Here is a 72,089-nt window from a genome sequence, read left to right as displayed (position 1 = left end):
CAAACAGTCTACGCTTTGATCGTTCCCTGGAAGACCAGTAGTAGTTTCCGATGCCCATCTGGAGGCATTCTGTAATCTGTGGACCTTCAAAGTGTTGATGAAACACAGAAATTGCCACGGGATTGAACACAACACTCATCATGCGCAGTTTCCTTCATGAGAGTAATGTCTCAAACAGTCTACGATTTGGTCGTTCCCTGGAAGACCAGTAGTAGTTTCCGATGCACATCTGGAGGCATTCTGTAATCTGTGGACCTTCAAAGTGTTGATGAAACACAGAAATTGCATCGGGATTGAATACAACAGTCACCATGCGCACTTTCACCCATGGGAGTAATGTCTCAAACAGTCTACGCTTTGATCGTTCCCTGCAAGACCAGTAGTAGATTCCGGCGCACATCTGGAGGCATTCTGTTATCAGTGGACTACCAGAGTTTTGATGAAAGTCAAAAATTGCATCGGGAATGAATACAAAAGTCACCATGCGCACTTTCCTACATGGGAGTTATGTCTCAAACAGTCTAAGTTTGATCGTTCCATGGAAGACCAGTAGTAGTTTCTGATGCACTTCTGGAGGCATTCTGTAATCTGTGGACCTTCAAAGTGTTGATGAAACACAGAAATTGCCTCGGGATTGAACACAACACTCATCATGCGCAGTTTCCTTCATGAGAGTCATGTCTCAAACAGTCTACGATTTGGTCGTTCCCTGGAAGACCAGTAGTAGTTTCCGATGCACATCTGGAAGCATTCTGTAATCTGTGGACGTTCAAAGTGTTGATGAAACACAGAAATTGCATCGGGATTGAATACGACAGTCACCATGCGAACTTTCCTCCATGGGAGTAATATCTTAAGCAGTCTACGCTTTCATCGTTCCCAGGAAGACCAGTAGTAGTTTCCGATGCAGTTCAGGTGGCATTCTGGAATCTACGGACTATCTAAGTGTTGATGAAACACAGAAATTGCGTCTGAATTGAATACAACAGTCACTATGCGCACTTTCCTCCATGGGAATAATGTCTCCAACAGTTTAGGCTTTGATCGTTCCCTGGAAGACCAGTAGGAGGTTCCGATGCACATCTGGAGGCATTCTGTAATCTGTGGACCTTCAAAGTGTTGATGAAACACAGAAATTGCATCGGGATTGAATACAACAGTCACCATGCGATCTTTCCTCCATGGGAGTAGTGTCTCAAGCAGTCTACGCTTTGATCGTTCCCTGGAAGACCAGTAGTAGTTTCCGATGCACATCTCGAGGCATTCTGTAATCTGTGGACTATCTAAGTGTTGACGAAACACAAAATTGCGTCGGGATTGAATACAACAGTCACCATGCGAACTTTCCTCCATGGGAGTAATGTCTCAAAGAGTCTACGCTTTGATCGTTCCCTGGAAGACAAGAAGTAGTTTTCGATGCATATCTGGAGCCGATCTGTAATCTGTGGACCTTCAATGTGTTGATGAAATACAGAAATTCCATCGGGATTGAATACAACAGTCACCATGCGCACTTTCCCCCATGGGAGTAATGTCTCAAACAGTCTACGCTTTGATCGTTCCCTGCAAGACCAGTAGTAGTTTCCGGCGCAAATCTGGAACCATTCTGTTATCAGTGGACTACCAGAGTGTTGATGAAAGTCAGAAATTGCATCGGGAATTAATACAAATGTCACCATGCGCACTTTTCTACATGGGAGTTATGTCTCAAACAATCTAAGCTTTGATCGTTCCATGGAAGACCAGTAGTAGTTTCCGATGCACTTCTGGAGGCATTCTGTAATCTGTGGACCTTCAAAGTGTTGATGAAACACAGAAATTGCCTCGGGATTGAACACAACACTCATCATGCGCAGTTTCCTTCATGAGAGAAATGTCTCAAACAGTCTACGATTTGGTCGTTCCCTGGAAGACCAGTAGTAGTTTCCGATGCACATCTGGAGGCATTCTGTAATCTGTGGTCGTTCAAAGTGTTGATGAAACACAGAAATTGCATCGGGATTGAATACAACAGTCACGATGCGCACTTTCCTCCATGGGAGTAAAGTCTCAAACAGTCTACGCTTTGGTCGTTCCCTGGAAGACCAGTAGTAGTTTCCGATGCACATCTGGAGGCATTCAGTAATCTGTGGACGTTCAAAGTGTTGATGAAACACAGAAATTGCATCGAGATTGAATACAACAGTCACCATGCGAACTTTCCTCCATGGGAGTAATGTCTCAAGCAGTCTACGCTTTGATCGTTCCCTGGAAGACCAGTAATAGTTTCCGATGCACATCTCGAAGCATTCTGTAATCTGTGGACTATCTAAGTGTTGATGAAACACAAAATTGCGTCGGGATTGAGTACAACAGTCACCATGCGCACTTTCCACCATGGGAGTAATGTCTCAAAGAGTCTACGCTTTGATCGTTCCTTGGAAGACTAGTAGTAGTTTCCGATGCATATGTGGAGCCAATCTGTAATCTGTGGACCTTCAATGTGTTGATGAAATACAGAAATTGCATCGGGATTGAATACAACAGTCACCATGCGCACTTTCCCCCATGGGAGTAATGTCTCAAACAGTCTACGCTTTGATCGTTCCCTGCAAGACTAGTAGTAGTTTCCGACGCACATCTGGAGGCATTCTGTTATTAGTGGACTACCAGAGTGTTGATGAAAGTCAGAAATTGCATCGGGATTGAATACAAAAGTCACCATGCGCACTTAGTACATGGGAGTTATTTCTCAAACGGTCTACGCTTTGATCGTTCCCTGGAAGACCAGTAGTAGTTTCCGATGCACATCTGGAGGCATTCTGTAATCTGTGGACCTTCAAAGTGTTGATGAAACACAGAAATTGCATCGGGATTGAACACAACACTCATCATGCGCAGTTTTCTTCATGAGAGTAATGTCTCAAACAGTCTACGATTTGGTCGTTCCCTGGAAGACCAGTAGTAGTTTCCGATGCACATCTGGAGGCATTCTGTAATCTGTGGACCATCAGAGTGTTGTTGAAACATAGAAATTGAATCGCGATTCAATACAACAGTCACCATGCGCACTTTCCTATATGGGAGTAATGTCTCAAACTCTCTACGCTTTGATCGTTCCCTGGAAGACCAGTAATAGTTTCCGATGCACATCTGGAGGCTTTCTGTAATCTGTGGACCTTCAAAGTGTTGATGAAACACAGAAATTGCATCGGGATTGAATACAACAGTCACCATGCGAACTTTCCTCCATGGGAGTAATGTCTCAGGCAGTCTACGCTTTCATCGTTCCCAGGAAGACCAGTAGTAGTTTCCGATGCACTTCAGGTGGCATTCTGGAATCTACGGACTATCTAACTGTTGATGAAACACAGAAATTGCGTCTGAATTGAATACAACAGTCACCATGCGCACTTTCCTCCATGGGAGTAATGTCTCCAACAGTTTAGCTTTGATCGTTCCCTGGAAGACCAGTAGTAGGTTCCGATGCACATCTGGGGGCATTCTGTAATCTGTGGACTATCAGAATGTTGATGAAACACAGAAATTGCATCAAGATTGAATACAGCAGTAACCATGCGCACTTTCCCCCATGGGAGTAATGTGTCAAACGGTTTACGGTTTGATCGATCCCTGGAAGACCAATAGTAGATTCCGATGCACATCTGGGGGCATTCTATAATCTGTGGACAATCACAGTGTTAATGAAACACAGAAATTGCCTCGGGATTGAATACAACAGTTGCCATGCGCACCTTCCTCCATGGGAGTAATGACTCAAACAGTCTACGCTTTGATCTTTCCCTGGAAGACCAGTAGTAGTTTCCGATGCACAACTGGAGGCATTTTGGAATCTGTGGACGTTCAAAGTGTTGATAATACACAGAAATTTCATCGTTATTGAATACAACAGTCACCATGCGCACTTTCCTCCATGGGAGTAAAGTCTCAAACAGTCTACGCTTTGGTCGTTCCCTGGAAGACCAGTAGTAGTTTCCGGCGCACATCTGGAGGCATTCTGTAATCTGTGGACCTTCAAAGTGTTGATGAAACAGAGAAATTGCAACGGGATTGAATACAACAGTCACCATGCGAACTTTCCTCCATGGGAGTAATGTCTCAAGCAGTCTACGCTTTGATCGTTCCCTGGAAGACCAGTAGTAGTTTCCGATGCACATCTCGAGGCATTCTGTAATCTGTGGGCTATCTAAGTGTTGACGAAATACAAAATTGCGTCGGGATTGAATACAACAGTCACCATGCGAACTTTCCTCCATGGGAGTAATGTCTTAAGCAGTCTACGATTTGATCGTTCCCTGGAAGACAAGTAGTAGTTTCCGATGCATATCTGGAGCCAATCTATAATCTGTGGACCTTCAATGTGTTGATGAAATACAGAAATTGCATCGGGATTGAATACAACAGTCACCATGCGCACTTTCCCCCATGGGAGTAATGTCTCAAACAGTCTACGCTTTTATCGTTCCCTGCAAGACCAGTAGTAGTTTCCGGCGCACATCTGGAGGCATTCTGTTATCAGTGGACTACCAGAGTGTTGATGAAAGTCAGAAATTGCATCGGGAATGAATACAAAAGTCACCATGCGCACTTTCCTACATGGGAGTTATGTCTCAAACAGTCTAAGCTTTGATCGTTCCATGGAAGACCAGTAGTGGTTTCCGATGCACTTCTGGAGGCATTCTGTAATCTGTGGACCTTCAAAGTGTTGATGAAACACAGAAATTGCCTCGGGATTGAACACAACACTCATCATGCACAGTTTCCATCATGAGAGTAATGTCTCAAACAGTCTACGATTTGGTCGTTCCCTGGAAGACCAGTAGTAGTTTCCGATGCACATCTGGAAGCATTCTGTAATCTGTGGACGTTCAAAGTGTTGATGAAACACAGAAATTGCATCGGGATTGAATACAACAGTCACCATGCGCACTTTCCTCATGGGAGTAAAGTCTCAAACAGTCTACGCTTTGGTCGTTCCCTGGAAGACCAGTAGTAGTTTCCGATGCACATCTGGAGTAATTCTGTAATCTGTGGACGTTCAAAGTGTTGATGAAACACAGAAATTGCATCGGGATTGAATACAACAGTCACCATGCGAACTTTCCTCCATGGGAGTAATGTCTCAGGCAGTCTACGCTTTCATCGTTCCCAGGAAGACCAGTAGTAGTTTCCGATGCACTTCAGGTGGCATTCTGGAATCTACGGACTATCTAAGTGTTGATGAAACACAGAAATTGCGTCTGAATTGAATACAACAGTCACCATGCGCACTTTCCTCCATGGGAGTAATGTCTCCAACAGTTTAGCTTTGATCGTTCCCTGGAAGACCAGTAGTAGGTTCCGATGCACATCTGGGGGCATTCTGTAATCTGTGGACTATCAGAATGTTGATGAAACACAGAAATTGCATCAAGATTGAATACAGCAGTAACCATGCGCACTTTCCCCCATGGGAGTAATGTGTCAAACGGTTTACGGTTTGATCGATCCCTGGAAGACCAATAGTAGATTCCGATGCACATCTGGGGGCATTCTATAATCTGTGGACAATCACAGTGTTAATGAAACACAGAAATTGCCTCGGGATTGAATACAACAGTTGCCATGCGCACCTTCCTCCATGGGAGTAATGACTCAAACAGTCTACGCTTTGATCTTTCCCTGGAAGACCAGTAGTAGTTTCCGATGCACAACTGGAGGCATTTTGGAATCTGTGGACGTTCAAAGTGTTGATAATACACAGAAATTTCATCGTTATTGAATACAACAGTCACCATGCGCACTTTCCTCCATGGGAGTAAAGTCTCAAACAGTCTACGCTTTGGTCGTTCCCTGGAAGACCAGTAGTAGTTTCCGGCGCACATCTGGAGGCATTCTGTAATCTGTGGACCTTCAAAGTGTTGATGAAACAGAGAAATTGCAACGGGATTGAATACAACAGTCACCATGCGAACTTTCCTCCATGGGAGTAATGTCTCAAGCAGTCTACGCTTTGATCGTTCCCTGGAAGACCAGTAGTAGTTTCCGATGCACATCTCGAGGCATTCTGTAATCTGTGGGCTATCTAAGTGTTGACGAAATACAAAATTGCGTCGGGATTGAATACAACAGTCACCATGCGAACTTTCCTCCATGGGAGTAATGTCTTAAGCAGTCTACGATTTGATCGTTCCCTGGAAGACAAGTAGTAGTTTCCGATGCATATCTGGAGCCAATCTATAATCTGTGGACCTTCAATGTGTTGATGAAATACAGAAATTGCTTCGGGATTGAATACAACAGTCACCATGCGCACTTTCCCCCATGGGAGTAATGTCTCAAACAGTCTACGCTTTTATCGTTCCCTGCAAGACCAGTAGTAGTTTCCGGCGCACATCTGGAGGCATTCTGTTATCAGTGGACTACCAGAGTGTTGATGAAAGTCAGAAATTGCATCGGGAATGAATACAAAAGTCACCATGCGCACTTTCCTACATGGGAGTTATGTCTCAAACAGTCTAAGCTTTGATCGTTCCATGGAAGACCAGTAGTGGTTTCCGATGCACTTCTGGAGGCATTCTGTAATCTGTGGACCTTCAAAGTGTTGATGAAACACAGAAATTGCCTCGGGATTGAACACAACACTCATCATGCACAGTTTCCATCATGAGAGTAATGTCTCAAACAGTCTACGATTTGGTCGTTCCCTGGAAGACCAGTAGTAGTTTCCGATGCACATCTGGAAGCATTCTGTAATCTGTGGACGTTCAAAGTGTTGATGAAACACAGAAATTGCATCGGGATTGAATACAACAGTCACCATGCGCACTTTCCTCATGGGAGTAAAGTCTCAAACAGTCTACGCTTTGGTCGTTCCCTGGAAGACCAGTAGTAGTTTCCGATGCACATCTGGAGTAATTCTGTAATCTGTGGACGTTCAAAGTGTTGATGAAACACAGAAATTGCATCGGGATTGAATACAACAGTCACCATGCGAACTTTCTTCCATGGGAGTAATGTCTCAAGCAGTCTACGCTTTCATCGTTCCCAGGAAGACCAGTAGTAGTTTCCGATGCACTTCAGGTGGCATTCTGGAATCTACGGACTATCTAAGTGTTGATGAAACACAGAAATTGCGTCTGAATTAAATACAACAGTCACCATGCGCACTTTCCTCCAAGGGAGTAATGTCTCCAACAGTTTAGGCTTTGATCGTTCCCTGGAAGACCAGTAGGAGGTTCCGATGCACATCTGGAGGCATTCTGTAATCTGTGGACCTTCAAAGTGTTGATGAAACACAGAAATTGCATCGGGATTGAATACAACAGTCACCATGCGAACTTTCCTCCATGGGAGTAATGTCTCAAGCAGTCTACGCTTTGATCGTTCCCTGGAAGACCAGTAGTAGTTTCCGATCCACATCTCGAGGCATTCTGTAATCTGTGGACTATCTAAGTGTTGACGAAACACAAAATTGCGTCGGGATTGAATACAACAGTCACCATGCGAACTTTCCTCCATGGGAGTAATGTCTCAAAGAGTCTACGCTTTGATCGTTCCCTGGAAGACAAGTAGTAGTTTTCGATGCATATCTGGAGCCAATCTGTAATCTGTGGACCTTCAATGTGTTGATGAAATACAGAAATTCCATCGGGATTGAATACAACAGTCACCATGCGCACTTTCCTCCATGGGAGAAATGTCTCAAACAGTCTACGCTTTGACCGTTCCCTGCAAGACCAGTAGTAGTTTCCGGCGCACATCTGGAGGCATTCTGTTATCAGTGGACTACCAGAGTGTTGATGAAAGTCAGAAATTGCATCGGGAATGAATACAAAAGTCACCATGCGCACTTTCCTACATGGGAGTTATGTCTCAAACAGTGTAAGCTTTGATCGTTCCATGGAAGACCAGTAGTAGTTTCCGATGCACTTCTGGAGGCATTCTGTAATCTGTGGACCTTCAAAGTGTTGATGAAACACAGAAATTGCCTCGGGATTGAACACAACTCTCATCATGCGCAGTTTCCTTCATGAGAGTAATGTCTCAAACAGTCTAGTATTTGTTCGTTCCCTGGAAGACCAGTAGTAGTTTCCGATGCATATCTGGAGGCATTCTGTAATCTGTGGTCGTTCAAAGTGTTGATGAAACACAGAAATTGCATCGGGATTGAATACAACAGTCACCATGCGCATTTCCTTCCATGGGAGTAAAGTCTCAAACAGTCTACGCTTTGGTCGTTCCGTGGAAGACCAGTAGTAGTTTCCGATGCACATCTGGAGGCATTCTGTAATCTGTGGACGTTCAAAGTGTTGATGAAACACAGAAATTGCATCGAGAATGAATACAACAGTCAACATGCGAACTTTCCTCCATGGGAGTAATGTCTCAAGCAGTCTACGCTTTGATCGTTCCCTGGAAGACCAGTAATAGTTTCCGATGCACATCTCGAAGCATTCTGTAATCTGTGGACTATCTAAGTGTTGATGAAACACAGAAATTTCATCGGGTTTGATACAACAGTCACCATGCGCACTTTCCTCCATGGGAGTTATGTCTCAAACAGTCTACGCTTTGATCGTTCCCTGGAAGACCAGTAGTAGTTACCAATGCACATCTGGAGGCATTCCGTAATCTGCGGAACATCAGAGTGTAGATGAAACACAGAAATTGCATCGGGATTGAATACAACAGTCACCATGAGCACATTCCTACATGGGTGTAATGTCTCAAACAGTCTACGCTCACATCGTTCCCTGGAAGACCAGTAGTAGATTCCGATGCACATCTGGAGACATTCTGTAATCTGTGGACCTTCAAAGTGTTGATTAAACACAGAAATTGCATCGGGATTGAATACAACAGTCACCATGAGCTTTTCCCTCCATGGAAGTAATGCCTCAAACAGTCTACGCTTTGATAGTTCCCAGGAAGACCAGTAGTAGCTACCGATGCACTTCAGGTGGCATTCCGGAATCTGCGGACTATCTAAGTGTTGATGAAACACAGAAATTGCGTCGGAATTGAATACAACAGTCACCATGGGCACTTTCCTCAATGGGAGTAATGTCTCCAACAGTTTAGGCTTTGATCGTTCCCTGGAAGACCAGTAGTAGGTTCCGATACACATCTGGGGGAATTCTGTAATCTGTGGACTATCAGAGTGTTGATGAAACACAGAAATTGCATCAAGATTGAATACAACAGTAACCATGCGCACTGTCCTCCATGGGAGTAATGTGTCAAACAGTTTACGGTTTGATCGTTCCCTGGAAGACCAGTAGTAGATTCCGATGCACATCTGGGGGCATTCTATAATCTGTGGACAATCATAGTGTTAATGAAACACAGAAATTGCCTCGGGATTGAATACAACAGTCGCCATGCGCACCTTCCTCCATGGGAGTAATGACTCAAACAGTCTGCGCTTTGATCTATCCCTGGAAGACCAGTAGTAGTTTCCGATGCACATCTGGAGGCATTTTGTAAACTGTGGACGTTCAAAGTGTTGATAATACACAGAAATTTCATCGTTATTGAATACAACAGTCACCATGCGCACTTTCCTCCATGGGAGTAAAGTCTCAAACAGTCTATGCTTTGGTCATTCCCTGGAAGACCAGTAGTAGTTTCCGATGCACATCTGGAGGCATTCTGTAATCTGTGGACTATCAGAGTGTTCTTGAAACACAGAAATTGCCTCGGGATTGAATACAACAGTCACCATGGGCAATTTCCTCCTTGGGCGTAATGTCTCAAACAGTCTACGCTTTGATCGTTCCCTGGAAGACCAGTAGTAGTTTCCGATGCACATCTGGAGGCATTCTGTAATCTGTGGTCCATCAGAGTGTTGATTAAACACAGAAATTGCATCGGGATTGAATACAACAGTCACCATGAGCTTTTCCCTCCATGGGAGTAATGTCTCAAACAGTCTACGTTTTGATCGTTCCCTGGAAGGCCAGTAGTAGTTTCCGATGCACATCTGGAGGACTTCTGTAATCTGTGGACTCTCAGAGTGTTGATGAAACACAGAAATTGCAGCGGGATTCAATACAACAGTAACCATGCGCACTTTCCTCCATGGGAGTAATGTGTCACACAGTTTACGCTTTGATCGGTTCCTGGAAGACCAGTAGTAGATTCCGATGCACATCTTCGGGCATTCTATAATCTGTGGACAATCAGAGTGTTAATGAACCACAGAAATTGCATCGGGATTGAATACAACAGTCACCATGCGCACTTTCGTCAATGGGAGTAATGTCTCAAACAGTCTACGCCTTGATCGTTCATTGGAAGACCAGTAGTAGTTTCCGATGTACATCTGGAGGCATTCTGTAATCTGTGGACCTTCAAAGTGTACATGAAACACCGAAATTGCATCGGGATTGAATACAACAGTCACCATACGCATTTTACTCCATGGGAGTAATGTCTCAAACAGTCTATGCTTTGATCATTCCCTGGAAGACCAGTAGTAGTTTCCGATGCACATCTGGAGGCATTCTGTTATCAGTGGACTGTCAGAGTGTTGATGAAACACAGAAATTTCATTTGGATTGAATACAACGGTCACCATGCGCACTTGCCTCCATGGGAGTAAGGTCTCAGACAGTCTACGCTTTGATAGTTCCCTGGAAGACCACTAGTAGTTTCCGATGCACATCTCGAGGCATTCTGTAATCTGTGGACTATCTAAGTGTTGACGAAACACAAAATTGCGTCGGGATTGAATACAACAGTCACCATGCGAACTTTCCTCCATGGGAGTAATGTCTTAAGCAGTCTACGATTTGATCGTTCCCTGGAAGACAAGTAGTAGTTTCCGATGCATATCTGGAGCCAATCTATAATCTGTGGACCTTCAATGTGTTGATGAAATACAGAAATTGCATCGGGATTGAATACAACAGTCACCATGCGCACTTTCCCCCATGGGAGTAATGTCTCAAACAGTCTACGCTTTTATCGTTCCCTGCAAGACCAGTAGTAGTTTCCGGCGCACATCTGGAGGCATTCTGTTATCAGTGGACTACCAGAGTGTTGATGAAAGTCAGAAATTGCATCGGGAATGAATACAAAAGTCACCATGCGCACTTTCCTACATGGGAGTTATGTCTCAAACAGTCTAAGCTTTGATCGTTCCATGGAAGACCAGTAGTGGTTTCCGATGCACTTCTGGAGGCATTCTGTAATCTGTGGACCTTCAAAGTGTTGATGAAACACAGAAATTGCCTCGGGATTGAACACAACACTCATCATGCACAGTTTCCATCATGAGAGTAATGTCTCAAACAGTCTACGATTTGGTCGTTCCCTGGAAGACCAGTAGTAGTTTCCGATGCACATCTGGAAGCATTCTGTAATCTGTGGACGTTCAAAGTGTTGATGAAACACAGAAATTGCATCGGGATTGAATACAACAGTCACCATGCGCACTTTCCTCATGGGAGTAAAGTCTCAAACAGTCTACGCTTTGGTCGTTCCCTGGAAGACCAGTAGTAGTTTCCGATGCACATCTGGAGTAATTCTGTAATCTGTGGACGTTCAAAGTGTTGATGAAACACAGAAATTGCATCGGGATTGAATACAACAGTCACCATGCGAACTTTCTTCCATGGGAGTAATGTCTCAAGCAGTCTACGCTTTCATCGTTCCCAGGAAGACCAGTAGTAGTTTCCGATGCACTTCAGGTGGCATTCTGGAATCTACGGACTATCTAAGTGTTGATGAAACACAGAAATTGCGTCTGAATTAAATACAACAGTCACCATGCGCACTTTCCTCCAAGGGAGTAATGTCTCCAACAGTTTAGGCTTTGATCGTTCCCTGGAAGACCAGTAGGAGGTTCCGATGCACATCTGGAGGCATTCTGTAATCTGTGGACCTTCAAAGTGTTGATGAAACACAGAAATTGCATCGGGATTGAATACAACAGTCACCATGCGAACTTTCCTCCATGGGAGTAATGTCTCAAGCAGTCTACGCTTTGATCGTTCCCTGGAAGACCAGTAGTAGTTTCCGATCCACATCTCGAGGCATTCTGTAATCTGTGGACTATCTAAGTGTTGACGAAACACAAAATTGCGTCGGGATTGAATACAACAGTCACCATGCGAACTTTCCTCCATGGGAGTAATGTCTCAAAGAGTCTACGCTTTGATCGTTCCCTGGAAGACAAGTAGTAGTTTTCGATGCATATCTGGAGCCAATCTGTAATCTGTGGACCTTCAATGTGTTGATGAAATACAGAAATTCCATCGGGATTGAATACAACAGTCACCATGCGCACTTTCCTCCATGGGAGAAATGTCTCAAACAGTCTACGCTTTGACCGTTCCCTGCAAGACCAGTAGTAGTTTCCGGCGCACATCTGGAGGCATTCTGTTATCAGTGGACTACCAGAGTGTTGATGAAAGTCAGAAATTGCATCGGGAATGAATACAAAAGTCACCATGCGCACTTTCCTACATGGGAGTTATGTCTCAAACAGTGTAAGCTTTGATCGTTCCATGGAAGACCAGTAGTAGTTTCCGATGCACTTCTGGAGGCATTCTGTAATCTGTGGACCTTCAAAGTGTTGATGAAACACAGAAATTGCCTCGGGATTGAACACAACTCTCATCATGCGCAGTTTCCTTCATGAGAGTAATGTCTCAAACAGTCTAGTATTTGTTCGTTCCCTGGAAGACCAGTAGTAGTTTCCGATGCATATCTGGAGGCATTCTGTAATCTGTGGTCGTTCAAAGTGTTGATGAAACACAGAAATTGCATCGGGATTGAATACAACAGTCACCATGCGCATTTCCTTCCATGGGAGTAAAGTCTCAAACAGTCTACGCTTTGGTCGTTCCGTGGAAGACCAGTAGTAGTTTCCGATGCACATCTGGAGGCATTCTGTAATCTGTGGACGTTCAAAGTGTTGATGAAACACAGAAATTGCATCGAGAATGAATACAACAGTCAACATGCGAACTTTCCTCCATGGGAGTAATGTCTCAAGCAGTCTACGCTTTGATCGTTCCCTGGAAGACCAGTAATAGTTTCCGATGCACATCTCGAAGCATTCTGTAATCTGTGGACTATCTAAGTGTTGATGAAACACAGAAATTTCATCGGGTTTGATACAACAGTCACCATGCGCACTTTCCTCCATGGGAGTTATGTCTCAAACAGTCTACGCTTTGATCGTTCCCTGGAAGACCAGTAGTAGTTACCAATGCACATCTGGAGGCATTCCGTAATCTGCGGAACATCAGAGTGTAGATGAAACACAGAAATTGCATCGGGATTGAATACAACAGTCACCATGAGCACATTCCTACATGGGTGTAATGTCTCAAACAGTCTACGCTCACATCGTTCCCTGGAAGACCAGTAGTAGATTCCGATGCACATCTGGAGACATTCTGTAATCTGTGGACCTTCAAAGTGTTGATTAAACACAGAAATTGCATCGGGATTGAATACAACAGTCACCATGAGCTTTTCCCTCCATGGAAGTAATGCCTCAAACAGTCTACGCTTTGATAGTTCCCAGGAAGACCAGTAGTAGCTACCGATGCACTTCAGGTGGCATTCCGGAATCTGCGGACTATCTAAGTGTTGATGAAACACAGAAATTGCGTCGGAATTGAATACAACAGTCACCATGGGCACTTTCCTCAATGGGAGTAATGTCTCCAACAGTTTAGGCTTTGATCGTTCCCTGGAAGACCAGTAGTAGGTTCCGATACACATCTGGGGGAATTCTGTAATCTGTGGACTATCAGAGTGTTGATGAAACACAGAAATTGCATCAAGATTGAATACAACAGTAACCATGCGCACTGTCCTCCATGGGAGTAATGTGTCAAACAGTTTACGGTTTGATCGTTCCCTGGAAGACCAGTAGTAGATTCCGATGCACATCTGGGGGCATTCTATAATCTGTGGACAATCATAGTGTTAATGAAACACAGAAATTGCCTCGGGATTGAATACAACAGTCGCCATGCGCACCTTCCTCCATGGGAGTAATGACTCAAACAGTCTACGCTTTGATCTATCCCTGGAAGACCAGTAGTAGTTTCCGATGCACATCTGGAGGCATTTTGTAAACTGTGGACGTTCAAAGTGTTGATAATACACTGAAATTTCATCGTTATTGAATACAACAGTCACCATGCGCACTTTCCTCCATGGGAGTAAAGTCTCAAACAGTCTATGCTTTGGTCATTCCCTGGAAGACCAGTAGTAGTTTCCGATGCACATCTGGAGGCATTCTGTAATCTGTGGACTATCAGAGTGTTCTTGAAACACAGAAATTGCCTCGGGATTGAATACAACAGTCACCATGGGCAATTTCCTCCTTGGGCGTAATGTCTCAAACAGTCTACGCTTTGATCGTTCCCTGGAAGACCAGTAGTAGTTTCCGATGCACATCTGGAGGCATTCTGTAATCTGTGGTCCATCAGAGTGTTGATTAAACACAGAAATTGCATCGGGATTGAATACAACAGTCACCATGAGCTTTTCCCTCCATGGGAGTAATGTCTCAAACAGTCTACGTTTTGATCGTTCCCTGGAAGGCCAGTAGTAGTTTCCGATGCACATCTGGAGGACTTCTGTAATCTGTGGACTCTCAGAGTGTTGATGAAACACAGAAATTGCAGCGGGATTCAATACAACAGTAACCATGCGCACTTTCCTCCATGGGAGTAATGTGTCACACAGTTTACGCTTTGATCGGTTCCTGGAAGACCAGTAGTAGATTCCGATGCACATCTTCGGGCATTCTATAATCTGTGGACAATCAGAGTGTTAATGAACCACAGAAATTGCATCGGGATTGAATACAACAGTCACCATGCGCACTTTCGTCAATGGGAGTAATGTCTCAAACAGTCTACGCCTTGATCGTTCATTGGAAGACCAGTAGTAGTTTCCGATGTACATCTGGAGGCATTCTGTAATCTGTGGACCTTCAAAGTGTACATGAAACACCGAAATTGCATCGGGATTGAATACAACAGTCACCATACGCATTTTACTCCATGGGAGTAATGTCTCAAACAGTCTATGCTTTGATCATTCCCTGGAAGACCAGTAGTAGTTTCCGATGCACATCTGGAGGCATTCTGTTATCAGTGGACTGTCAGAGTATTGATGAAACACAGAAATTTCATTTGGATTGAATACAACGGTCACCATGCGCACTTGCCTCCATGGGAGTAAGGTCTCAGACAGTCTACGCTTTGATAGTTCCCTGGAAGACCACTAGTAGTTTCCGATGCACATCTCGAGGCATTCTGTAATCTGTGGACTATCTAAGTGTTGACGAAACACAAAATTGCGTCGGGATTGAATACAAGAGTCACCATGCGAACTTTCCTCCATGGGAGTAATGTCTCAAAGAGTCTACGCTTTGATCGTTCCCTGGAAGACAAGTAGTAGTTTCCGATGCATATCTGGAGCCAATCTGTAATCTGTGGACCTTCAATGTGTTGATGAAACACAGAAATTGCCTCGGGATTGAACACAACACTCACAATGCCCAGTTTCCTTCATGAGAGTAATGTCTCAAACAGTCTACGATTTGGTCGATCCCTGGAAGACCAGTAGTAGTTTCCGATGCACATCTGGAGGCATTCTGTAATCTGTGGACGTTCAAAGTGTTGATGAAACACAGAAATTGCATCGGGATTGAATACAACAGTCACCATGCGCACTTTCCTCCATGGGAGTAAAGTCTCAAACAGTCTACGCTTTGGTCGTTCCCTGGAAGACCAGTAGTGGTTTCCGATGCACATCTGGAAGCATTCTGTAATCTGTGGACGTTCAAAGTGTTGATGAAACACAGAAATTGCATCGGGATTGAATACAACAGTCACCATGCGAACTTTCCTCCATTGGAGTAATGTCTCAAGCAGTCTACGCTTTCATCGTTCCCAGGATGACCAGTAGTAGTTTCCGATGCACTTCAGGTGGCATTCTGGAATATACGGACTATCTAAGTGTTGATGAAACACAGAAATTGCGTCTGAATTGAATACAACAGTCACCATGCGCACTTTCTTCCATGGGAGTAATGTCTCCAACAGTTTAGGCTTTGATCGTTCCCTGGAAGACCAGTAGGAGGTTCTGATACACATCTGGGGGCATTCTGTAATCTGTGGACTATCAGAGTGTTGATGAAACACAGAAATTGCATCAAGATTGAATACAACAGTAACCATGCGCACTGTCCTCCATGGGAGTAATGTGTCAAACAGTTTACGGTTTGATCGTTCCCTGGAAGACCAGTAGTAGATTCCGATGCACATCTGGGGGCATTCTATAATCTGTGGACAATCATAGTGTTAATGAAACACAGAAATTGCCTCGGGATTGAATACAACAGTCGCCATGCGCACCTTCCTCCATGGGAGTAATGACTCAAACAGTCTACGCTTTGATCTTTCCCTGGAAGACCAGTAGTAGTTTCCGATGCACATCTGGAGGCATATTGTAATCTGTGGACGTTCAAAGTGTTGATAATACACAGAAATTTCATCGTTATTGAATACAACAGTCACCATGCGCACTTTCCTCCATGGGAGTAAAGTCTCAAACAGTCTACGCTTTGGTCATTCCCTGGAAGACCAGTAGTAGTTTCCGATGCACATCTGGAGGCATTCTGTAATCTGTGGACTATCAGAGTGTTCTTGAAACATAGAAATTGCCTCGGGATTGAATACAACAGTCTCCATGGGCAATTTCCTCCTTGGGTGTAATGTCTCAAACAGTCTACGCTTTGACCGTTCCCTGGAAGACCAGTAGTAGTTTCCGATGCACATCTGGAGGCATTCTGTAATCTGTGGACCATCAGAGTGTTGATTAAACACAGAAATTGCATCGGGATTGAATTCAACAGTCAACATGAGCTTTTCCCTCCACGGGAGTAATTTCTCAAACAGTCTACGCTTTGATCATTCCCTGGAAGACCAGTAGTAGTTTCCGATGCACATTTGGAGGCATTCTGTTATCAGTGGACTGTCAGAGTGTTGATTAAACACAGAAATTTCATCGGGATTGAATACAACATTCACCATGCGCACTTGACTCCTTGGGAGTAAGGTCTCAAGCAGTCTACGCTTTGATAGTTCCCTGGAAGACCACTAGTAGTTTCCGATGCACATCTCAAGGTATTCTGTAATATGTGGACTATCAGAATGTTGATGAAACGCAGATATTGCATCGGGATTGAATACAACAGTCACCATGCGCACGTTCCTCCATGGGAGTAATGTCTCAAACAGTCTTCGCATTAATCGTTCCCTGAAAGACCAGTTGTAGTTTCCGATGCACATCTTGAGGAATTCTGTAATCTGTGGACCTTCAAAGTGTTGATGAAACACAGAAATTTCATCGGGATTGAATACAACAGTCACCATGCGCACTTTCCTCTATGGGAGTAATGTCTGAAAGAGTCTACGCTTTGATCGTTCCCTGGAAGACAAGTAGTAGTTTCCGATGCATATCTGGAGCCAATCTGTAATCTGTGGACCTTCAATGTGTTGATGAAATACAGAAATTGCATTGGGATTGAATACAACAGTCACCATGCGCACTTTCCCCCCAGGGAGTAATATCTCAAACAGTCTACGCTTTGATCGTTCCCTGCAAGACCTGTAGTAGTTTCCGGCGCACATCTGGAGGCATTCTGTTATCAGTGGACTATCAGAGTGTTGATCAAAGTCAGAAATTGCATCGGGAATGAATACAAAAGTCACCATGCGCCCTTTCCTACATGGGAGTTATGTCGCAAACAGTCTAAGCTTTGATCGTTCCATGGAAGACCAGTAGTAGTTTGCGATGCACTTCTGGAGGCATTCTCTAATCTGTGGACCTTCAAAGTGTTGATGAAACACAGAAATTGCCTCGGGATTGAACACAACACTCATCATGCGCAGTTTCCTTCATGAGAGTAATGTCTCAAACAGTCTACGATTTGGTCGTTCCCTGGAAGACCAGTAGTAGTTTCCGATGCACATCTGGAGGCATTCTGTACCCTGTGGACGTTCAAACTGTAGATGAAACACAGAAATTGCATCGGGATTGTATACAACAGTCACCATGCGCACTTTCCTCCATGGGAGTAAAGTCTCAAACAGTCTACGCTTTGGTCGTTCCCTGGAAGACCAGTAGTAGTTTCCGATGCACATCTGGAGGCATTCTGTAATCTGTGGATGTTCAAAGTGTTGATGAAACACAGAAATTGCATCGAGATTGAATACAACAGTCACCATGCGCACTTTCCACCATGGGAGTAATGTCTCAAAGAGTCTACGCTTTGATCGTTACTTGGAAGACAAGTAGTAGTTTCCGGTGCATATCTGGAGCCAATCTGTAATCTGTGGACCTTCAATGTGATGATGAAATACAGAAATTGCATCGGGATTGAATACAACAGTCACCATGCGCACTTTCCCCCATGGGTGTAATGTCTCAAACAGTCTACGCTTTGATCGTTCCCTGCAAGACCAGTAGTAGTTTCCGGCGCACATCTGGAGGCATTCTGTTATCAGTGGACTACCAGAGTGTTGATGAAAGTCAGAAATTGCATCGGGATTGAATACAAAAGTCAAAATGCGCACTTTCCTCCATGGGAGTAATGTCTCAAACTGTCTACGCTTTGATCGTTCCCTGGAAGACCAGTAATAGTTTCCGATGCACATCTGGAGGCATTCTGTAATCTGTGGACCTTCAAAGTGTTGATGAAACACAGAAATTGCATCGGGATTGAATACAACAGTCACCATGCGAACTTTCCTCCATGGGAGTAATGTCTCATGCAGTGAACGCTTTCATCGTTCCCAGGAAGACCAGTAGTAGTTACCGATGCACTTCAGGTGGCATTCCGGAATCTGCGGACTATCTAAGTGTTGATGAAACACAGAAATTGCGTCGGAATTGAATACAACAGTCACCATGCGCACTTTCCTCCATGGGAGTAATGTCTCCAACAGTTTAGGCCTTGATCGTTCCCTGCAAGACCAGTAGTAGGTTCCGATACACATCTGGGGGCATTCTGTAATCTGTGGACTATCAGAGTGTTGATGAAACACAGAAATTGCATCAAGATTGAATACAACAGTAACAATGCGCACTGTCCTCCATGGGAGTAATGACTCAAACAGTCTACGCTTTGATCTTTCCCTGGAAGACCAGTAGTAGTTTCCGATGCACATCTGGAGGCATTTTGTAATCTGTGGACGTTCAAAGTGTTGATAATACACAGAAATTTCATCGTTATTGAATACAACAGTCACCATGCGCACTTTCCTCCATGGGAGTAAAGTCTCAAACAGTCTACGCTTTGGTCATTCCCTGGAAGACCAGTAGTAGTTTCCGATGCACATCTGGGGGCATTCTGTAATCTGTGGACTATCAGAGTGTTCTTGAAATACAGAAATTGCATCGGGATTGAATACAACAGTTACCATGCGCACTTTCCCCCATGGGAGTAATGTCTCAAACAGTCTACGCTTTGATCGTTCCCTGCAAGACCAGTAGTAGTTTCCGGCGCACATCTGGAGGCATTCTGTTATCAGTGGACTACCAGAGTGTTGATGAAAGTCAGAAATTGCATCGGGATTGAATAGAAAAGTCACCATGCGCACTTACCTCCATGGGAGTAATGTCTCAAACTGTCTACGCCTTGATCGTTCCCTGGAAGACCAGTAATAGTTTCCGATGCACATCTGGAGGCATTCTGTAATCTGTGGACCTTCAAAGTGTTGATGAAACACAGAAATTGCATCGGGATTGAATACAACAGTCACCATGCGAACTTTCCTCCATGGGAGTAATGTCTCAAGCAGTGTACGCTTTCATCGTTCCCAGGAAGACCAGTAGTAGTTACCGATGTCCTTCAGGTGGCATTCCGGAATCTGCGAACTATCTAAGTGTTGATGAAACACAGAAATTGCGTCGGAATTGAATACAACAGTCACCATGCGCACTTTCCTCCATGGGAGTAATGTCTCCAACAGTTTAGGCTTTGATCGCTCCCTGCAAGACCAGTAGTAGGTTCCGATACACATCTGGGGGCATTCTGTAATCTGTGGACTATCAGAGTGTTGATGAAACACAGAAATTGCATCTAGATTGAATACAACAGTAACCATGCGCACTGTCCTCCATGGGAGTAATGTGTCAAACAGTTTACGGTTTGATCGTTCCCTGGACGACCAGTAGTAGATTCCGATGCACATCTGGGGGCATTCTATAATCTGTGGACAATCACAGTGTTAATGAAACACAGAAATTGCCTCGGGATTGAATACAACAGTCGCCATGCGCACCTTCCTCCATGGGAGTAATGACTCAAACAGTCTACGCTTTGATCTTTCCCTGGAAGACCAGTAGTAGTATCCGATGCACATCTGGAGGCATTTTGTAATCTGTGGACGTTCAAAGTGTTGATAATACACAGAAATTTCATCGTTATTGAATACAACAGTCACCATGCGCACTTTCCTCCATGGGAGTAAAGTCTCAAACAGTCTACGCTTTGGTCATTCCCTGGAAGACCAGTAGTAGTTTCCGATGCACATCTGGGGGCATTCTGTAATCTGTGGACTATCAGAGTGTTCTTGAAACACAGAAATTGCCTCGGGACTGAATTCAACAGTCTCAATGGGCAATTTCTTCCTTGGGTGTAATGTCTCAAACAGTCTAGGCTTTGATCGTTCCCTGGAAGACCAGTAGTAGTTACCGAAGCACATCTGGAGGCATTCTGTAATCTGTGGACCATCAGAGTGTTGATTAAACACAGAAATTGCATCGGGATTGAATACAACAGTCACCATGAGCTTTTCCCTCCATGGGAGTAATGTTTCAAACAGTCTACGCTTTGATCGTTCCCTGGAAGGCCAGTAGTAGTTTCCGATGCACATCTGGAGGACTTCTGTAATCTGTGGACTCTCAGAGTGTTGATGAAACACAGAAATTGCAGCGGGATTCAATACAACAGTAACCATGCGCACTTTCCTCCATGGGAGTAATGTCTCAAACAGTTTACGATTTGATCGTTCCCTGGAAGACCAGTAGTAGTTTCCGATGTACATCTGGAGGCATTCTGTAATCTGTGGACCTTCAAAGTGTACATGAAACACAGAAATTGCATCGGGATTGAATACAACAGTCACCATACGCATTTTACTCCATGAGAGTAATGTCTCAAACAGTCTACGCTTTGATCATTCCCTGGAAGACCAGTAGTAGTTTCCGATGCACATCTGGAGGCATTCTGTTATCAGTGGACTGTCAGAGTGTTGATAAAACACAGAAATTTCATCGGGATTGAATACAACAGTCACCATGCGCACTTGCCTCCATGGGAGTAAGGTCTCAAACGGTCTACGCTTTGATAGTTCCCCGGAAGACCACTAGTAGTTTCCGATGCACATCTCAAGGCATTCTGTAATATGTGGACTATCAGTGTGTTGATGAAACGCAGATATTGCATCGGGATTGAATACAACAGTCACCATGCGCACGTTCCTCCATGGGAGTAATGTCTCAAACAGTCTTCGCATTGATCGTTCCCTGAAAGACAAGTTATAGTTTCCGATGCACATCTGGAGGAATTCTGTAATCTGTGGACCTTCAAAGTTTTGATGAAACACAGAAATTTCATGGGGATTGAATACAACAGTCACCATGCGCACACTCCTCTATAAGAGTAATGTCTGAGAGAGTCTACGGTTTGAACGTTCCCTGGAAGACCAGTAGTAGTTTCCGATGCACATCTGGGGGCTTTCTGTAATCTGTGATCCTTCAAAGAGTTGATGAAACACAGAAATTGCCTCGGGATTGCATACAACAGTCATCATGCGCACTTTCCTTCATGAGAGTAATGTCTCAAACAGTCTACGTTTTGATTATTCCCTGGAAGAACAGTAGAAGTTTCAGATGCACATCTGGAGGTATTCTGTAATCTGTGGACCTTCAAAGTGTTGATGAAACCCAGAAATTGCATCGGGATTGAATACAACAGTCACCATGCGAACTTTCCTCCATGGGAGTAATGTCTCAAGCAGTGTACGCTTTCATCGTTCCCAGGAAGACCCGTAGTAGTTTCCGATGCACTTCAGGTGGCATTCTGGAATCTGCGGACTATCTAAGTGTTGATGGAACACAGAAATTTCATCGGGATTGAATACAACAGTCACCATGCGCACTTACCTCCATGGGAGTAAAGTCTCAAACAGTCTACGCCTTGGTCGTTCCCTGGAAGACCAGTAGTAGTTTCCGATGCACATCTGGAGGCATTCTGTAATCTGTGGACGTTCCAAGTGTTGATGAAACACAGAAATTGCATCGGGATTGAATACAACAGTCACCATGCGAACCTTCCTCCATGGGAGTAATGTCTCAAGCAGTCTACGCTTTGATCGTTCCCTGGAAGACCACTAGTAGTTTCCGATGCACATCTCAAGGCATTCCGTAATCTGTGGACTATCAGTGTGTTGATGAAACGCAGATATTGCAACGGGATTGAATACAACAGTCACCATCCGCACGTTCCTCCATGGGAGTAATGTCTCAAACAGTCTTCGCATTGATCGTTCCCTGAGAGACCAGTTGTAGTTTCCGATGCACATCTGGAGGAATTCTGTAATCTGTGGACCTTCAAAGTGTTGATGAAACACAGAAATTTCATCGGGATTGAATACAACAGTCACCATGCGCACTTTCCTCTATGGGAGTAATGTCTCAAACAGTCTACGCTTTGTTCGTTCTCTGGAAGACCAGTAGTAGTTTCCGATGCACATCTGGGGGCTTTCTGTAATCTGTGGACCTTCAAAGGGTTAATGAAACACAGAAATTGCCTCGGGATTGAATACAACAGTCATCATGCGCACTTTCCTTCATGAGAGTAATGTCTCAAACAGTCTACGCTTTGATCATTCAGTGGACGAACAGTAGTAGTGTCCGATGCACATCTGGAGGCATTCTGTAATCTGTGGACTATCAGAGTGTTGATGAAACACAGAAATATCATCGGCATTGAATACAACAGTCACCATGCGCACTTTCCTCCATGGGAGTAATGTCTCAAACAGCCTACGCTATGATCGTTCCCTGGAAGACCAGTAGTAGATTCCGATGCACATCTAGGGGCTTTCTATAACCTGTGGACAATCAGAGTGTTGATGAAACACAGAAATTGCATCGGGATAGAATACAACAGTCACAATACGCACTTTCCTCCATGGGAGTAATGTTTCAAACAGTCTACGCTTTGATCGTTCCCTGGAAGACCACTAGTCGTTTCCGATGCACATCTGGACGCATTCTGTAATCTGTGGACGTTCAAAGAGTAGATAATACACAGAAATTTCATCGTTATTGAATACAACAGTCACCATGCGCACTTTCCTCCATGGGAGTAATGTCTCAAACAGTCTACTCTTTGATCGTTCCCTGGAAGACCAGTAGTAGTTTCCGATGCACATCCGGAGGCATTCTGTAATCTGTGGACCTTCAAAGTGTTGATGAAACACAGAAATTGCATCGGGATTGAATACAACAGTCACCATGAGAATTTTCCTCCATTGGAGTAATGTCTCAAGCAGTCTACGCTTTGATCGTTCCCTGGAAGACCAGTAGTAGTTTCCGATGCACATCTCTAGGCATTCTGTAATCTGTGGACTATCTAAGTGTTGACGAAACACAAAATTGCGTCGGGATTGAATACAACAGTCACCATGCGAACTTTCCTCCATGGGAGTAATGTCTCAAAGAGTCTACGCTTTGATCGTTCCTGGAAGGCCAGTAGTAGTTTCCGATGCACATCTGGAGGACTTCTGTAATCTGTGGACTATCTAAGTGTTGACGAAACACAAAATTGCGTCGGGATTGAATACAACAGTCACCATGCGAACTTTCCTCCATGGGAGTAATGTCTCAAAGAGTCTACGCTTTGATCGTTCCCTGGAAGGCCAGTAGTAGTTTCCGATGCACATCTGGAGGACTTCTGTAATCTGTGGACTCTCAGAGTGTTGATGAAACACAGATATTGCAGCGGGATTCAATACAACAGTAACCATGCGCACTTTCCTCCATGGGAGTAATGTCTCAAACAGTTTACGCTTTGATCGTTCCCTGGAAGACCAGTAGTAGATTCCGATGCACATCTTGGGGCCTTCTATAATCTGTGGACAATTAGAGTGTTAATGAAACACAGAAATTTCATCGGGATTGAATACAACAGTCACCATGAGCACTTTCCTCTATGGGAGTAATGTCTCAAACAGTCTACGCTTTGATCGTTCCCTGGAAGACCAGTAGTAGTTTCCGATGCACATCTGGAGGAATACTGTAATCTGTGGTCCTTCAAAGTGTTGATGAAACACAGAAATTTCATCGGGATTGAATACAACAGTCACCATGCGCACTTTCCTCTATGGGAGTAATGTCTGAAAGAGTCTACGCTTTGATCGTTCCCTGGAAGACCAGTAGTAGTTTCCGATGCACATCTGGGGGCTTTCTGTAATCTGTGGACCTTCAAAGAGTTGATGAAACACAGAAATTGCCTCGAGATTGCATACAACAGTCATCATGCGCACTTTGCTTCATGAGAGTAATGTCTCAAACAGTCTACGCTTTGATCAATCCCTGGAAGAACAGTAGAAGTTTCCGATGCACATCCGGAGGCATACTGTAATCTGTGGACTTTCAAAGTGTTGATGAAACATAGAAATTGCATCGGGATTGAATACAACAGTCACCATGCGAACTTTCCTCCATGGGAGTAATGTCTCAAGCAGTGTACGCTTTCATCGTTACGAGGAAGACCCGTAGTAGTTTCCGATGCACTTCAGGTGGCATTCTGGAATCTGCGGACTATCTAAGTGTTGATGAAACACAGAAATTGCGTCGGAATTGAATACAACAGTCACCATGCGCACTTTCCTCCATGGGAGTAATGTCTCCAACACTTTAGGCTTTGATCGTTCCCTGGAAGAACAGTAGTAGGATCCGATACACATCTGGGGGCATTCTGTAATCTGTGGACTCTCAGAGTGTTGATGAAACACAGAAATTGCATCAAGATTGAATACAACAGTAACCATGCGCACTTTTCTCACTGGGAGTAATGTGTCAAACAGTTTACGGTTTGATCGTTCCCTGGAAGACCAGTAGTAGATTCCGAGGCACATCTGGGGGCATTCTATAATCTGTGGACAATCATAGTGCTAATGAAACACAGAAATTGCCTCGGGATAGAATACAATAGTCGCCATGCGCACCTTCCTCTATGGCAGTAATGACTCAAACAGTCTACGCTTTGATCTTTCCCTGGAAGACCAGTAGTAGTTTTTCGATGCATATCTGGAGGCATTTTGTAATCTGTGGACGTTCAAAGTGTTGATAATACACAGAAATTTCATCGGGATTGAATACTACAGTCACCATGCGCACTTTCCTCCATGGGAGTAATGTCTCAAACAGTCTACGCTTTGGTCGTTCCCTGGAAGACCAGTAGTAGTTACCAATGCACATCTGGAGGCATTCTGTAATCTGTGGACCTTCAAGGTGTTGATGAAACACAGAAATTGCCTCGGGATTGAATACAACAGTCACCATGCGCACTTTCCTCCATGGGAGTAATGTCTCAAACAGTCTACGATTTGATAGTTCCCTGGAACACCACTAGTAGTTTCCGATGCACATCTCAAGGCATTCCGTAATCTGTGGACTATCAGTGTGTTGATGAAACGCAGATATTGCAACGGGATTGAATACAACAGTCACCATGCGCACGTTCCTCCATGGGAGTAATGTCTCAAACAGTCTTCGCATTGATCGTTCCCTGAAAGACCAGTTGTAGTTTCCGATGCACATCTGGAGGAATTCTGTAATCTGTGGACCTTCAAAGTGTTGATGAAACACAGAAATTTCATCGGGATTGAATACAACAGTCACCATACGCACTTTCCTCTATGGGAGTAATGTCTCAAACAGTCTACGCTTTGATCGTTCCCTGGAAGACCAGTAGTAGTTTCCGATGCACATCTGGGGGCTTTCTGTAATCTGTGGACCTTCAAAGAGTTGATGAAACACAGAAATTGCCTCGGGATTGAATACAACAGTCATCATGCGCACTTTCCTTCATGAGAGTAATGTCTCAAACATTCTACGCTTTCATCATTCAGTGGAAGAACAGTAGTAGTGTCCGATGCACATCTGGAGGCATTCTGTAATCTGTGGACTATCAGAGTGTTGATGAAACACAGAAATTGCATCGGCATTGAATACAAGAGCCACCATGCGCACTTTCCTCCATGGGAGTAATGTCTCAAACAGTCTACGCTATGATCGTTCCCTGGAAGACCAGTAGTAGATTCCGATGCACATCTAGGGGCTTTCTATAACCAGTGGACAATCAGAGTGTTGATGAAACACAGAAATAGCATCGGGATAGAATACAACAGTCACAATACGCACTTTCCTCCATGGGAGTAATGTTTCAAACAGTCTACGCTTTGATCGTTCCCTGGAAGACCACTAGTCGTTTCCGATGCACATCTGGAGGCATTCTGTAATCTGTGGACGTTCAAAGTGTTGATAATACACAGAAATTTCATCGTTATTGAATACAACAGTCACCATGCGCACTTTCCTCCATGGGAGTAATGTCTCAAACAGTCTACTCTTTGATCGTTCCCTGGAAGACCAGTAGTAGTTTCCGATGCACATCTGGAGGCATTCTGTAATCTGTGGACCTTCAAAGTGTTGATGAAACACAGATATTGCATCGGGATTGAATACAACAGTCACCATGCGAACTTTCCACCATGGGAGTAATGTCTCAAGCAGTCTACGCTATGATCGTTCCCTGGAAGACCAGTAATAGTTTCCGATTCACATCTCGAGGCATTCTGTAATCTGTGGACTATCTAAGTGTTGATGAAACACAAAATTGCGTCGGGATTGAATACAACAGTCACCATGCGCACTTTCCACCATGGGAGTAATGTCTCAAAGAGTCTACGCTTTGATCGTTCCCTGGAAGACAAGTAGTAGTTTCCGATGCATATCTGGAGCCAATCTGTAATCTGTGGTCCTTCAATGTGTTGATGAAATACAGAAATTGCATCGGGATTGAATACAACAGTCACCATGCGCACTTTCCCCCATGGGAGTAATGTCTCAAACAGTCTACGCTTTGATCGTTCCCTGCAAGACCAGTAGTAGTTTCCGGCGCACATCTGGAGGCATTCTATTATCAGTGGACTACCAGAGTGTTGATGATAGTCAGAAATTGCATCGGGATTGAATACAAAAGTCACCATGCGTACTTCCTACATGGGAGTTATGTCTCAAACAGTCTACGCTTTGATCGTTCCCTGGAAGACCAGTAGTAGTTTCCGATGCACATCTAGAGGCATTCTGTAATCTGTGGACCTTCAAAGTGTTGATGAAACACAGAAATTGCCTCGGGATTGAACACAACACTCATCATGCGCAGTTTCCTTCATGAGAGTAATGTCTCAAACAGTCTACGCTTTCATCATTCCCTGGAAGACCAGTAGTAGTTTCCGATGCACATCTGGAGGCATTCTGTAATCTGCGGACCTTCAAAGTGTTGATGAAACACAGAAATTGCATCGGGATTGAATACAACAGTCACCATGAGAACTTTCCTCCATGGGAGTAATGTCTCAAGCAGTGTACGCTTTCATCGTTCCCAGGAAGACCTGTAGTAGTTACCGATGCACATCTGGAGGACTTCTGTAATCTGTGGACTCTCAGAGTGTTGATGAAACACAGATATTGCAGCGGGATTCAATACAACAGTAACCATGCGCACTTTCCTCCATGGGAGTAATGTCTCAAACAGTTTACGCTTTGATCGTTCCCTGGAAGACCAGTAGTAGTTTCCGATGCACATCTGGGGGCTTTCTGTAATCTGTGGACCTTCAAAGAGTTGATGAAACACAGAAATTGCCTCGGGATTGCATACAACAGTCATCATGCGCACTTTGCTTCATGAGAGTAATGTCTCAAACAGTCTACGCTTTGATCATTCCATGGAAGAACAGTAGAAGTTTCCGATGCACATCTGGAGGCATTCTGTAATCTGTGGACCTTCAAAGTGTTGATGAAACACAGAAATTGCATCGGGATTGAATACAACAGTCACCATGCGAACTTCCCTCCATGGGAGTAAAGTCTCAAGCAGTGTACGCTTTCATCGTTCCCAGGATGACCCGTAGTAGTTTCCGATGCACTTCAGGTGGCATTCTGGAATCTGCGGACTATCTAAGTGTTGATGAAACACAGAAATTGCGTCGGAATTGAATACAACAGTCACCATGCGCACTTTCCTCCATGGGAGTAATGTCTCCAACACTTTAGGCTTTGATCGTTCCCTGGAAGAACAGTAGTAGGTTCCGATACACATCTGGGGGCATTCTGTAATCTGTGGACTATCAGAGTGTTGATGAAACACAGAAATTGCATCAAGATTGAATACAACAGTAACCATGCGCACTTTCCTCCCTGGGAGTAATGTGTCAAACAGTTTACGGTTTGATCGTTCCCTGGAAGACCAGTTGTAGATTCCGAGGCCCATCTGGGGGCATTCTATAATCTGTGGACAATCATAGTGCTAATGAAACACAGAAATTGCCTCGGGATTGAATACAACAGTCGCCATGCGCACCTTCCTCTATGGGAGTAATGACTCAAACAGTCTACGCTTTGATCTTTCCCTGGAAGACCAGTAGTAGTTTTTCGATGCATATCTGGAGGCATTTTGTAATCTGTGGACGTTCAAAGTGTTGATAATACACAGAAATTTCATCGGGATTGAATTCAACAGTCACCATTCGCACTTTCCTCCATAGGAGTAATGTCTCAAACAGTCTACGCTTTGGTCGTTCCCTGGAAGACCAGTAGTAGTTACCAATGCACATCTGGAGGCATTCTGTAATCTGTGGACCTTCAACGTCTTGATGAAACACAGAAATTGCCTCGGGATTGAATACAAGAGTCACCATGCGCTATTTCCTCCATGGGAGTAAAGTCTCAAACAGTCTACGATTTGATAGTTCCCTGGAACACCACTAGTAGTTTCCGATGCACATCTCAAGGCATTCCGTAATCTGTAAACTATCAGTGTGTTGATGAAACGCAGATATTGCAACGGGATTGAATACAACAGTCACAATGCGCACGTTCCTCCATGGGAGTAATGTCTCAAACAGTCTTCGCATTGATCGTTCCCTGAAAGACCAGTTGTAGTTTCCGATGCACATCTGGAGGAATTCTGTAATTTGTGGACCTTCAAAGTGTTGATGAAACACAGAAATTTCATCGGGATTGAATACAACAGTCACCATGCGCACTTTCCTCTATGGGAGTAATGTCTCAAACAGTCTACGCTTTGATCGTTCCCTGGAAGACCAGTAGTAGTTCCGATGCACATCTGGGGGCTTTCTGTAATCTGTGGACCTTCAAAGAGTTAATGAAACACAGAAATTGCCTCGGGATTGAATACAAAAGTCATCATGCGCACTTTCCTTCATGAGAGTAATGTCTCAAACAGTCTACGCTTTGATCATTCAGTGAAAGAACAGTAGTAGTGTCCGATGCACATCTGGAGGCATTCTGTAATCTGTGGACTATCAGAGTGTTGATGAAACACAGAAATTGCATCGGCATTGAATACAACAGTCACCATGCGCACTTTCCTCCATGGGAGTAATGTCTCAAACAGTCTACGATATGATCGTTCCCTGGAAGACCAGTAGTAGATTCCGATGCACATCTAGGGGCTTTCTATAACCTGTGGACAATCAGAGTGTTGATGAAACACAGAAATTGCATCGGGATAGAATACAACAGTCACAATACGCACTTTCCTCCATGGGAGTAATGTTTCAAACAGTCTACGCTTTGATCGTTCCCTGGAAAACCACTAGTCGTTTCCGATGCACATCTGGAGGCATTCTGTAATCTGTGGACGTTCAAAGTGTTGATAATACACAGAAATTTCATCGTTATTGAATACAACAGTCACCATGCGCACTTTCCTCCATGGGAGTAATGTCTCAAACAGTCTACTCTTTGATCGTTCCCTGGAAGACCAGTAGTAGTTTCCGATGCACATCTGGAGGCATTCTGTAATCTGTGGACCTTCAAAGTGTTGATGAAACACAGAAATTGCATCGGGATTGAATACAACAGTCACCATGCGAACTTTCCTCCATGGGAGTAATGTCTCAAGCAGTCTACGCTATGATCGTTCCCTGGAAGACCAGTAATAGTTTCCGATTCACATCTCGAGGCATTCTGTAATCTGTGGACTATCTAAGTGTTCATGAAACACAAAACTGCGTCGGGATTGAATACAACAGTCACCATGCGCACTTTCCACCATGGGAGTAATTTCTCAAAGAGTCTACGCTTTTATCGTTCCCTGGAAGACAAGTAGTAGTTTCCGATGCATATCTGGAGCCAATCTGTAATCTGTGGTCCTTCAATGTGTTGATGAAATACAGAAATTGCATCGGGATTGAATACAACAGTCACCATGCGCACTTTCCCCCATGGAAGTAATGTCTCAAACAGTCTACGCTTTGATCGTTCCCTGCAAGACCAGTAGTAGTTTCCGGCGCACATCTGGAGGCATTCTGTTATCAGTGGACTACCAGAGTGTTGATGAAAGTCAGAAATTGCATCGGGATTGAATACAAAAGTCACCATGCGTACTTCCTACATGGGAGTTATGTCTCAAACAGTCTACGCTTTGATCGTTCCCTGGAAGACCAGTAGTAGTATCCGATGCACATCTGGAGGCATTCTGTAATCTGTGGACCTTCAAAGTGTTGGTGAAACACAGAAATTGCCTCTGGATTGAACACAACACTCATCATGCGCAGTTTCCTTCATGAGAGTAATGTCTCAAGCAGTGTACGCTTTCATCGTTCCCAGGAAGACCAGTAGTAGTTACCGATGCACTTCAGGTGGCATTCCGGAATGTGCGGACTATCTAAGTGTTGATGAAACACAGAAATTGCGTCGGAATTGAATACAACAGTCACCATGCGCACTCTCCTCCATGGGAGTAATGTCTCCAACAGTTTAGGCTTTGATCGTTCCCTGGAAGACCAGTAGTAGGTTCCGATACACATCTGGGGGCATTCTGTAATCTGTGGACTATCAGAGTGTTGATGAAACACAGAAATTGCATCAAGATTGAATACAACAGTAACCATGCGCACTTTCCTCCATGGGAGTAATGTGTCAAACAGTTTACGGTTTGATCGTTCCCTGGAAGACCAGTAGTAGATTCCGATGCACATCTTGGGGCATTCTATAAATTGTGGACAATCAGAGTGTTAATGAAACACAGAAATTGCATCGGGATTGAATACAACAGTCACCATGCGCACTTTCGTCAATGGGAGTACTGTCTCAAACAGTCTACTCCTTGATCGTTCCCTGGAAGACCATTAGTAGTTTCCGATGTACATGTGGAGGCATTCTGTAATCTGTGGACCTTCAAAGTGTACATGAAACACAGAAATTGCATCGGGATTGAATACAATAGTCACCATACGCATTTTCCTACATGGGAGTAATGTCTCAAACAGTCTACGCTTTGATCATTCCCTGGAACACCAGTAGTAGTTTCCGATGCACATCTGGAGGCATTCTGTTATCAGTGGACTGTCAGAGTGTTGATGAAACACAGAAATTTCATCGGGATTGAATACAGCAGTCACCATGCGCACTTTCCTCCATGGGACTAAGGTCTCAAACAGTCTACGATTTGATAGTTCCCTGGAAGACCACTAGTAGTTTCCGATGCACATCTCAAGGCATTCTGTAATATGTGGACTATCAGTGTGTTGATGAAACGCAGATATTGCATCGGGATTGAATACTACAGTCACCATGCGCACGTTCCTCCATGGGAGTAATGTCTCAAACAGTCTTCGCATTGATCGTTCCCTGAAAGATCAGTTGTAGTTTCCGATGCACATCTGGAGGAATTCTGTAATCTGTGGACCTTCAAAGTGTTGATGAAACACAGAAATTTCATCGGGATTGAATACAACAGTCACCATGCGCCCTTTCCTCTATGGGAGTAATGTCTCAAACAGTCTACGCTTTGATCGTTCCCTGGAAGACCAGTAGTAGATTCCGATGCACATCTAGGGGCTTTCTATAACCTGTGGACAGCCAGAGTGTTGATGAAACACAGAAATTGCATCGGGATAGAATACAACAGTCACAATACGCACTTTCCTCCATGGGAGTAATGTTTCAAACAGTCTACGCTTTGATCGTTCCCTGGAAGACCACTAGTCGTTTCCGATGCACATCTGGAGGCATTCTGTAATCTGTGGACGTTCAAAGTGTTGATAATACACAGAAATTTCATCGTTATTGAATACAACAGTCACCATGCGCACTTTCCTCCATGGGAGTAATGTCTCAAACAGTCTACTCTTTGATCGTTCCCTGGAAGACCAGTAGTAGTTTCCGATGCAGATCTGGAGGCATTCTGTAATCTGTGGACCTTCAAAGTGTTGATGAAACACAGAAATTGCATCGGGATTGAATACGACAGTCACCATGCGCACTTTCCTCCATGGGAGTAATGTCTCAAACAGTCTACGCTTTGATCATTCAGTGGAAGAACAGTAGTAGTTTACGATGCACATCTGGAGGCATTCTGTAATCTGTGGTTTATCAAAGTGTTGATGAAACACAGAAATTGCATCAAGATTGAATACAACAGTCACCATGGGCACTTTCCTCCATGGGAGTAATGTCTCAAACAGTCTGTGCTTTGATCGTTCCCTGGAAGACCAGTAGTAGATTCCGATGCACATCTAGTTGCTTTCTATAACCTGTGGACTATCAGAGTGTTGATGAAACACAGAAATTGCATCGGGATAGAATACAACAGTCACAATACGCACTTTCCTCCATGGGAGTAATGTCTCAAGCAGTGTACGCTTTCATCGATCCCAGGAAGACCAGTAGCAGTTTCCGATGCACTTCAGGTGGCATTCTGGAATCTGCGGACTATTTAAGTGTTGATGAAACACAGAAATTGCATCGGAATTGAATACAACAGTCACCATGCGCACTTTCCTCCATGGGAGTAATGTCTCCAACACTTTAGGCATTGACCGTTCCCTGGAATAACAGTAGTAGGTTCCGATACGCATCTGGGGGCATTCTGTAATCTGTGGACTATCAGAGTGTTGATGAAACACAGATATTGCATCAAGATTGAATACAACAGTAACCATGCGCACTTTCCTCCATGGGAGTATGTGTCAAACAGTTTAAGGTTTCATCGTTCCCTGGAAGACCAGTAGTAGATTCCGATGAGCATCTGGTTGCATTCTATAATCTGTGGACAATCATAGTGTTAATGTAACACAGAAATTGCCTCGAGATTGAATACAACAGTCGCCATGCGTACCTCCCTCCATGGGAGTAATGACTCAAACAGTCTACGCTTTGATCTTTCCCTGGAAGACCAGTAGTAGTTTCCGATGCACATCTGGAGGACTTCTGTAATCTGTGGACTCTCAGAGTGTTGATGAAACACAGAAATTTCAGCGGGATTCAATACAACAGTAACCATGCGCACTTTCCTCCATGGGAGTAATGTCTCAAACAGTTTACGCTTTGATCGTTCCCTGGAAGACCAGTAGTAGATTCCGATGCACATCTTGGGGCATTCTATAATCTGTGGACAATCAGAGTGTTAATGAAACACAGAAATTGCATCGGGATTGAATACAACAGTCACCATGCGCACTTTCGTCAATGGGAGTACTGTCTCAAACAGTCTACGCCTTGATCGTTCCCTGGAAGACCAGTAGTAGTTTCCGATGCACATCTTGAGGCATTTTGTAATCTGTGGACCTTCAAAGTGTTGATGAAACACAGAAATTGCATCGGGATTGAATACAACAGTCACCATGCGCACTTTCCTCCATGGGAGTAATGTCTCAAGCAGTGTACGCTTTCATCGATCCCAGGAAGACCAGTAGCAGTTTCCGATGCACTTCAGGTGGCATTCTGGAATCTGCGGACTATCTAAGTGTTGATGAAACACAGAAATTGCATCGGAATTGAATACAACAGTCACCATGCGCACTTTCCTCCATGGGAGTAATGTCTCCAACACTTTAGGCTTTGACCGTTCCCTGGAATAACAGTAGTAGGTTCCGATACACATCTGGGGGCATTCTGTAATCTGTGGACTATCAGAGTGTTGATGAAACACAGAAATTGCATCAAGATTGAATACAACAGTAACCATGCGCACTTTCCTCCATGGGAGTAATGTGTCAAACAGTTTACGGTTTGATCGTTCCCTGGAAGACCAGTAGTAGATTCCGATGCGCATCTGGTTGCATTCTATAATCTGTGGACAATCATAGTGTTAATGAAACACAGAAATTGCCTCGAGATTGAATACAACAGTCGCCATGCGCACCTTCCTCCATGGGAGTAATGACTCAAACAGTCTACGCTTTGATCTTTCCCTGGAAGACCAGTAGTAGTTTCCGATGCACATCTGGAGGACTTCTGTAATCTGTGGACTCTCAGAGTGTTGATGAAACACAGAAATTTCAGCGGGATTCAATACAACAGTAACCATGCGCACTTTCCTACATAGGAGTAATGTCTCAAACAGTCTACGCTTTGATCATTCCCTGGAAGACCAGTAGTAGTTTCCGATGCACATCTGGAGGACTTCTGTAATCTGTGGACTCTCAGAGTGTTGATGAAACACAGAAAATTCGGCGGGATTCAATACAACAGTAACCATGCGCACCTTCCTCCATGGGAGTAATGTCTCAAACAGTTTACGCTTTGGTCGTTCCCTGGAAGACCAGTAGTAGATTCCGATGCACATCTTGGGGCATTCAATAATCTGTGGACAATCAGAGTGTTAATGAAACACAGAAATTGCATCGGGATTGAATACAACAGTCACCATGCGCACTTTCGTCAATGGGAGTACTGTCTCAAACAGTCTACGCCTTGATCGTTCCCTGGAAGACCAGTAGTAGTTTCCGATGTACATCTGGAGGCATTCTGTAATCTGTGGATCTTCAAAGTGTACGTGAAACACAGAAATTGCATCGGGATTGAATACAACAGTCACCATACTTATTTTCCTCCATGGGAGTAATGTCTCAAACAGTCTACGCTTTGATCATTCCCTGGAAGAACAGTAGTAGTTTCCGATGCACATCTGGAGGCATTCTGTTACCAGTGGACTGTCAGTGTATTGATGAAACACAGAAATTTCATCGGAATTGAATACAGCAGTCACCATGCTCACTTTCCTCCATGGGAGTAAGGTCTCAAACAGTCTACGCTTTGATAGTTCCCTGGAAGACCACTAGTAGTTTCCAATGCACATCTCAAGGCATTCTGTAATATGTGGACTATCAGTGTGTTGATGAAACGCAGATATTGCATCGGGATTGAATACAACAGTCACCATGCGCACGTTCCTCCATGGGAGTAATGTCTCAAACAGTCTTCGCATTGATCGTTCAATGAAAGACCAGTTGTAGTTTCCGATGCACATCTGGAGGAATTCTGTAATCTGTGGACCTTCAAAGTGTTGATGAAACACAGAAATTTCATCGGGATTGAATACAACAGTCACCATGCGCACTTTCCTCAATGGGAGTAATGTCTGAAACAGTCTACGCTTTGATCGTTCCCTGGAAGAACAGTAGTAGTTTCCGATTCACATCTGGGGGCTTTCTGTAATCTGTGGACCTTCAAAGAGTTGATGAAACACAGAAATTGCCTCGGGATTGAATACAACAGTCATCATGCGCACTTTCCTTCATTAGAGTAATGTCTCAAACAGTCTACGCTTTGATCATTCCCTGGAAGAACAGTAGAAGTTTCCGATGCACATCTGGAGGCATTCTGTAATCTGTGGACCTTCAAAATGTAGATGAAACACAGAAATTGCATCGGGATTGAATACAACAGTCACCATGCGAACTTTCCTCCATGGGAGTAATGTCTCAAGCAGTGTACGCTTTCATCGTTCCCAGGAAGACCAGTAGTAGTTTCCGATGCACTTCAGGTGGCATTCTGGAATCTGCGGACTATCTAAGTGTTGATGAAACACAGAAATTGCGTCGGAATTGAATACAACAGTCACCATGCGCACTTTCCTCCATGGGAGTAATGCCTCCAACACTTTAGGCTTTGATGGTTCCCTGGAAGAACAGTAGTGGGTTCCGATACACATCTGGGGGCATTCTGTAATCTGTGGACTATCAGAGTGTTGATGAAACACAGAAATTGCATCAAGATTGAATACAACAGTAACCATGCGCACTTTCCTCCATGGGAGTAATGTGTCAAACAGTTTACGGTTTGATCGTTCCCTGGAAGACCAGTAGTAGATTCCGATGCACATCTGAGGGTATTCTATAATTTGTGGACAATCATAGTGCTAATGAAACACAGAAATTGCCTCGGGATTGAATACAACAGTCGCCAAGCGCACCTTCCTCCATGGGAGTAATGACTCAAACAGTCTACGCTTTGATCATTCCCTGGAAGACCAGTAGTAGTTTCCGATGCACATCTGGAGGCATTTTGTAATCTGTGGACGTTCAAAGTGTTGATAAGACACAGAAATTTCATCGGGATTTAATACAACAGTCACCATGCGCACTTTCCTCAATGGGAGTAATGTCTCAAACAGTCTACGCTTTGATCGTTCCCTGGAAGACCAGTAGTAGTTACCAATGCACATCTCTAGGCATTCTGTAATCTGTGGACCTTGAAAGTGTTGATGAAACACAGAAATTGCCTCGGGATTGAATACAACAGTCACCATGCGCACTTTCCTCCATGGGAGTAATGCCTCAAACAGTCTACGATTTGATAGTTCCCTGGAAGACCACTAGTAGTTTCCGATGCACATCTCAAGGCATTCCGTAATCTGTGGACTATCAGTGTGTTGATGAAACGCAGATATTGCATCGGGATTGAATACAACAGTCACCATGAGCACGTTCCTCCATGGGAGTAATGTCTCAAACAGTCTTCACATTGATCGTTCCCTGAAAGACCAGTTGTAGTTTCCGATGCACATCTGGAGGAATTCTGTAATCTGTGGACCTTCAAAGTGCTGATGAAACACAGAAATTTCATCGGGATTGAATTCAACAGTCACCATACACCCTTTCCTCTATGGGAGTAATGTCTCAAACAGTCTACGATTTGATCGTTCCCTGGAAGACAAGTAGTAGATTCCGATGCACATCTAGGGGCTTTCTATAACCTGTGGACAATCAGAGTGTTGATGAAACACAGAAATTGCATCGGGATAGAATACAACAGTCACAATACGCACATTCCTCCATGGGAGTAATGTTTCAAACAGTCTACGCTTTGATCGTTCCCTGGAAGACCACTAGTCGTGTCCGATGCACATCTGGAGGCATTCTGTAATCTGTGAACGTTCAAAGTGTTGATAGTACACAGAAATTTCATCGTTATTGAATACAACAGTCACCATGCGCACTTACCTCAATGGGAGTAATGTCTCAAACAGTCTACGCTTTGATCGTTCCCTGGAAGACCAGTAGTAGTTACCAATGCACATCTCTAGGCATTCTGTAACCTGTGGACCTTGAAAGTGATGATAAAACACAGAAATTGCCTCGGGATTGAATACAACAGTCACCATGCGCACTTTCCTCCATGGGAGTAATGTCTCAAACAGTCTACGATTTGATAGTTCCCTAGAAGACCACTAGTAGTTTCCGATGCACATCTCAAGGCATTCCGCAATCTGTGGACTATCAGTGTGGTGATGAAACGCAGATTTTGCATCGGGATTGAACACAACAGTCACCATGCGCACGTTCCTCCATGGGAGTAATGTCTCAAACAGTCTTCGCATTGATCGTTCCCTGAAAGACCAGTTGTAGTTTCCGATGAACATCTGGAGGAATTCTGTAATCTGTGGACCTTCAAAGTGTTGATGAAACACAGAAATTTCATCGGGATTGAATACAACAGTCACCATGCGCCCTTTCCTCTATGGGAGTAATGTCTCAAACAGTCTACGCTTTGATCGTTCCCTGGAAGACCAGTAGTAGATTCCGATGCACATCTAGGGGCTTTCTATAACCTGTGGACAGCCAGAGTGTTGATGAAACACAGAAATTGCATCGGGATAGAATACAACAGTCACAATACGCACTTTCCTCCATGGGAGTAATGTTTCAAACAGTCTACGCTTTGATCGTTCCCTGGAAAACCACTAGTCGTTTCCGATGCACATCTGGAGGCATTCTGTAATCTGTGGACGTTCAAAGTGTTGATATTACACAGAAATTTCATCGTTATTGAATACAACTGTCACCATGCGCACTTTCCTCCATGGGAGTAATGTCTCAAACAGTCTACTCTTTGATCGTTCCCTGGAAGACCAGTAGTAGTTTCCGATGCACATCTGGAGGCATTCTGTAATCTGTGGACCTTCAAAGTGTTGATGAAACACAGAAATTGCATCGGGATTGAATACAACAGTTACCATGCGCACTTTCCTCCATGGGAGTAATGTCTCAAACAGTCTACGCTTTGATCATTCAGTGGAAGAACAGTAGTAGTTTCCGATGCACATCTGGAGGCATTCTGTAATCTGTGGACTATCAGGGTGTTGATGAAACACAGAAATTGCATCGGCATTGAATACAACAGTCACCATGCGCACTTTCCTCCATGGGAGTAATGCCTCCAACACTTTAGGCTTTGATGGTTCCCTGGAAGAACAGTAGTGGGTTCCGATACACATCTGGGGGCATTCTGTAATCTGTGGACTATCAGAGTGTTGATGAAACACAGAAATTGCATCAAGATTGAATACAACAGTAACCATGCGCACTTTCCTCCATGGGAGTAATGTGTCAAACAGTTTACGGTTTGATCGTTCCCTGGAAGACCAGTAGTAGATTCCGATGCACATCTGGTTGCATTCTATAATCTGTGGACAATCATAGTGTTAATGAAACACAGAAATGGCCTCGAGATTGAATACAACAGTCGCCATGCGCACCTTCCTCCATGGGAGTAATGACTCAAACCTTCTACGCTTTGATCTTTCCCTGGAAGACCAGTAGTAGTTTCCGATGCACATCTGGAGGACTTCTGTAATCTGTGGACTCTCAGAGTGTTGATGAAACACAGAAATTTCAGCGGGATTCAATACAACAGTAACCATGCGCACCTTCCTCCATGGGAGTAATGTCTCAAACAGTTTACGCTTTGGTCGTTCCCTGGAAGACCAGTAGTAGATTCCGATGCACATCTTGGGGCATTCTATAATCTGTGGACAATCAGAGTGTTAATGAAACACAGAAATTGCATCGGGATTGAATACAACAGTCACCATGCGCACTTTCGTCAATGGGAGTACTGTCTCAAACAGTCTACGCCTTGATCGTTCCCTGGAAGACCAGTAGTAGTTTCCGATGCACATCTCAAGGCATTCTGTAATATGTGGACTATCAGTGTGTTGATGAAACGCAGATATTCCATCGGGATTGAATACAACAGTCACCATGCGCACGTTCCTCCATGGGAGTAATGTCTCAAACAGTCTTCGCATTGATCTTTCCCTGAAGGACCAGTTGTAGTTTCCGATGCACATCTGGAGGAATTCTATAATCTGTGGACCTCCAAAGTGTTGATGAAACACAGAAATTTCATCGGGATTGAATACAACAGTCACCATGCGCACTTTCCTCAATGGGAGTAATGTCTGAAACAGTCTACGCTTTGATCGTTCCCTGGAAGAACAGTAGTAGTTTCCGATTCACATCTGGGGGCTTTCTGTAATCTGTGGACCTTCAAAGAGTTGATGAAACACAGAAATTGCCTCGGGGTTGAATACAACAGTCATCATGCGCACTTTCCTTCATTAGAGTAATGTCTCAAACAGTCTACGCTTTGATCATTCCCTGGAAGAACAGTAGAAGTTTCCGATGCACATCTGCAGGCATTCTGTAATCTGTGGACCTTCAAAGTGTAGATGAAACACAGAAATTGCATTGGGATTGAATACAACAGTCACCATGCGAACTTTCCTCCATGGGAGTAATGTCTCAAGCAGTGTACGCTTTCATCGTTCCCAGGAAGACCAGTAGTAGTTTCCGATGCACTTCAGGTGGCATTCTGGAATCTGCGGACTATCTAAGTGTTGATGAAACACAGAAATTGCGTCGGAATTGAATACAACAGTCACCATGCGCACATTCCTCCATGGGAGTAATGCCTCCAACACTTTAGGCTTTGATTGTTCCCTGGAAGAACAGTAGTGGGTTCCGATACACATCTGGGGGCATTCTGTAATCAGTGGACTATCAGAGTGTTGATGAAACACAGAAATTGCATCAAGATTGAATACAACAGTAACCATGCGCACTTTCCTCCATGGGAGTAATGTGTTTACGGTTTGATCGTTCCCTGGAAGACCAGTAGTAGATTCCGATGCACATCTGGGGGCATTCTATAATTTGTGGACAATCATAGTGCTAATGAAACACAGAAATTGCCTCGGGATTGAATACAACAGTCGCCATGCGCACCTTCCTCCATGGGAGTAATGACTCAAACAGTCTACGCTTTGATCTTTCCCTGGAGGACCAGTAGTAGTTTCCGATGCACATCTGGAGGCATTTTGTAATCTGTGGACGTTCAAAGTGTTGATAAGACACAGAAATTTCATCGGGATTGAATACAACAGTCACCATGCGCACTTTCCTCAATGGGAGTAATGTCTCAAACTGTCTACGATTTGATCGTTCCCTGGAAGACCAGTAGTAGATTCCGATGCACATCTAGGGGCTTTCTATAACCTGTGGACAGCCAGAGTGTTGATGAAACACAGAAATTGCATCGGGATAGAATACAACAGTCACAATACGCACTTTCCTCCATGGGAGTAATGTCTCAAACAGTCTACGCTTTGATCATTCAGTGGAAGAACAGTAGTAGTTTCCGATGCACATCTGGAGGCATTCTGTAATCTGTGGACTATCAGGGTGTTGATGAAACACAGAAATTGCATCGGCATTGAATACAACAGTCACCATGGGCACTTTCCTCCATGGGAGTAATGTCTCATACAGTCTACGCTTTGATCGTTCCCAGGAAGACCAGTAGTAGATTCCGATGCACATCTAGTTGCTTTCTATAACCTGTGGACAATCAGAGTGTTGATGAAACACAGAAATTGCATCGGGATAGAATACAACAGTCACAATACGCACTTTCCTCCATGGGAGTAATGTTTCAAACAGTCTACGCTTAGATCGTTCCCTGGAAGACCACTAGTCGTTTCCGAAGCACATCTGGAGGCATTCTGTAACCTGTGGACGTTCAAAGTGTTGATAATACACAGAAATTTCATCGTTATTGAATACAACAGTCACCATGCGCACTTTCCTCCATGGGAGTAATGACTCAAACAGACTACTCTTTGGTCGTTCCCTGCAAGACCAGTAGTAGTTTCCGATGCACATCTATAGGCATTCTGTAATCTGTGGACCTTCAAAGTGTTGATGAAACACAGAAATTGCATCGGGATTGAATACAACAGTCACCATGCGCACTTTCCTCCATGGGAGTAATGTCTAAAGCAGTGTACGCTTTCATCGTTCCCAGGAAGACCAGTAGCAGTTTCCGATGCACTTCAGGTGGCATTCTGGAATCTGCGGACTATCTAAGTGTTGATGAAACACAGAAATTGCATCGGAATTGAATACAACAGTCACCATGCGCACTTTCCTCCATGGGAGTAATGTCTCCAACACTTTAGGCTTTGACCATTCCCTGGAATAACAGTAGTAGGTTCCGATACACATCTGGGGGCATTCAGTAATCTGTGGACTATCAGAGTGTTGATGAAACACAGAAATTGCATCAAGATTGAATACAACAGTAACCATGCGCACTTTCCTCCATGGGAGTAATGTGTCAAACAGTTTACGGTTTGATCGTTCCCTGGAAGACCAGTAGTAGATTCCGATGCACATCTGGTTGCATTCTATAATCTGTGGACAATCATAGTGTTAATGAAACACAGAAATTGCCTCGAGATTGAATACAACAGTCGCCATGCGCACCTTCCTCCATGGGAGTAATGACTCAAACAGTCTACGCTTTGATCTTTCCCTGGAAGACCAGTAGTAGTTTCCGATGCACATCTGGAGGACTTCTGTAATCTGTGGACTCTCAAAGTGTTGATGAAACACAGAAATTTCAGCGGGATTCAATACAACAGTAACCATGCGCACCTTCCTCCATGGGAGTAATGTCTCAAACAGTTTACGCTTTCGTCGTTCCCTGGAAGACCAGTAGTAGATTCCGATGCACATCTTGGGGCATTCTATAATCTGTGGACAATCAGAGTGTTAATGAAACACAGAAATTGCATCGGGATTGAATACAACAGTCACCATGCGCACTTTCGTCAATGGGAGTACTGTCTCAAACAGTCTACGCCTTGATCGTTCCCTGGAAGACCAGTAGTAGTTTCCGATGCACATCTCAAGGCATTCTGTAATATGTGGACTATCAGTGTGTTCATGAAACGCAGAATTGCATCGGGATTGAATACAACAGTCACCATGAGCACGGTCCTCCATGGGAGTAATGTCTCAAACAGTCTTCGCATTGATCTTTCCCTGAAGGACCAGTTGTAGTTTCCGATGCACATCTGGAGGAATTCTGTAATCTGTGGACCTCCAAAGTGTTGATGAAACACAGAAATTTCATCGGGATTGAATACAACAGTCACCATGCGCACTTTCCTCAATGGGAGTAATGTCTGAAACAGTCTACGCTTTGATCGTTCCCTGGAAGCACAGTAGTAGTTTCCGATTCACATCTGGGGGCTTTCTGTAATCTGTGGACCTTCAAAGAGTTGATGAAACACAGAAATTGCCTCGGGATTGAATACAACAGTCATCATGCGCACTTTCCTTCATTAGAGTAATGTCTCAAACAGTCTACGCTTTGATCATTCCCTGGAAGAACAGTAGAAGTTTCCGATGCACATCTGCAGGCATTCTGTAATCTGTGGACCTTCAAAGTGTAGATGAAACACAGAAATTGCATTGGGATTGAATACAACAGTCACCATGCGAACTTTCCTCCATGGGAGTAATGTCTCAAGCAGTGTACGCTTTCCTCGTTCCCAGGAAGACCAGTAGTAGTTTCCGATGCACTTCAGGTGGCATTCTGGAATCTGCGGACTATCTAAGTGTTGATGAAACACAGAAATTGCGTCGGAATTGAATACAACAGTCACCATGCGCACTTTCCTCCATGGGAGTAATGACTCAAACAGTCTACGCTTTGATCTTTCCCTGGAGGACCAGTAGTAGTTTCCGATGCACATCTGGAGGCATTTTGTAATCTGTGGACGTTCAAAGTGTTGATAAGACACAGAAATTTCATCGGGATTGAATACAACAGTCACCATGCGCACTTTCCTCAATGGGAGTAATGTCTCAAACTGTCTACGATTTGATCGTTCCCTGGAAGACCAGTAGTAGTTACCAATGCACATCTCTAGGCATTCTGTAATCTGTGGACCTTGAAAGTGTTGATGAAACACAGAAATTGCCTCGGGATTGAATATAACAGTCACCATGCTCACTTTCCTCCATGGGAGTAATGTCTCAAACAGTCTACGATTTGATAGTTCCCTGGAAGACAACTAGTAGTTTCCGATGCACATCTCAAGGCATTCCGTAATCTGTGGACTATCAGTGTGTTGATGAAACGCAGATATTGCATCGGGATTGAATACAACAGTCACCATGAGCACGTTCCTCCATGGGAGTAATGTCTCAAACAGTCTTCGCATTGATCGTTCACTGAAAGATCAGTTGTATTTTCCGATGCACATCTGGAGGAATTCTGTAGTCTGTGGACCTTCAAAGTGCTGATGAAACAGAGAAATTTCATCGGGATTGAATTCAACAGTCACCATGCGCCCTTTCCTCTATGGGAGCAATGTCTCAAACAGTCTACGATTTGATCGTTCCCTGGAAGACCAGTAGTAGATTCCGTTGCACATCTAGGGGCTTTCTATAACCTGTGGACAATCAGAGTGTTGATGAAACACAGAAATTGCATCGGGATAGAATACAACAGTCACAATACGCACTTTCCTCCATGGGAGTAATGTTTCAAACAGTCTACGCTTTGATCGTTCCCTGGAGGACCACTAGTCGTTTATGATGCACATCTGGAGGCATTCTGTAATCTGTGGACGTTCAAAGTGTTGATAGTACACAGAAATTTCATCGTTATTGAATACAACAGTCACCATGCGCACTTTCCTCCATGGGAGTAATGTCTCAAACAGTCTACTCTTTGATCGTTCCCTGGAAGACCAGTAGTAGTTTCCGATGCACATCTGGAGGCATTCTGTAATCTGTGGGCCTTCAAAGTGTTGATGAAACACAGAAATTGCATCGGGATTGAATGCAACAGTCACCATGCGCACTTTCCTCCATGGGAGTAATGTCTCAAGCAGTGTACGCTTTCATCGTTCCCAGGAAGACCAGTATCAGTTTCCGATGCACTTCAGGTGGCATTCAGGAATCTGCGGACTATCTAAGTGTTGATGAAACACAGAAATTGCATCGGAATTGAATACAACAGTCACCATGCGCACTTTCCTCCATGGGAGTAATGTCTCCAACACTCTAGACTTTGACCGTTCCCTGGAATAACAGTTGTAGGTTCCGATACACATCTGGGGGCATTCTGTAATCTGTGGACTATCAGAGTGTTGATGAAACACAGAAATTGCATCAAGATTGAATAACACAGTAACCATGCGCACGTTCCTCCATGGGAGTAATGTGTCAAACAGTTTACGGTTTGATCGTTCCCTGGAAGACCAGTAGTAGATTCCGATGCGCATCTGGTTGCATTCTATTATCTGTGGACAATCATAGTGTTAATGAAACACAGAAATTGCCTCGGGATTGAATACAACAGTCGCCATGCGCACCTTCCTCCGTGGGAGTAATGACTCAAACAGTCTACGCTTTGATCTTTCCCTGGAAGACCAGTAGTAGTTTCCGATGCACATCTGGAGGCATTTTGTAATCTGTGGACGTTCAAAGTGTTGATAATACACAGAAATTTCATCGTTATTGAATACAACAGTCACCATGCGCACTTTCCTCCATGGGAGTAAAGTCTCAAACAGTTTACGCTTTGGTCGTTCCCTGGAAGACCAGTAGTAGTTTCCGATGCACATCTGGAGGCAATCTGTAATCTGTGGACCTTCAAAGTGTTGATGAAACACAGAAATTGCATCGGGATTGAATACAACCGTCACCATGCGAACTTTCCTCCATGGGAGTAATGTCTCAAGCAGTCTACGCTTTGATCGTTAACTGGAAGACCAGTAGTAGTTTCCGATGCACATCTCGAGGCATTCTGTAATCTGTGGACTATCTAAGTGTTGATGAAACACAAAATTGCGTCGGGACTGAATACAACAGTCACCATGCGCACTTTCCTCCGTGGGAGTAATGTCTCAAAGAGTCTACGCTTTGATCGTTCCCAGGAAGATTAGTAGAGGTTTGCGATGCATAGCTGGAGCCAATCTGTAATCTGTGGACCTTCAATGTGTTGATGAAATACAGAAATTGCATCGGGATTGAATACAACAGTCACCATGCGCACTTTCCCCCATGGGAGTAATGTCTCAAACAGTCTACGCTTTGATCGTTCCCTGCAAGACCAGTAGTAGTTTCCGGCGCACATCCGGAGGCATTCTGTTATCAGTGGACTATCAGAGTGTTCTTGAAACACAGAAATTGCATCGGGATTGAATACAACAGTCTCCATGGGCATTTTAATCCTTGGGTGTAATGTCTCAAACAGTCTACGCTTTGATCGTTCCCTAGAAGACCAGTAGTAGATTCCGATGCACATCTAGGGGCTTTCTATAACCTGTGGACAATCAGAGTGTTGATGAAACACAGAAATTGCATCGGGATAGAATACAACAGTCACAATACGCACTTTCCTCCATGGGAGTAATGTTTCAAACAGTCTACGCTTTGATCGTTCCCTGGAAAACCACTAGTCGTTTCCGATGCACATCTGGAGGCATTCTGTAATCTGTGGACGTTCAAAGTGTTGATAATACACAGAAATTTCATCGTTATTGACTACAACAGTCACCATGCGCACGTTCCTCCATGGGAGTAATGTCTCCAACACTTTAGGCTTTGACCGTTCCCTGGAATAACAGTTGTAGTTTCCGATACACATCTGGGGGCATTCTGTAATCTGTGGACTATCAGAGTGTTGATGAAACACAGAAATTGCATCTAGATTGAATACAACAGTAACCATGCGCACGTTCCTCCATGTTAGTAATGTGTCAAACAGTTTACGGTTTGATCGTTCCCTGGAAGACCAGTAGTAGATTCCGATGCGCATCTGGTTGCATTCTATAATCTGTGGACAATCATAGTGTTAATGAAACACAGAAATTGCCTCGGGATTGAATACAACAGTCGACATGCGCACCTTCCTCCATGGGAGTAATGACTCAAACAGTTTACGCTTTGATCTTTCCCTGGAAGACCAGTAGTAGTTTCCGATGCACATCTGGAGGCATTTTGTAATCTGTGGACCTTCAAAGTGTTGATAATACACAGAAATTTCATCGTTATTGAATACAACAGTCACCATGCGCACTTTCCTCCATGGGAGTAAAGTCTCAAACAGTTTACGCTTTGGTCGTTCCCTGGAAGACCAGTAGTAGTTTCCGATGCACATCTGGAGGCAATCTGTAAACTGTGGACCTTCAAAGTGTTGATGAAACACAAAATTGCGTCGGGATTGGATACAACAGTCACCATGCGCACTTTCCTCCGTGGGAGTAATGTCTCAAAGAGTCTACGCTTTGATCGTTCCCAGGAAGACAAGTAGAAGTTTCCGATGCATAGCTGGAGCCAGTCTGTTATCTGTGGACCTTCAATGTGTTGATGAAATACAGAAATTGCATCGCGATTAAATACAACAGTCACCATGCGCACTTTCCCCCATGGGAGTAATGTCTCAAACAGTCTACGCTTTGATCGTTCCCTGCAAGACCAGTAGTAGTTTCCGGCGCACATCAGGAGGCATTCTGTTATCAGTGGACTACCAGAGTGTTGATGAAAGTCAGAAATTGCATCGGGATTGAATACAAAAGTCACCATGCGCACTTTCCTACATGCGAGTTATGTCTCAAACAGTCTACGCTTTGATCGTTCCCTGGAAGACCAGTTGTAGTTTGGATGCACATCTGGAGGCATTCTTTAATCTGTGGACTATCTGAGTGTTCTTGAAACACAGAAATTGCATCGGGATTGAATACAACAGTCTCCATGGGCAATTTCCTCCTTGGGTGTAATGTCTCAAACAGTCTACGCTTTGATCGTTCCCTGGAAGACCAGTAGTAGTTTCCGATGCACATCTGGAGGCATTCTGTAATCTGTGGACCATCAGAGTGTTGATTATACACAGAAATTGCATCGGGATTGAATACAACAGTCACCATGCGCACTTTCGTCAATGGGAGTAATGTCTCAAACAGTCTACGCCTTGTTCGTTCCCTGGAAGACCAGTAGTAATTTCCGATGTACATCTGAAAGCATTCTGTAATCTGTGGACTTTCAAAGTGTAGATGAAACACAGAAATTGCATCGGGATTGAATACAAAAGTCACCATACGCATTTTCCTCCATGGAAGTAATGTCTCAAACAGTCTACGCTTTGATCGTTCCCTGGAAGACCAATAGTAGTTTCCGATGCACATCTTGAGGCATTCTGTTATCAGTGGACGACCAGAGCGTTGATGAAAGTCAGAAATTGCATCGGGATTGAATACAAAAGTCACCATGCGCACTTTCCTCTATGGGAGTAATGTCTCAAACAGTCTACGCTTTGATCGTTCCCTGGAAGACCAGTAGTAGTTTCCGATGCACATTTGGGGGCTTTCAGTAATCTGTGGACCATCAGAGTGTTGATTAAACACAGAAATTGCATCGGGATTGAATACAACACTCATCATGCGCACTTTCCTTCATATGAGTAATGTCTCAAACAGTCTACGCTTTGATCATTCCCTGGAAGAACAGTAGTAGTTTCCGATGCACATCTGGAGGCATTCTGTAATCTGTGGACTATCAGGGTGTTGATGAAACGCAGAAATTGCATCAGCATTGAATACAACAGTCACCATGCATACTTTCCTCCATGGGAGTAATGTTTCAAACAGTCTACGCTTTGATCGTTCCCTGGAAGACCACTAGTCGTTTCCGATGCTTATCTGGAGGCATTCTGTAATCTGTGGACGTTCAAAGTGTTGATAATACACAGAAATTTCATCGTTATTAAATACAACAGTCACCATGCACACTTTCCTCCATGGGAGTAATGTCTCAAACAGTCTACTCTTTGATCGTTCCCTGGAAGACCAGTAGTAGTTTCCGATGCACATCTGGAGGCATTCTGTAATCTGTGGACCTTGAAAGTGTCGATGAAACACAGATATTGCATCGGGATTGAATACAACAGTCACCATGCGAACTTTCCTCAATGGGAGTAATGTCTCAAGCAGTGTACGCTTTCATTGTTCCCAGGAAGACCAGTAGTACTTTCCGATGCACTTCAGGTGGCATTCTGGAATCTGCGGACTATCTAAGTGTTGATGAAACACAGAAATTGCGTCGGAATTGAATACAAAAGTCACCATGCGCACTTTCCTCCATGGGAGTAATGTCTCCAACACTTTAGGCTTTGATCGTTCCCTGGAAGAACAGTAGTAGGTTCCGATACACATCTGGGGGCATTCTGTAATCTGTGGACTATCAGAGTGTGACTCAAAAGGCGAACGAGTTACTTTCCGACGTTGTTTTAGATTTCCAAAATTCGACTTCTTCCTTTGAGGATGGAACTCACGACCCTTGGTTTACTAGTCCAGTGCTCTACCACTGAGCTAAAGAGGCGCGGCCTAGCGGTACCTCTGCGTACTTCGTCCTTACGGTCGTCTGGATCATCAGACTTCAGCTGACAACACTTCATATTACCGACTAATATTTGCAGCTATGGCGACCCATTACTGCTTGGCTACACATCTGACACGTAACCGATGTCCTCTCCAAACAACAACACTTGCATTTCAGAACATGTCTTTCACACATGTCTACAAAATCACCTTCACCTTCAAATACAGTTTCCTTGCGACTGACAGAGACGTAGGCAAAGTTTAAAGTTGCTATTTCCATTACATCACGTTAATCAGAAAAACGGTAATTTACATCTGCAGCGGAACAAAATTCCGTTTCGCCCAGCGTCTGGCTCGAACCCACGACCCTGAGATTAAGAGTCTTATGCTCTACCGACTGAGCTAGCCGGGCTGCTTCGGTGAATACTTGCCGGGCAGCACGTCACATAGTACTCGTTTGGGTTGGGTGGTCCCATAAAGAATCTCTCCATGTTGCCTAATGTTTTCCTAACGTCACACTCGTCACGTACTTCACTTTTATTTCATAATCATTTCTGAGAGGTAAGGAATTGCATGACAACCTGCAGAGCTAGTGGCGTCAAAATTAACACTCATACTTGATGTGACTCAAAAGGCGCACGAGTTACTTTCCGACGTTGTTTTAGATGTGCAAGTGCCAGTGGAAACTCGCGGTGACGGCACTCTGCCGACCATTTCGCTAGTTAACACCGGTCTTGTAGTGTGTGTTTCAAGCTCAAGAGCATCTCCAAGCAGAAAATGGTCAACAGCAACATTCAGACGGTTTCGTACTGCTCAAATGCTACATTAAAACGGTATGTTTCTTTTTCAGAACTGATAAAACACGAGCGTGACAGCATTCGAACCTGTAATCTTCAGATCCGAAGTCCGACGCCTTATCTATTAGGCCAAACAGTCACTGACGACCAAGTGCAACATGTATATGACTCATCTCGAAACGCTAACACCCCTGATAATTTGTGTTTTCGTTCTACACAGCCGCTGCCCTTGCTCTTTCCCACCCATTCGTTACATTCAACCTCTTATGTGACCGACCAAATATAGACTGGGAAACAAGACCACACACTTCATGCATACGGAATCGAAGGCAGGGCGTGCCTCGCCGCATTTGCCACGATGGCCATTTGCTACTTTTGCAGAAGCGGCGGCGTCGGCGGCGAAGGCGACGACGATGACGACGACGACGACGACGACCGCGAGAGGCTCTGACATATGTGAGTAATACATCTATAAAATGTAATTCACACTGCCTCGTCCCACCTTATGCTGAACCGCTTTGGCAAAGGCTTTATCTGCGCCATTCGCCTTAATCACATCTGAGAGTAATTCTTAATAAAAGGCATGTCGCTAATTGTTCGTCATCACAGATACTGTTTACTATACGGCCACGACGCGCAACTGATTTCCAAAATTCGACTTCTTCCTTTGAGGATGGAACTCACGACCCTTGGTTTACTAGTCCAGTGCTCTACCACTGAGCTAAAGAGGCGCGGCCTAGCGGTACCTCTGCGTACTTCGTCCTTACGGTCGTCTGGATCATCAGACTTCAGCTGACAACACTTCATATTACCGACTAATATTTGCAGCTATGGCGACCCATTACTGCTTGGCTACACATCTGACACGTAACCGATGTCCTCTCCAAACAACAACACTTGCATTTCAGAACATGTCTTTCACACATGTCTACAAAATCACCTTCACCTTCAAATACAGTTTCCTTGCAACTGACAGAGACGTAGGCAAAGTTTAAAGTTGCTATTTCCATTACATCACGTTAATCAGAAAAACGGTAATTTACATCTGCAGCGGAACAAAATTCCGTTTCGCCCAGCGTCTGGCTCGAACCCACGACCCTGAGATTAAGAGTCTCATGCTCTACCGACTGAGCTAGCCGGGCTGCTTCGGTGAATACTTGCCGGGCAGCACGTCACACAGTACTCGTTTGGGTTGGGTGGTCCCATACAGAATCTCTCCATGTTGCCTAATGTTTTCCTAACGTCACACTCGTCACGTACTTCACTTTTATTTCATAATCATTTCTGAGAGGTAAGGAATTGCATGACAACCTGCAGAGCTAGTGGCGTCAAAATTAACACTCATACTTGATGTGACACAAAAGGCGAACGAGTTACTTTCCGACGTTGTTTTAGATGTGCAAGTGCCAGTGGAAACTCGCGGTGACGGCACTCTGCCGACCATTTCGCTAGATAACACCGGTCTTTTAGTGTGTGTTTCAAGCTCAAGAGCATCTCCAAGCAGAAAATGGTCAACAGCAACATTCAGACGGTTTCGTACTGCTCAAATGCTACATTAAAACGGTATGTTTCTTTTTCAGAACTGATAAAACACGAGTGTGACAGCATTCGAACCTGTAATCTTCAGATCCGAAGTCCGACGCCTTATCTATTAGGCCACACAGTCACCGACGACCAAGTGCAACTTGTATATGACTCATCTCGAAACGCTCACACACCTGATAATTTGTGTTTTCGTTCTACACAGCCGCTGCCCTTGCTCTTTCCCACCCATTCGTTACATTCAACCTCTTACCTGACCGACCAAATATAGACTGGAAAACAAGACCACACACTTCGTGCATACGGAATCGAAGGCACGTCGTGCCTCGCCGCATTTGCCACGATGGCCATTTGCTACTTCTGCAGAAGCGGCGGCGGCGGCGGCGACGACGACGACGACGACCGCGAGAGGGTCTGACATATGTGAGAAATACATCTATAAAATGTAATTCAGACTGCCTCGTCCCACCTTATGCTGAACCGCTTTGGCAAAGGCTTTATCTGCGCCATTCGCCTTAATCACATCTGAGAGTAATTCTTAATAAAAGGCATGTCGCTAATTGTTCGTCATCACAGTTACTGTTTGCTAAACGGCCACGACGCGCAACTGATTCCCAAAATTCGACTTCTTCCTTTGAGGATGGAACTCACGACCCTTGGTTTACTAGTCCAGTGCTCTACCACTGAGCTAAAGAGGCGCGGCCTAGCGGTACCTTTGCGTACTTCGTCCTTACGGTCGTCTGGATCATCAGACTTCAGCTGACAACACTTCATATTACCGACTAATATTTGCAGCTATGGCGACCCATTACTGCTTGGCTACACATCTGACACGTAACCGATGTCCTCTCAAAACAACAACACTTGCATTTCAGAACATGTCTTTCACACATGTCTACAAAATCACCTTCACCTTCAAATACAGTTTCCTTGCGACTGACAGAGACGTAGGCAAAGTTTAAAGTTGCTATTTCCATTACATCACGTTAATCAGAATAACGGTAATTTACATCTGCAGCGGTACAAAATTCCGTTTCGCCCAGCGTGGGGCTCGAACCCACGACCCTGAGATTAAGAGTCTCATGCTCTACCGACTGAGCTCGCCGGGCTGCTTCGGTGAATACTTGCCGGGCAGCACGTCACATAGTACTCGTTTGGGTTGGGTGGTCCCATAAAGAATCTCTCCATGTTGCCTAATGTTTTCCTAACGTCACACTCGTCACGTACTTCACTTTTATTTCATAATCATTTCTGAGAGGTAAGGAATTGCATGACAACCTGCAGAGCTAGTGGCGTCAAAATTACCACTCATACTTGATGTGACTCAAAAGGCGCACGAGTTACTTTCCGACGTTGTTTTAGATGTGCAAGTGCCAGTGGAAACTCGCGGTGACGGCACTCTGCCGACCATTTCGCTAGTTAACACCGGTCTTGTAGTGTGTGTTTCAAGCTCAAGAGCATCTCCAAGCAGAAAATGGTCAACAGCAACATTCAGACGGTTTCGTACTGCTCAAATGCTACATTAAAACGGTATGTTTCTTTTTCAGAACTGATAAAACACGAGCGTGACAGCATTCGAACCTGTAATCTTCAGATCCGAAGTCCGACGCCTTATCTATTAGGCCACACAGTCACTGACGACCAAGTGCAACATGTATATGACTCATCTCGAAACGCTCACACCCCTGATAATTTGTGTTTTCGTTCTACACAGCCGCTGCCCTTGCTCTTTCCCACCCATTCGTTACATTCAACCTCTTACGTGACCGACCAAATATAGACTGGAAAACAAGACCACACACTTCGTGCATACGGAATCGAAGGCAGGGCGTGCCTCGCCGCATTTGCCACGATGGCCATTTGCTACTTCTGCAGAAGCGGCGGCGGCGACGACGACGACGACGACGACGACGACGACGACGACGACGACGACCGCGAGAGGCTCTGACATATGTGAGAAATACATCTATAAAATGAAATTCAGACTGCCTCGACCCACCTTATGCTGAACCGCTTTGGAAAAGGCTTTATCTGCGCCATTCGCCTTAATCACATCTGAGAGTAATTCTTAATGAAAGGCATGTCGCTAATTGTTCGTCATCACAGATACTGTTTACTATACGACCACGAAAGCAACTGGTTTCCAAAATTCGACTTCTTCCTTTGAGGATGGAACTCACGACCCTTGGTTTACTAGTCCACTGCTCTACCACTGAGCTAAAGAGGCGCGGCCTAGCGGTACCTTTGCGTACTTCGTCCTTACGGTCGTCTGGATCATCAGACGTCAGCTGACAACACTTCATATTACCGACTAATATTTGCAGCTATGGCGACCCATTACTGCTTGGCTACACATCTGACACGTAACCGATGTCCTCTCCAAACAACAACACTTGCATTTCAGAACATGTCTTTCACACATGTCTACAAAATCACCTTCACCTTCAAATACAGTTTCCTTGCGACTGACAGAGACGTAGGCAAAGTTTAAAGTTGCTATTTCCATTACATCACGTTAATCAGAAAAACGGTAATTTACATCTGCAGTGGAACAAAATTCCGTTTCGCCTAGCGTGGGGCTCGAACCCAAGACCCTGAGATTAAGAGTCTCATGCTCTACCGACTGAGCTAGCCGGGCTGCTTCGGTAAACATTTGCCGGGCAGCACGTCACACAGTACTCGTTTGGGTTGGGTGGTCCGATACAGAATCTCTCCATGCTGCCTAATGTTTTCCTAACGTCACACTCGTCACGTACTTCACTTTTATTTCATAATCATTTCTGAGAGGTAAGGAATTGCATGACAACCTGCAGAGCTAGTGGCGTCAAAATTAACACTCATACTTGATGTGACTCAAAAGGCGAACGAGTTACTTTCCGACGTTGTTTTAGATGTGCAAGTGCCAGTGGAAACTCCCGGTGACGGCACTCTGCCGAACATTTCGCTAGTTAACACCGGTCTTGTAGTGTGTGTTTCAAGCACAAGAGCATCTCCAAGCAGAAAATGGTCAACAGCAACATTCAGACGGTTTCGTACTGCTCAAATGCTACATTAAAACGGTATGTTTCTTTTTCAGAACTGATAAAACACGAGCGTGACAGCATTCGAACCTGTAATCTTCAGATCCGAAGTCCGACGCCTTATCTATTAGGCCACACAGTCACTGACGACCAAGTGCAACTTGTATATGACTCATCTCGAAACGCTCACACCCCTGATAATTTGTGTTTTCGTTCTACACAGCCGCTGCCCTTGCTCTTTCCCACCCATTCGTTACATTCAACCTTTTACGTGACCGACCAAATATAGACTGGGAAACAAGACCACACACTTCGTGCATACAGAATCGAAGGCAGGGCGTGCCTCGCCGCATTTGCCACGATGGCCATTTGCTACTTCTGCAGAAGCGGCGGCGGCGACGACGACGACGACGACGACGACGACGACGACGACGACGACGACCGCGAGAGGCTCTGACATATGTGAGAAATACATCTATAAAATATAATTCAGACTGCCTCGTCCCACCTTATGCTGAACCGCTTTGGCAAAGGCTTTATCTGCGCCATTCGCCTTAATCACATCTGAGAGTAATTCTTAATAAAAGGCATGTCGCTAATTGTTCGTCATCACAGATACTGTTTTCTATACGGCCACGACGCGCAACTGATTTCCAAAATTCGACTTCTACCTTTGAGGATGGAACTCACGACCCTTGGTTTACTAGTCCACTGCTCTACCACTGAGCTAAAGAGGCGCGGCCTAGCGGTACCTTTGCGTACTTCGTCCTTACGGTCGTCTGGATCATCAGACTTCAGCTGACAACACTTCATATTACCGACTAATATTTGCAGCTATTGCGACCCATTACTGCTTGGCTACACATCTGACACGTAACCGATGTCCTCTCCAAACAACAACACTTGCATTTCAGAACATGTCTTTCACACATGTCTACAAAATCACCTTCACCTTCAAATACAGTTTCCTTGCGACTGACAGAGACGTAGGCAAAGTTTAAAGTTGCTATTTCCATTACATCACGTTAATCAGAATAACGGTAATTTACATCTGCAGCGGAACAAAATTCCGTTTCGCCCAGCGTGGGGCTCGAACCCACGACCCTGAGATTAAGAGTCTTATGCTCTACCGACTGAGCTAGCCGGGCTGCTTCGGTGAATACTTGCCGGGCAGCACGTCACACAGTACTCGTTTGGGTTGGGTGGTCCCATACAGAATCTCTCCATGCTGCCTAATGTTTTCCTAACGTCACACTCGTCACGTACTTCACTTTTATTTCATAATCATTTCTGAGAGGTAAGGAATTGCATGACAACCTGCAGAGCTAGTGGCGTCAAAATTAACACTCATACTTGATATGACTCAAAAGGCGAACGAGTTACTTTCCGACGTTGTTTTAGATGTGCAAGTGCCAGTGGAAACTCGCGGTGACGGCACTCTGCCGACAATTTCGCTAGTTAACACCGGTCTTGTAGTGTGTGTTTCAAGCTCAAGAGCATCTCCAAGCAGAAAATGGTCAACAGCAACATTCAGACGGTTTCGTACTGCTCAAATGCTACATTAAAACGGTATGTTTCTTTTTCAGAACTGATAAAACGCGAGCGTGACAGCATTGGAACCTGTAATCTTCAGATCCGAAGTCCGACGCCTTATCTATTAGGCCACACAGTCACTGACGACCAAGTGCAACTTGTATATGACTCATCTCGAAACGCTCACGCCCCTGATAATTTGTGTTTTCGTTCTAAACAGCCGCTGCCCTTGCTCTTTCCCACCCATTCGTTACATTCAACCTCATACGTGACCGACCAAATATAGACTGGGAAACAGGACCACACACTTCGTGCATACGGAATCGAAGGCAGGGCGTGCCTCGCCGCATTTGCCACGATGGCCATTTGCTACTTCTGCAGAAGCGGCGGCGGCGTCGGCGGCGACGACGACGACGACGACGACGACGACGACGACCGCGAGAGGCTCTGACATATGTGAGAAATACATCTATAAAATATAATTCAGACTGCCTCGTCCCACCTTATGCTGAACCGCTTTGGCAAAGGCTTTATCTGCGCCATTCGCCTTAATCACATCTGAGAGTAATTCTTAATAAAAGGCATGTCGCTAATTGTTCGTCATCACAGATACTGTTTGCTATACGGCCACGACGCGCAACTGATTTCCAAAATTCGACTTCTTCCTTTGAGGATGGAACTCACGACCCTTAGTTTACTAGTCCAGTGCTCTACCACAGAGCTAAAGAGGCGCGGCCTAGTTGTACCTTTGCGTACTTCGTCCTTACGGTCGTCTGGATCATCAGACTTCAGCTGACAACACTTCATATTACCGACTAATATTTGCAGCTATGGCGACCCATTACTGCTTGGCTACACATCTGACACATAACCGATGTCCTCTCCAAACAACAACACTTGCATTTCAGAACATGTCTTTCACACATGTCTACAAAATCACCTTCACCTTCAAATACAGTTTCCTTGCGACTGACAGAGACGTAGGCAAAGTTTAAAGTTGCTATTTCCATTACATCACGTTAATCAGAAAAACGGTAATTTACATCTGCAGCGGAACAGAATTCCGTTTCGCCCAGCGTGGGGCTCGAACCCACGACCCTGAGATTAAGAGTCTCATGCTCTACCGACTGAGCTAGATAAGCTGCTTCGGTGAATACTTGCCGGGCAGCACGTCACACAGTACTCGTTTGGGTTGGGTGGTCCCATACAGAATCTCTCCATGCTGCCTAATGTTTTCCTAACGTCACACTCGTCACGTACTTCACTTTTATTTCATAATCATTTCTGAGAGGTAAGGAATTGCATGACAACTTGCAGAGCTAGTGGCGTCGAAATTAACACTCATACTTAATGTGACTCAAAAGGCGAACGAGTTACTTTCCGACGTTGTTTTAGATGTGCAAGTGCCAGTGGAAACTCGCGGTGACGGCACTCTGCCGACCATTTCGCTAGTTAACACCGGTCTTGTAGTGTGTGTTTCAAGCCCAAGAGCATCTCCAAGCAGAAAATGGTCAACAGCAACATTCAGACGGTCTCGTACTGCTCAAATGCTACATTAAAACGGTATGTTTCTTTTTCAGAACTGATAAAACACGAGCGTGACAGCATTCGAACCTGTAATCTTCAAATCCGAAGTCCGACGCCTTATCCATTAGGCCACACAGTCACTGACGACCAAGTGCAACTTGTATATGACTCATCTCGAAACGCTCACACCCCTGATAATTTGTGTTTTCGTTCTACACAGCCGCTGCCCTTGCTCTTTCCCACCCATTCGTTACATTCAACCTCTTACGTGACCGAACAAATATAGACTGGGAAACAAGACCACACACTTTGTGCATACGGAATCGAAGGCAGGGCGTGCCTCGCCGCATTTGCCACGATGGCCATTTGCTACTTCTGCAGAAGCGGCGGCGGCGGCGACGACGACGACGACAACGACCGCGAGAGGCTCTGACATATGTGAGAAATACATCTATAAAATGTAATTCAGACTGCCTCGTCCCACCTTATGCTGAACCGCTTTGGCAAAGGCTTTATCTGCGCCATTCGCCTTAATCACGTCTGAGAGTAATTCTTAATAAAAGGCATGTCGCTAATTGTTCGTCATCACAGATACTGTTTACTATACGGCCACGAAAGCAACTGGTTTCCAAAATTCGACTCCTTCCTTTGAGGATGGAACTCACGACCCTTGGTTTACTAGTCCAGTGCTCTACCACTGAGCTAAAGAGGCGCGGCCTAGCGGTATCTTTGCGTACTTCGTCCTTACGGTCGTCTGGATCATCAGACGTCAGCTGACAACACTTCATATTACCGACTAATATTTGCAGCTATGGCGACCCATTACTGCTTGGCTACACATCTGACACGTAACCGATGTCCTCTCCAAACAACAACACTTGCATTTCAGAACATGTCTTTCACACATGTCTACAAAATCACCTTCACCTTCAAATACAGTTTCCTTTCGACTGACAGAGACGTAGGCAAAGTTTAAAGTTGCTATTTCCATTACATCACGTTAATCAGAAAAACGGTAATTTACATTTGCAGCGGAACAAAATTCCGTTTCGCCCAGCGTGGGGCTCGAACCCACGACCCTGAGATTAAGAGTCTCATGCTCTACCGACTGAGCTAGCCGGGCTGCTTCGGTGAATACTTGCCGGGCAGCACGTCACACAGTACTCGTTTGGGTTGGGTGGTCCCATACAGAATCTCTCCATGCTGCCTAATGTTTTCCTAACGTCACACTCGTCACGTATTTCACTTTTATTTCATAATCATTTCTGAGAGGTAAGGAATTGCATGACAACCTGCAGAGCTAGTGGCGTCAAAATTAACACTCATACTTGATGTGACTCAAAAGGCGAACGAGTTACTTTCCGACGTTGTTTTAGATGTGCAAGTGCCAGTGGAAACTCGCAGTGACGGCACTCTGCCGACCATTTCGCTAGTTAACACCGGTCTTGTAGTGTGTGTTTCAAGCTCAAGAGCATCTCCAAGCAGAAAATGGTCAACAGCAACATTCAGACGGTTTCGTACTGCTCAAATGCTACATTAAAACGGTAAGTTTCTCTTTCAGAACTGATAAAACACGAGCGTGACAGCATTCGAACCTGTAATCTTCAGATCCGAAGTCCGACGCCTTATCCATTAGGCCACACAGTCACTGACAAACAAGTGCAACTTGTATATGACTCATCTCGAAACGCTAACACCCCTGATAATTTGTGTTTTCGTTCTACGCAGCCGCTGCCCTTGCTCTTTCCCACCCATTCGTTACATTCAACCTCTTACGTGACCGACCAAATATAGACTGGGAAACAAGACCACACACTTTGTGCATACGGAATCGAAGGCAGGGCGTGCCTCGCCGCATTTGCCACGATGGCCATTTGCTACTTCTGCAGAAGCGGCGGCGGCGACGACAACGACGACGACGACGACGACGACGACGACCGCGAGAGGCTCTGACATATGTGAGAAATACATCTATAAAATATAATTCAGACTGCCTCGTCCCACCTTATGCTGAACCGCTTTGGCAAAGGCTTTATCTGCGCCATTCGCCTTAATCACATCTGAGAGTAATTCTTAATAAAAGGCATGTCGGTAATTGTTCGTCATCACAGATACTGTTTGCTATACGGCCACGACGCGCAACTGATTTCCAAAATTCGACTTCTTCCTTTGAGGATGGAACTCACGACCCTTAGTTTACTAGTCCAGTGCTCTACCACAGAGCTAAAGAGGCGCGGCCTAGTTGTACCTTTGCGTACTTCGTCCTTACGGTCGTCTGGATCATCAGACTTAAGCTGACAACACTTCATATTACCGACTAATATTTGCAGCTATGGCGACCCATTACTGCTTGGCTACACATCTGACACGTAACCGATGTCCTCTCCAAACAACAACACTTGCATTTCAGAACATGTCTTTCACACATGTCTACAAAATCACCTTCACCTTCAAATACAGATTCCTTGCGACTGACAGAGACGTAGGCAAAGTTTAAAGTTGCTATTTCCATTACATCACGTTAATCAGAAAAACGGTAATTTACATTTGCAGCGGAACAAAATTCCGTTTCGCCCAGCGTGGGGCTCGAACCCACGACCCTGAGATTAAGAGTCTCATGCTCTACCGACTGAGCTAGCCGGGCTGCTTCGGTGAATACTTGCCGGGCAGCACGTCACACAGTACTCGTTTGGGTTGGGTGGTCCCATACAGAATCTCTCCATGCTGCCTAAAGTTTTCCTAACGTCACACTCGTCACGTATTTCACTTTTATTTCATAATCATTTCTGAGAGGTAAGGAATTGCATGACAACCTGCAGAGCTAGTGGCGTCAAAATTAACACTCATACTTGATGTGACTCAAAAGGCGAACGAGTTACTTTCCGACGTTGTTTTAGATGTGCAAGTGCCAGTGGAAACTCGCAGTGACGGCACTCTGCCGACCATTTCGCTAGTTAACACCGGTCTTGTAGTGTGTGTTTCAAGCTCAAGAGCATCTCCAAGCAGAAAATGGTCAACAGCAACATTCAGACGGTTTCGTACTGCTCAAATGCTACATTAAAACGGTATGTTTCTCTTTCAGAACTGATAAAACACGAGCGTGACAGCATTCGAACCTGTAATCTTCAGATCCGAAGTCCGACGCCTTATCCATTAGGCCACACAGTCACTGACAAACAAGTGCAACTTGTATATGACTCATCTCGAAACGCTCACACCCCTGATAATTTGTGTTTTCGTTCTACGCAGCCGCTGCCCTTGCTCTTTCCCACCCATTCGTTACATTCAACCTCTTACGTGACCGACCAAATATAGCCTTGGAAACAAGACCACACACTTTGTGCATACGGAATCGAAGGCAGGGCGTGCCTCGCCGCATTTGCCACGATGGCCATTTGCTACTTCTGCAGAAGCGGCGGCGGCGACGACGACGACGACGACGACGACGACGACGACCGCGAGAGGCTCTGACATATGTGAGAAATACATCTATAAAATGTAATTCAGACTGCCTCGTCCCACCTTATGCTGTACCGCTTTGGCAAAGGCTTTATCTGCGCCATTCGCCTTATTCACATCTGAGAGTAATTCTTAATAAAAGGCATGTCGCTAATTGTTCGTCATCACAGATACTGTTTGCTATACGGCCAAGACGCGCGAATGATTTCCAAAATTCGACTTCTTCCTTTGAGGATGGAACTCACGACCCTTGGTTTACTAGTCCAGTGCTCTACCACTGAACTAAAGAGGCGCGGCCAAGCGGTACTTTTGCGTACTTCGTCCTTACGGTCGTCTGGATCATCAGACTTCAGCTGACAACACTTCATATTACCGACTAATATTTGCAGCTATGGCGACCCATTACTGCTTGGCTACACATCTGACACGTAACCGATGTCCTCTCCAGACAACAACACTTGCATTTCAGAACATGTCTTTCACACATGTCTACAAAATCACCTTCACCTTCAAATACAGTTTCCTTGCGACTGACAGAGACTTAGGCAAAGTTTAAAGTTGCTATTTCCATTACATCACGTTAATCAGAAAAACGGTAATTTACATTTGCAGCGGAAAAAAATTCCGTTTCGCCCAGCGTGGGGCTCGAACCCACGACCCTGAGATTAAGAGTCTCATGCTCTACCGACTGAGCTAGCCGGGCTGCTTCAGTGAATACTTGCCGGGCAGCACGTCACACAGTACTCGTTTGGGTTGGGTGGTCCCATACAGAATCTCTCCATGCTGCCTAATGTTTTCCTAACGTCACACTCGTCACGTATTTCACTTTTATTTCATAATCATTTCTGAGAGGTAAGGAATTGCATGACAACCTGCAGAGCTAGTGGCGTCAAAATTAACACTCATACTTGATGTGACTCAAAAGGCGAACGAGTTACTTTCCGACGTTGTTTTAGATGTGCAAGTGCCAGTGGAAACTCGCGGTGACGGCACTCTGCCGACCATTTCGCTAGTTAACACCGGTCTTGTAGTGTGTGTTTCAAGCTCAAGAGCATCTCCAAGCAGAAAATGGTCAACAGCAACATTCAGACGGTTTCGTACTGCTCAAATACTACATTAAAACGGTATGTTTCTTTTTCAGAACTGATAAAACACGAGCGTGACAGCATTCGAACCTGTAATCTTCAGATCCGAAGTCCGACGCCTTATCCATTAGGCCACACAGTCACTGACGAACAAGTGCAACTTGTATATGACTCATCTCGAAACGCTCACACCCCTGATAATTTGTGTTTTCGTTCTACACAGCCGCTGCCCTTGCTCTTTCCCACCCATTCGTTACATTCAACCTCTTACGTGACCGACCAAATATAGACTGGGAAACAAGACCACACACTTTGTGCATACGGAATCGAAGGCAGGGCGTGCCTCGCCGCATTTGCCACGATGGCCATTTGCTACTTCTGCAGAAGCGGCGGCGGCGACGACGACGACGACGACCGCGAGTGGCTCTGACATATGTGAGAAATACATCTATAAAATGTAATTCAGACTGCCTTGTCCCACCTTATGCTGTACCGCTTTGGCAAAGGCTTTATCTGCGCCATTCGCCTTAATCACATCTGAGAGTAATTCTTAATAAAAGGCATGTCGCTAATTGTTCGTCATCACAGATACTGTTTGCTAAACGGCCACGACGCGCAACTGATTCCCAAAATTCGACTTGTTCCTTTGAAGATGGAACTCACGACCCTTGGTTTACTAGTCCACTGCTCTACCACTGAGCTAAAGAGGCGCGGCCTAGCGGTACTTTTGCGTACTTCGTCCTTACGGTCGTCTGGATCATCAGACTTCAGCTGACAACACTTCATATTACCGACTAATATTTGCAGCTATGGTGACCCATTACTGCTTGCCTACACATCTGACACGTAACCGATGTCCTCTCCAAACAACAACACTTGCATTTCAGAACATGTCTTTCACACATGTCTACAAAATCACCTTCACCTTCAAACACAGTTTCCTTGCGACTGACAGAGACGTAGGCAAAGTTTGAAGTTGCTATTTCCATTACATCACGTTAATCAGAATAACGGTAATTTACATTTGCAGCGGAACAAAATACCGTTTCGCCCAGCGTGGGGCTCGAACCCACGACCCTGAGATTAAGAGTCTCATGCTCTACCGACTGAGCTAGCCGGGCTGCTTCGGTGAATACTTGCCGCGCAGCACGTCACACAGTACTCGTTTGGGTTGGGTGGTCCCATACAGAATCTCTCCATGCTGCCTAATGTTTTCATAACGTCACACTCGTCACGTACTTCACTTTTATTTCATAATCATTTCTGAGAGGTAAGGAATTGCATGACAACCTGCAGAGCTAGTGGCGTCAAAATTAACACTCATACTTGATGTGACTCAAAAGGCGAACGAGTTACTTTCCGACGTTGTTTTAGATGTGCAAGTGCCAGTGGAAACTCGCGGTGACGGCACTCTGCCGACCATTTCGCTAGTTAACACCGGTCTTGTAGTGTGTGTTTCAAGCTCAAGAGCATCTCCAAGCAGAAAATGGTCAACAGCAACATTCAGACGGTTTCGTACTGCTCAAATACTACATTAAAACGGTATGTTTCTTTTTCAGAACTGATAAAACACGAGCGTGACAGCATTCGAACCTGTAATCTTCAGATCCGAAGTCCGACGCCTTATCCATTAGGCCACACAGTCACTGACGAACAAGTGCAACTTGTATATGACTCATCTCGAAACGCTCACACCCCTGATAATTTGTGTTTTCGTTCTACACAGCCGCTGCCCTTGCTCTTTCCCACCCATTCGTTACATTCAACCTCTTACGTGACCGACCAAATATAGACTGGGAAACAAGACCACACACTTTGTGCATACGGAATCGAAGGCAGGGCGTGCCTCGCCGCATTTGCCACGATGGCCATTTGCTACTTCTGCAGAAGCGGCGGCGGCGACGACGACGACGACGACGACCGCGAGAGGCTCTGACATATGTGAGAAATACATCTATAAAATGTAATTCAGACTGCCTCGTCCCACCTTATGCTGTACCGCTTTGGCAAAGGCTTTATCTGCGCCATTCGCCTTAATCACATCTGAGAGTAATTCTTAATAAAAGGCATGTCGCTAATTGTTCGTCATCACAGATACTGTTTGCTAAACGGCCACGACGCGCAACTGATTCCCAAAATTCGACTTGTTCCTTTGAAGATGGAACTCACGACCCTTGGTTTACTAGTCCAGTGCTCTACCACTGAGCTAAAGAGGCGCGGCCTAGCGGTACTTTTGCGTACTTCGTCCTTACGGTCGTCTGGGTCATCAGACTTCAGCTGACAACACTTCATATTACCGACTAATATTTGCAGCTATGGTGACCCATTACTGCTTGCCTACACATCTGACACGTAACCGATGTCCTCTCCAAACAACAACACTTGCATTTCAGAACATGTCTTTCACACATGTCTACAAAATCACCTTCACCTTCAAACACAGTTTCCTTGCGACTGACAGAGACGTAGGCAAAGTTTGAAGTTGCTATTTCCATTACATCACGTTAATCAGAAAAACGGTAATTTACATTTGCAGCGGAACAAAATACCGTTTCGCCCAGCGTGGGGCTCGAACCCACGACCCTGAGATTAAGAGTCTCATGCTCTACCGACTGAGCTAGCCGGGCTGCTTCGGTGAATACTTGCCGCGCAGCACGTCACACAGTACTCGTTTGGGTTGGGTGGTCCCATACAGAATCTCTCCATGCTGCCTAATGTTTTCATAACGTCACACTCGTCACGTACTTCACTTTTATTTCATAATCATTTCTGAGAGGTAAGGAATTGCATGACAACCTGCAGAGCTAGTGGCGTCAAAATTAACACTCATACTTGATGTGACTCAAAAGGCGAACGAGTTACTTTCCGACGTTGTTTTAGATGTGCAAGTGCCAGTGGAAACTCGCGGTGACGGCACTCTGCCGACCATTTCGCTAGTTAACACCGGTCTTGTAGTGTGTGTTTCAAGCTCAAGAGCATCTCCAAGCAGAAAATGGTCAACAGCAACATTCAGACGGTTTCGTACTGCTCAAATGCTACATTAAAACGGTATGTTTCTTTTTCAGAACTGATAAGACACGAGCGTGACAGCATTCGAACCTGTAATCTTCAGATCCGAAGTCCGACGCCTTATCCATTAGGCCACACAGTCACTGACGAACAAGTGCAACTTGTATATGACTTATCTCGAAACGCTCACACCCCTGATAATTTGTGTTTTCGTTCTACACACCCGCTGCCCTTGCCCTTTCCCACCAATTCGTTACATTCAACCTCTTACGTGACCGAACAAATATAGACTGGGAAACAAGACCACACACTTTGTGCATACGGAATCGAAGGCAGGGCGTGCCTCGCCGCATTTGCCACGATGGCCATTTGCTACTTCTGCAGAAGCGGCGGCGGCGACGACGACGACGACCGCGAGAGGCTCTGACATATGTGAGAAATACATCTATAAAATGTAATTCAGACTGCCTCGTCCCACCTTATGCTGTACCGCTTTGGCAAAGGCTTTATCTGCGCCATTCGCCTTAATCACATCTGAGAGTAATTCTTAATAAAAGGCATGTCGCTAATTGTTCGTCATCACAAATACTGTTTGCTATACGGCCACGACGCGCAACTGATTTCCAAAATTCGACTTCTTCCTTTGAGGATGGACCTCACGAGCCATGGTTAACTAGTCCAGTGCTCTACCACTGAGCTAAAGAGGCGCGGCCTAGCGGTACTTTTGCGTACTTCGTCCTTACGGTCGTCTGGATCATCAGACTTCAGCTGACAACACTTCATATTACCGACTAATATTTGCAGCTATGGCGACCCATTACTGCTTGCCTACACATCTGACACGTAACCGATGTCCTCTCCAGACAACAACACTTGCATTTCAGAACATGTCTTTCACACATGTCTACAAAATCACCTTCACCTTCAAATACAGTTTCCTTGCGACTGACAGAGACTTAGGCAAAGTTTAAAGTTGCTATTTCCATTACATCACGTTAATCAGAAAAACGGTAATTTACATTTGCAGCGGAAAAAAATTCCGTTTCGCCCAGCGTGGGGCTCGAACCCACGACCCTGAGATTAAGAGTCTCATGCTCTACCGACTGAGCTAGCCGGGCTGCTTCGGTGAATACTTGCCGGGCAGCACGTCACACAGTACTCGTTTGGGTTGGGTGGTCCCATACAGAATCTCTCCATGCTGCCTAATGTTTTCCTAACGTCACACTCGTCACGTACTTCACTTTTATTTCATAATCATTTCTGAGAGGTAAGGAATTGCATGACAACCTGCAGAGCTAGTGGCGTCAAAATTAACACTCATACTTGATGTGACTCAAAAGGCGAACGAGTTACTTTCCGACGTTGTTTTAGATGTGCAAGTGCCAGTGGAAACTCGCGGTGACGGCACTCTGCCGACCATTTCGCTAGTTAACACCGGTCTTGTAGTGTGTGTTTCAAGCTCAAGAGCATCTCCAAGCAGAAAATGGTCAACAGCAACATTCAGACGGTTTCGTACTGCTCAAATACTACATTAAAACGGTATGTTTCTTTTTCAGAACTGATAAAACACGAGCGTGACAGCATTCGAACCTGTAATCTTCAGATCCGAAGTCCGACGCCTTATCCATTAGGCCACACAGTCACTGACGAACAAGTGCAACTTGTATATGACTCATCTCGAAACGCTCACACCCCTGATAATTTGTGTTTTCGTTCTACACAGCCGCTGCCCTTGCTCTTTCCCACCCATTCGTTACATTCAACCTCTTGCGTGACCGACCAAATATAGACTGGGAAACAAGACCACACACTTTGTACATACGGAATCGAAGGCAGGGCGTGGCTCGCCGCATTTGCCACGATTGCCATTTGCTACTCCTGCAGAAGCGGCGGCAGCGACGACGACGACGACGACGACGACCGCGAGAGGCTCTGACATATGTGAGAAATACATCTATAAAATGTAATTCAGACTGCCTCGTCCCACCTTATAATGAACTGCTTTGGCAAAGGCTTTATCTGCGCCATTCGCCTTAATCACGTCTGAGAGTAATTCTTAATAAAAGGCATGTCGCTAATTGTTCGTCATCACAGATACTGTTTGCTATACGGCCACGACGCGCAACTGATTCCCAAAATTCGACTTGTTCCTTTGAAGATGGAACTCACGACCCTTGGTTTACTAGTCCAGTGCTCTACCACTGAGCTAAAGAGGCGCGGCCTAGCGGTACTTTTGCGTACTTCGTCCTTACGGTCGTCTGGATCATCAGACTTCAGCTGACAACACTTCATATTACCGACTAATATTTGCAGCTATGGTGACCCATTACTGCTTGGCTACACATCTGACACGTAACCGATGTCCTCTCCAAACAACAACACTTGCATTTCAGAACATGTCTTTCACACATGTCTACAAAATCACCTTCACCTTCAAACACAGTTTCCTTGCGACTGACAGAGACGTAGGCAAAGTTTGAAGTTGCTATTTCCATTACATCACGTTAATCAGAAAAACGGTAATTTACATTTGCAGCGGAACAAAATACCGTTTCGCCCAGCGTGGGGCTCGAACCCACGACCCTGAGATTAAGAGTCTCATGCTCTACCGACTGAGCTAGCCGGGCTGCTTCGGTGAATACTTGCCGCGCAGCACGTCACACAGTACTCGTTTGGGTTGGGTGGTCCCATACAGAATCTCTCCATGCTGCCTAATGTTTTCATAACGTCACACTCGTCACGTACTTCACTTTTATTTCATAATCATTTCTGAGAGGTAAGGAATTGCATGACAACCTGCAGAGCTAGTGGCGTCAAAATTAACACTCATACTTGATGTGACTCAAAAGGCGAACGAGTTACTTTCCGACGTTGTTTTAGATGTGCAAGTGCCAGTGGAAACTCGCGGTGACGGCACTCTGCCGACCATTTCGCTAGTTAACACCGGTCTTGTAGTGTGTGTTTCAAGCTCAAGAGCATCTCCCAGCAGAAAATGGTCAACAGCAACATTCAGACGGTTTCGTACTGCTCAAATGCTACATTAAAACGGTATGTTTCTTTGTCAGAACTGATAAAACACGAGCGTGACAGCATTCGAACCTGTAATCTTCAGATCCGAAGTCCGACGCCTTATCCATTAGGCCACACAGTCACTGACGAACAAGTGCAACTTGTATATGACTTATCTCGAAACGCTCACACCCCTGATAATTTGTGTTTTCGTTCTACACACCCGCTGCCCTTGCCCTTTCCCACCAATTCGTTACATTCAACCTCTTACGTGACCGAACAAATATAGACTGGGAAACAAGACCACACACTTTGTGCATACGGAATCGAAGGCAGGGCGTGCCTCGCCGCATTTGCCACGATTGCCATTTGCTACTCCTGCAGAAGCGGCGGCAGCGACGACGACGACGACGACGACGACGACCGCGAGAGGCTCTGACATATGTGAGAAATACATCTATAAAATGTAATTCAGACTGCCTCGTCCCACCTTATAATGAACCGCTTTGGCAAAGGCTTTATCTGCGCCATTCGCCTTAATCACGTCTGAGAGTAATTCTTAATAAAAGGCATGTCGCTAATTGTTCGTCATCACAGATACTGTTTGCTATACGGCCACGACGCGCAACTGATTCCCAAAATTCGACTTGTTCCTTTGAAGATGGAACTCACGACCCTTGGTTTCCTAGTCCAGTGCTCTACCACTGAGCTAAAGAGGCGCGGCCTAGCGGTACTTTTGCGTACTTCGTCCTTACGGTCGTCTGGATCATCAGACTTCAGCTGACAACACTTCATATTACCGACTAATATTTGCAGCTATGGTGACCCATTACTGCTTGCCTACACATCTGACACGTAACCGATGTCCTCTCCAAACAACAACACTTGCATTTCAGAACATGTCTTTCACACATGTCTACAAAATCACCTTCACCTTCAAACACAGTTTCCTTGCGACTGACAGAGACGTAGGCAAAGTTTGAAGTTGCTATTTCCATTACATCACGTTAATCAGAAAAACGGTAATTTACATTTGCAGCGGAACAAAATACCGTTTCGCCCAGCGTGGGGCTCGAACCCACGACCCTGAGATTAAGAGTCTCATGCTCTACCGACTGAGCTAGCCGGGCTGCTTCGGTGAATACTTGCCGCGCAGCACGTCACACAGTACTCGTTTGGGTTGGGTGGTCCCATACAGAATCTCTCCATGCTGCCTAATGTTTTCCTAACGTCACACTCGTCACGTACTTCACTTTTATTTCATAATCATTTCTGAGATGTAAGGAATTGCATGACAACCTGCAGAGCTAGTGGCGTCAAAATTAACACTCATACTTGATGTGACTCAAAAGGCGAACGAGTTACTTTCCGACGTTGTTTTAGATGTGCAAGTGCCAGTGGAAACTCGCGGTGACGGCACTCTGCCGACCATTTCGCTAGTTAACACCGGTCTTGTAGTGTGTGTTTCAAGCTCAAGAGCATCTCCAAGCAGAAAATGGTCAACAGCAACATTCAGACGGTTTCGTACTGCTCAAATGCTACATTAAAACGGTATGTTTCTTTTTCAGAACTGAGAAGACATGAGCGTGACAGCATTCGAACCTGTAATCTTCAGATCCGAAGTCCGACGCCTTATCCATTTTTTTTTTTTTTTTTTTTTTTAAATCTCATTCAAGTAATTATTGTAAAGCGTACTGTTGCAGTTCTCGGAAACTTACTAGCATACATATTAAAGATATAGATAGATGGTTTACCGCAATGAATAGGATAGTCATCTCTAACGGTAAATGATTTTAGCTATATGGAGTTTTATCTCCAAGAAGAAGAAAAAACTTATCATTAGTACGGGGAAAACTCATAAGTTATGCTTCCTTCAATCTTATCGATTAACTAGGCCTAACCTTTTTTTGCTTGGTTTTAGATGCAAGAAAAACCGTTTTACCAAATTTACTGGCACAGAAAGTGCCTTGATATACAACTCTTTATATGCTGATTTGCAATCTAAATATGAGCAAGATTTTCATTTGCAACGGATGATAGAGGTGAGTAATGTTAATCACAACGGTCAAGGAATGATGACGCTCCTTTGAGAATGCACTCATATAAATTCCATGTGATTGTCAGTGAAACCAATATAGAAGTTTGTCGGGAGACTGTTTTTCGGGCTGTATCATGTGACCGAGAAGCGAATTAAACGCCGGTGACAGTTACTCCTGTAGCTAAAGTCGTCACCAGAGAAACGTGGCAGAGTTCCTTGATCAAGAAAAATTGGCCCTAACGAACCGTTGATACATGAGCATATAAGCTCATTTTCGTGAGTAAAATATGCACTATGCATCTGATACAAACTTTACGTTTTTGTCATCTGAATTGACGGTCAAGAAAATGTACGACTTATATAAAGTGAAATATCCTGGTGCAAATACTAAGTATAGGTTTTTTAATACATGCTTCAAAGAAAATATTAACCTAAAGTTCGGAAAACCACAGATTGACACCTGATGTTTATGCGAGGAGAAAAATATGCTCATGCGTAGTTCTCATTTACATGATGCTGCAAAACGAGTCTCGACTGGAGAACTAATAGTGCACATGAGGCGAGCTAAACAATTCACATCTGCCTTAATGAAACGACTAAAAAGAGTAACGAAAATATAAACACATTAGACCTTGTAGTGGACTATACGCAAAATGTAAGTTTACCGCAGATCTCTGTTCTAGAAATTTATTACTTGAAGCAACTGAGAGTGAAGGTTCTGAATACAGAACGACATCATGCATAACTCTTTCGCCGCTTCTGGGGTCGACCATTCTCTCGGCCCAGTTGGCTAACAGGGGCTAACGTGATGTGTGTGTGGCCGGCGGACGGTGGATACACCTTTTTTTTTTTTTTTTTTTTTTTAGGATGGAACTTACGACCCCTGGTTTATTAGACCAGTACTCTACCACTGAGCTAATTTTTTTTTTTTGTTCTGCGAACCTTGCACAACTAGCACTCTTTTTTTTTCCGACGCCTTATCCATTTTTTTTTTTTTTTTTTTTTTTTTTTTTTTTTTTTTTTTGTGTAAGGAACTTGGCAGCATGAGGCAGGCGGAGGCAAAGCGGGCAGGGGTCAAAATCTCGAGGCCTGGCCGCGATGTCTCCACCCAGTCCTGTTGCTGAGGCGTGTCTTTATCATAGTTTTCAATAAGAAATTTTACATCTTGTGTATACGTAGATATATGCTGTTTTGCCTTCGAAATCCTGAACCAAAAGATGCTTCATTTGAAACAAAAAATTTATGTCATGCCGAGGCAATAGAGATTGAAGGTTATAGCTTTAGTGCTTTTTTTTTTTTTTTTTTTTTTTCCTCATCCACTGCTTCTCGGCAACCTAGCATACTTCTTTGTAATATTAATAAAGTTGTAGGAAGTAGTGGACCCTGAACCTGTATATTATTTTTTTTAATTTCTGTTTAGTTTTTTTATTGTTATTATTATTATTTTTGTTTGTTCGTTATTTTTTTATTGTAAAAGAAAAATCTTCATGGAATGTGAAGAAGGAATTTTATGTTAAGGCACTAATTCCATAGCCTCCTTTCCTTCTTGAGATCAATAATAATAATAAAAAAGTATGTTCCCTTCCATGGAAGAAAATGAGACTTCCTTCTCAGTCATAAAATGAATGTATAAGAAAACAATTTATCTTTAACCCTGCGATACTGGCTTTCGGCTTCGGCTTCTTCTGTGCAATAAACAAAATAGCCTTCTTTGCCAGCAGAGGATAAGTGATTGTAATATGAAACTGTAAAATTGTACTTCTCCCCAATTGTTTTTGTTTAAGCGTCGTTTCGCTTAAATAAACGATTTTTGTTTATCTCGTTGGCTTGTCAACCAATGCCCAGTCGCTCGAATACAATTTTAAGCATATTGCCGTAGTTTTTCTTGTGGTCTTTATATTTCAGGGCGTTATAAAAAGCACACTTCAAGTACATGTAAAAATCAGTGGAATTGTCATTTCCCAGGTGATTAATTAC

General features: G+C 44.5%; 14 non-coding genes across 14 annotated transcripts; all 14 read right to left on the bottom strand.

Annotated features, from left to right (window-relative positions):
• Positions 1-49,432: 49,432 nt before the first annotated feature.
• Positions 49,433-49,505, bottom strand: Trnak-cuu (transfer RNA lysine (anticodon CUU)). The gene has a single exon. It is a non-coding gene; the product is annotated as a tRNA-Lys (tRNA).
• A 1,454-nt stretch (positions 49,506-50,959) lies between these two features.
• Positions 50,960-51,032, bottom strand: Trnak-cuu (transfer RNA lysine (anticodon CUU)). The gene has a single exon. It is a non-coding gene; the product is annotated as a tRNA-Lys (tRNA).
• Positions 51,033-52,468: 1,436 nt separating this feature from the next.
• Trnak-cuu (transfer RNA lysine (anticodon CUU)) lies at positions 52,469-52,541 on the bottom strand. Its single transcript has one exon. It is a non-coding gene; the product is annotated as a tRNA-Lys (tRNA).
• A 1,456-nt stretch (positions 52,542-53,997) lies between these two features.
• Positions 53,998-54,070, bottom strand: Trnak-cuu (transfer RNA lysine (anticodon CUU)). Its single transcript has one exon. It is a non-coding gene; the product is annotated as a tRNA-Lys (tRNA).
• Positions 54,071-55,527: 1,457 nt separating this feature from the next.
• Trnak-cuu (transfer RNA lysine (anticodon CUU)) lies at positions 55,528-55,600 on the bottom strand. The gene has a single exon. It is a non-coding gene; the product is annotated as a tRNA-Lys (tRNA).
• Positions 55,601-57,054: 1,454 nt separating this feature from the next.
• Positions 57,055-57,127, bottom strand: Trnak-cuu (transfer RNA lysine (anticodon CUU)). Its single transcript has one exon. It is a non-coding gene; the product is annotated as a tRNA-Lys (tRNA).
• Positions 57,128-58,562: 1,435 nt separating this feature from the next.
• Trnak-cuu (transfer RNA lysine (anticodon CUU)) lies at positions 58,563-58,635 on the bottom strand. Its single transcript has one exon. It is a non-coding gene; the product is annotated as a tRNA-Lys (tRNA).
• A 1,448-nt stretch (positions 58,636-60,083) lies between these two features.
• Trnak-cuu (transfer RNA lysine (anticodon CUU)) lies at positions 60,084-60,156 on the bottom strand. Its single transcript has one exon. It is a non-coding gene; the product is annotated as a tRNA-Lys (tRNA).
• A 1,445-nt stretch (positions 60,157-61,601) lies between these two features.
• On the bottom strand, positions 61,602-61,674 carry Trnak-cuu (transfer RNA lysine (anticodon CUU)). Its single transcript has one exon. It is a non-coding gene; the product is annotated as a tRNA-Lys (tRNA).
• Positions 61,675-63,104: 1,430 nt separating this feature from the next.
• Positions 63,105-63,177, bottom strand: Trnak-cuu (transfer RNA lysine (anticodon CUU)). The gene has a single exon. It is a non-coding gene; the product is annotated as a tRNA-Lys (tRNA).
• Positions 63,178-64,610: 1,433 nt separating this feature from the next.
• Trnak-cuu (transfer RNA lysine (anticodon CUU)) lies at positions 64,611-64,683 on the bottom strand. The gene has a single exon. It is a non-coding gene; the product is annotated as a tRNA-Lys (tRNA).
• Positions 64,684-66,110: 1,427 nt separating this feature from the next.
• Trnak-cuu (transfer RNA lysine (anticodon CUU)) lies at positions 66,111-66,183 on the bottom strand. The gene has a single exon. It is a non-coding gene; the product is annotated as a tRNA-Lys (tRNA).
• Positions 66,184-67,619: 1,436 nt separating this feature from the next.
• Positions 67,620-67,692, bottom strand: Trnak-cuu (transfer RNA lysine (anticodon CUU)). The gene has a single exon. It is a non-coding gene; the product is annotated as a tRNA-Lys (tRNA).
• Positions 67,693-69,131: 1,439 nt separating this feature from the next.
• On the bottom strand, positions 69,132-69,204 carry Trnak-cuu (transfer RNA lysine (anticodon CUU)). Its single transcript has one exon. It is a non-coding gene; the product is annotated as a tRNA-Lys (tRNA).
• Positions 69,205-72,089: the final 2,885 nt, after the last annotated feature.

The sequence above is a fragment of the Schistocerca gregaria genome, chromosome 8 (genome assembly GCF_023897955.1).
Source record: "Schistocerca gregaria isolate iqSchGreg1 chromosome 8, iqSchGreg1.2, whole genome shotgun sequence".
Classification (NCBI taxonomy): Eukaryota; Metazoa; Arthropoda; class Insecta; order Orthoptera; family Acrididae; genus Schistocerca; species Schistocerca gregaria.
This window is presented reverse-complemented; position numbering and strand designations above follow the sequence as displayed.